Below are 72,089 nucleotides of genomic sequence, written 5' to 3'. Positions count from 1 at the left end.
TAATTTACCAATATTTTCAGTTATGTGTGAAGAACAAAGCGTTACATTCAGTTCTGTTAGTGAGAAATGTGACAATGGATGAAGCTGCTACTGTTGTGGACAAAGTGTTTGATAAATGTTATGCAGACTTAGAACCTGTGGGTCGTATACCAAGGAAATATACTAGGGATGCGTATTTATCTTTTGTAGAAGGAAGAACACATGGATATTTTGATAAGGATTCATGATATTTAGTTCATTATTTTATTATTTTATTAAAAATTATTTCTCAGAGTGATTTTATATGAAATTTTATGAATGTATGTTGTTTTAATATCAATTGATAAAAAAAACAATGTTAAAGTTGTTTAATTTCTTTTCCTTTAAACTGGCTGACCTAAGTATGCGTGGATAGTTGTCTCATTGGCAAACATACCACATCTTCTTTTTTATATTGACCTAATATAAAAAAGAAGATGTGGTATGATTGCCAATGAGACAACTATCCACAAAAGACCAAAATGACACAGACATTAACAACTATAGGTCACCGTACGGCCTTCAACAATGAGCAAAGCCCATACTGCATAGTCAGCTGTAATAGGCCCCGACAAGACAATGTAAAACAATTCAAACGAGAAAACTAACGGCCTCATTTATGTAAAAAAATGAACGAAAAACAAATATGTAACACATAAACAAACGACAACCACTGAATTACAGGCTCCTGACTTGGGACAGGCACATACATAAATAATGTGGCGGGGTTAAACATGTTAGCGGGATCCCAACCCTCCCCCTAACCTGGGACAGTGGTATAACAGTACAACATAAGAACGAACTATAAAAATCAGTTGAAAAAGGCTTAACTCATCAGATGGACAAAAATACAAGTAGACTTTATTTTAAAATAAGTACAAAATGAATATTGCAGTTGTTTGTTGGGTTGAAGTAATATTGTTAATTGACTACAGTAAACATGGTAAATATGTATATCAATGTATTTCAATTTCCAATGCAGAATTTCAACTTTAATCATTATAAATGATGCCAGAACCTCTAAAACAGCAAACTTTGATAATGCGATGACATATCTGAACTTTCCACCATTATATTTGGAAGATAACTTTCATATGTGTATTTCAAAGTGAATGTCATTTCTATCATTTTCTTTCAATTTAACAATTTAATTCACATTTTCCTGATTTCATCCCCATTATGTGTTATATTTAGTGGATTATGGCAGTTTTCTGAGTATAAGTAGATTAATAATAATATTTCATGCATTATTATTAGTCCCCTAACGACGAAGTTGAAGGGTACTTTAGGTTTGCACTCTGTCCATCTGTCCATCAGTCAGTAAATAAGTATTCCAGACTTTTTTCTTCCAAGTTACAGGTCAATTTTGATTTTCATGATTTTAGCTTTTTTCCTTGTTCAGTTATAAAACTTAAAAGCCCTTTCCCTAGAATTAAATTTTTGATGAAATGCTTATCAATTACAAGATTTCTGTTCCAATGGAAAAAACTCATTTTTTAAAAGATTTGTAAAAGACATTGTATGAAAATAAATGACATTTCAGATTTTTAGCTCACCTGGCCTAAAAGGCCATGTGAGCTTTTCTCATCACTTGGCGTCCGTCGTCGTCGTCGTCGTCGACGTCGTCGTCGTCGACGTCGTCGTCGTCGTTAACAATTTTTCAAACATCTTCTCCTCTGAAACTACTGAATGGATTTGAATGAAACTTAACATGATTGTTCCTTAGTATATCCTGCACAAAATGTGCGCTTCGATTTTTGATCCGTCAAAAAACATGGCCGCCGTTACTTAAAATAGAACATAGGGGTCAAATGCAGTTTTTGGCTTATATCTCAAAAACGAAAGCATTTAGAGCAAATCTGACATGGGGTAAAAATGTTCATTAGGTCAAGATCTATCAGCCCTGAAATTTTCAGATGAATCAAACAAACCTTTGTTGGGTTGCTGCCACTTAATTGGTAATTTTAAGGAAATTTTGCAGTTTTTGGTCATTATCTTGAATATTATTATAGATAAAGATAAACTGTAAACAGCAAAAAAGATCAGCAAAGTAAGATCTACAAATAAGTTAATATGACCAAAATTGTCAATTGACCCCTTAAGGGGTTATTGTCCTTTAATGACAATTTTTCACAATTTGTTCATCATATTTGCTAACTTTAAAAAATCTTCTCCTCTGAAACTACTGAATGGATTTGGTTAAAACTTAGCATGGTTGTTCCTTAGATTATCCTGCACAAAGTGTGTGCTTTGATTTTTGATCCGTCAAAAAACATGGCCGCCGTTACTTAAAATAGAACATAGGGGTCAAATGCAGTTTTTGGCTTATATCTCAAAAACGAAAGCATTAAGAGCAAATCTGACATGGAGTAAAAATGTTAATTAGGTCAATATCTATCAGCCCTGAAATTTTCAGATGAATCAAACATCCAATTGTTGGGTTGCTGCCACTTAATTGGTAATTTTAAGGAAATTTTGCAGTTTTTGGTCATTATCTTGAATATTATTATAGATAAAGATAAACTGTAAACAGCAAAAAAGATCAGCAAAGTAAGATCTACAAATAAGTTAATATGACCAAAATTGTCAATTGACCCCTTAAGGGGTTATTGTCCTTTAATGACAATTTTTCACAATTTGTTCATCATATTTGCTAACTTTAAAAAATCTTCTCCTCTGAAACTACTGAATGGATTTGGTTAAAACTTAGCATGGTTGTTCCTTAGATTATCCTGCACAAAGTGTGTGCTTTGATTTTTGATCCGTCAAAAAACATGGCCGCCGTTACTTAAAATAGAACATAGGGGTCAAATGCAGTTTTTGGCTTATATCTCAAAAACGAAAGCATTAAGAGCAAATCTGACATGGAGTAAAAATGTTCATTAGGTCAATATCTATCAGCCCTGAAATTTTCAGATGAATCAAACATCCAATTGTTGGGTTGCTGCCACTTAATTGGTAATTTTAAGGAAATTTTGCAGTTTTTGGTCATTATCTTGAATATTATTATAGATAAAGATAAACTGTAAAAGGCAAATATGATCAGCAAAGTAAGATCTACAAATAAGTCAATTTGACCAAAATTGTCAATTGACCTCTTTAGGAGTTATTGCCCTTTAAAGACTTTTTTCACAATTTGTTCATCATGTTGACTTACTTTAAAAAATCTTCTCTTATGAAACTGCTGTATCAATTTCAGCCAAACTTAGGCTAAATGAGTTTCAGAGTTTCAGAGTATCTAGTATAAATTTTATATTTCATTTCCTTGTATGTCAAGAAACATAGCTCCTATGGCTAAAATAGAACATAGGAGAAAATGATTTTTTTTTTGCTTTTGAAGAAAATAGGACGATTCAAAGAACATTTAAATAAATTGAAAAGCCAAAATAATCATTGATGAGAGATTAAACCAAAAAAATTCAGGTGAGCGATTCAGGCTCTTGAGAGCCTCTTGTTTTCTTTTCTTAAGTAAATTTTTTGAAGAATTTAGTGGTAGGTTTGTTTGTTATTTGAACAGCGGTATACTACTGTTGCCTTTATTTATGTAGTTTACACCATGACAATTGCAAGTTATAGATCAATTTAGAATTTTGTTCGATTACAATGAATTTTTAACCAGTAGGGGACTATGTATTGCCATGCAATACTTACAGAATACTTCTTTTAAATTATTATTATTTAAAAGAGAATGTTAGGGAAACATCTATGAGACTGTTAACCAAAAGATGAAAACAACCAAACGACATCTAGGTACAATGTGTCTAGCTCACAAAAGTTGTGACAAAACTAATAAAATATACTGTATGTCATTGGAAACAGTTCAGATTTAGAGGGGAGCTTACAGTTACTGAGTACCATACTCAATAGAAAACTAGAACTAGGTTGTTCTTCACTCATTATGCAATAAATAAACTTGAAGTTTTTCATTTTTTGGAGAATAAGATGTTAATGGTCAGTTGCCTCCACAAATAATCAGTTGAAATAACTTTATTTCAGGAGATCCTTAAATATTATTTCAGTACATCCACAATTCAACTTCATGATATCCTAAAATATTTAAGGACCTAAATAATTCATGTCAGGATATTCTGAAATATTGTAGGACCTAAGTAATTCAATGTCAGGAAATTCTGAATTATTGTAGGACCTCCACTAATCGAATTTTGTACCTTCAGAATTCTATTTTAGGATGTCCTGAAATCAATTTCTGAATGTTCAGAAATATATCAGGAATTTCATCTCTTTAGTTTTAAGTGTTGATGCTTTTTACACGATATTTATTGTACCTCTATAGATTGTATAGGGCATTGTGCTGAAGGTTATAGAAAGTGTCATTTGTTTGGTACAGTATATTGAACAAACCCTATAGTTGAATTATAGTCCAGTCTGTTTGCAATACAGATGTGCTGTAAATGAATAAAAGAAGATGCATGATAAATGTCAAATTGGTGAAAACCTAACAACAAAAGAAAATTTAAAGTACATCTGAATTAACCTATGTTTTGAGATGCTAATATGAGTCTGATTGGATTTTACAAACCTATGTATGGTTTAAATGCCAATTTAAGATTCACATAGATAGCTGTGATTGGGATATTACTGTCAGTGTTAGACAGATACATGTTTTAAGGCCTATGCTACTACAAATATATTAGATTTATACATTTATTTGTGATAAAGCAGTGTCTTACTGAGATTCTGTAAGTTTAAGAAAGTTGTTCTAAGGCTGTATCTTAGTCTTACTGAGATTCTGTAAGTGATAAAAGTTGTGCCAAGGCAGTGTCTTACTGAGATTCTGTAAGCGAAAGAAAGTTGTGCTAAGGCTGTGTCTTACTGAGATTCTGTAAGTGAAAGAAAGTTGTGCTAAAGCCGTGTCTTACTGAGATTCTGTAAATGAAACAAAGTTGTGCTAAGGCAGTGTCTTACTGAGATTCTGTAAGTGAAAGAAAGTTGTGCTTAAGCTGTGTCTTACTGGGATTCTGTAAGTGAAAGAAAGTTGTGCTAAAGCCGTGTCTTACTGAGATTCTGTAAGTGAAAGAAAGTTGTGCTAAGGCAGTGTCTTACTGAGATTCTGTAAGTGAAAGAAAGTTGTGCTAAGGCAGTGTCTTACTGAGATTCTGTAAGTGATAGAAAGTTGTGCTTAAGGTGTGTCTTACTAATATTCTGTAAGTGAAAGAAAGTTGTGCTAAAACCGTGTTTTACTGAGATTCTGTAAGTGAAATAAAGTTGTGCTAAGGCAGTGTCTTACTGAGATTCTGTAAGTGAAAGAAAGCTGTGCTAAAGCCGTGTCTTACTGAGATTCTGTGTCTTACTAATATTCTGTAAGTGAAAGAAAGTTGTGGTAAAGCCGTGTCTTACTGAGATTCTGTAAGTGAAATAAAGTTGTGCTAAGGCAGTGTCTTACTGAGATTCTGTAAGTGAAATAGAGTTGTGCTAAGGCAGTGTCTTACTGAGATTCTGTAACTGAAAGAAAGTTGTGCTAAGGCACTGTCTTACTGAGATTCTGTAAGTGAAAGAAAGTTGTGCTAAAGCCGTGTCTTACTGAGATTCTGTAAGTGAAAGAAAGTTGTGCTAAGGCTGTGTCTTACTTGGATTCTGTAAGTGAAAGAAAATTGTGCTAAAGCTGTGTCTTACTGAGATTCTGTAAGTGAAATAAAGTTGTGCTAAGGCCGTGTCTTACTGAGATTCTGTAAGTGAAAGAAAGTTGTGCTATGGCTGTGTCTTACTGGGATTCTGTAATTGAAAGAAAGTTGTGCTAATGCTGTGTCTTACTGAGATTCTGTAAGTGAAATAAAGTTGTGCTAAGGCCGTGTGTTACTGAGATGCTGTAAGTGAAATAAAGTTGTGCTAAGGCTGTGTCTTACTGAGGTTTTGTAAGTGAAAGACAGTTGTGCTAAAGCTGTGTCTTACTGAGATTCTGTAAGTGAAAGAAAGTTGTGCTAAAGCCGTGTCTTACTTGGATACTGTAAGTGAAAGAAAGTTGTGTCAAAGCTGTGTCTTACTGGGATACTGTAAGTGAAAGAAAGTTGTGCTTAAGCTGTGTCTTACTGAGATTCTGTAAGTGAAAGAAAGTTGTGCTAATGCTGTGTCTTACTGAGATTCTGTAAGTGAAATAAAGTTGTGCTAAGGCCGTGTCTTACTGAGATTCTGTAAGTGAAATAAAGTTGTGCTAAGGCTGTGTCTTACTGAGGTTTTGTAAGTGAAAGAAAGTTGTGCTAAGGATGTATCTTACTGAGATTCTGTAAGTGAAAGAAAATTGTGCAAAAGCTGTGTCTTACTGGGATTCTGTCAGTGAAAGAAAATTGTGCTTAAGCTGTGTCTTACTTGGATACTGTAAGTGAAAGAAAGTTGTGTCAAAGCTGTGTCTTACTGGGATACTGTAAGTGAAAGAAAGTTGTGTCAAAGCTGTGTCTTACTGGGATACTGTAAGTGAACGAAATTTGTGCTAAGGCTGTGTCTTACTGAGATTCTGTAAGTGAAAAGAAGTTGTGTTAAGGATGGGTCTTACTGAGATTCCGTAGGTGAAAGTTGTGCTAAAGCTGTGTCTTACTGAGATTCTGTAAATGAAAGAAAGTTGTGCTAATGCTGTATCTAACTGAGATTCTGTAAGTGAAAGAAAGTTGTGCTAAAGCCGTGTTTTACTGAGATTCTGTAAGTGAAAGTCAAAGTTGTGCTTAAGCTGTGTCTTACTGGGATTCTGTAAGTGAAAGAAAATTGTGCTAAATCTGTGTCTTTCTAGGATTCTGTTAGTGGAAAAAAGTTGTGCTTAAGCTGTGTCTAACCGAGATTCTGTTCGTTAAAGTCAAGGTTGTGCTAAAGCTATATCTTATTGAAATTCTGTTCGTGGAAGAAAGTTGTGTTAAGGATGGGTCTTACTGAGATTCTGTATGTGAAAGAAAGTTGCGCTAAAGCTGTGTTTTACTGGGATTCTGTAAGTGAAAGAAAGTTGTCCTAAAGCTGTGTCTTACTGGAATTCTGTAAGTGAAATAAAGTTGTGCTTAAGCTGTGTCTTACTGGGAATCTGTAAGTGAAAGAAAGTTGTGCTAAAGATGTGTCTTACTGGGATTCTGTAAGTGAAAGAAAGTTGTGCTTAAGCTGTGTCTTACTTGAAAACTGTAAGTGAAAGTCAAAGTTGTGCTAAGGCTGTGTCTTACTGAGATTATGTAACTGAAATCAACGTCGTGCTAAGGCTGTGTCTTACTGAGATTCTGTAAGTGAAATAAAAATGGGCTTAGGCTGTGTATTGCTGGGTTTCTGTAAGTGAAATAAAGTTGTGCTAAAGCTGTGTCTTACTGAAATTCTGTTCGTGGAAGAAAGTTGTGCTAAAGCTGTATCTTACTGAGATTCTGTTAGTGAAAGAAAGTTGTGCTTAAGCTGAGTCTTACTGATATTCTGTAAGTGAAAGAAAGTTGTGTTAATTCTGTATATTACTGAGATTCTGTAAGTGAAAGAAAGTTGTGCTAAGGCTGAGTCTTACTGAGATTCTGTAAGTGAAAGAAAGTTGTGCTAAAGCTGAGTCATACTGAGATTCTGTAAGTGAAAGAAAGTTGTGCTTAAGCTGTGTCTTACTTGAAAACTGTAAGTGAAAGTCAAAGTTGTGCTAAGGCTGTGTCTTACTGAGATTATGTAACTGAAATCAACGTCGTGCTAAGGCTGTGTCTTACTGAGATTCTGTAAGTGAAATAAAAATGGGCTTAGGCTGTGTATTGCTGGGTTTCTGTAAGTGAAATAAAGTTGTGCTAAAGCTGTGTCTTACTGAAATTCTGTTCGTGGAAGAAAGTTGTGCTAATGCTGTGTCTTACTGAGATTCTGTAAGTGAAAGAAAGTTGTGCTAAAGCTGAGTCATACTGAGATTCTGTAAATGAAAGAAAGTTGTGTTTAAGCTGTGTCTTATTGGGGTTCTGTAAGTGAAAGTCAAAGTTGTGCTAATGCTGTATCCTACTGGGATTCTGTAAGTGAAAGTCAAAGTTGTGATAAGGCTGTGTCTTACTCAGATTCTGTAAGTGAAAGTCAAAGTTGTACTTAAGCTGTGTCTTACTCAGATTCTGTAAGTGAAAGTCAAAGTTGTGCTAAGGATGTATCTTACTGAGATTCTGTAAATGAAAGAAAGTTGTGCTTAAGTTGTGTCCTACTGAGATACTGTAAGCGAATGAAAGTTGTGTTAAAGCTGTGTCTTTCTGAGATTCTTTAAGTGAAAGAAAGTTGTGCTAAGGCAGTGTCTTACTGTGATTCTGTAAGTGAAAGAAAGTTGTGCTAAAGCTGTGTCTTTCTGAGATTCTTTAAGTGAAAGAAAGTTGTGTTAAGGCAGTGTCTTACTGGGATTCTGTAAGTGAAATAAAGTTGTGCTTAAGCTGTGTCTTACTGGGATTCTGTAAGTGAAAGAAAGTTGTCCTAAAGCTGTGTCTTACTGAGATTCTGTAAGTAAAATAAAGTTGTGCTTAAGCTGTGTCTTACTGGGATTCTGTAAGTGAAAGAAAGTTGTGCTAAAGCTGTGTCTTACTGGGATTATGTAAGTGAAAGAAAGTTGTGCTTAAGCTGTGTCTTACTTATTGGAAACTGTAAGTGAAAGTCAAATTTGTGCTAAGGCTGTGTCTTACTGAGATTATGTAACTGAAATCAAAGTCGTGCTAAGGCTGTGTCTTACTGAGATTCTGTAAGTGAAATAAAAATGGGCTAAGGCTGTGTATTGCTGAGTTTCTGTAAGTGAAATAAAGTTGTGATAAAACTGTGTCTTACTGAAATTCTGTTCGTGGAAGAAAGTTGTGCTCAAGCTGTATCTTACTGAGATTCTGTTAGTGAAAGAAATTAGTGTTTAAGCTGTGTCTTACTGGGGTTCTGTAAGTGAAAGAAAGTTGTGCTTAGGCTGTGTCTTACTGAGATTCTGTAAGTGAAAGAAAGTTGTGCTATGGCTGTGTCGTACTGGGATTCTGTAGGTGAAAGAAAGTTGTGCTAAGGCTGTGTCTTACTGGGATTCTGTAAGTGAAAGAAAGTTGTGCTACGGCTGTGTCTTACTGAGATTATGTAAGTGAAAGAAAGTTGTGCTATGGCTGTGTCTTACTGGGATTCTGTAAGTGAAAGAGAGTTGTGCTAAGGATGTATCTTACTGTGATTCTGTAAGTGAAAGTCAAAGTTTCGCTAAGGTTCTATTTTACTGAGATTCTGTAAATGAAAGAAAGTTGTGCTTAAGCTGCGTCTTACTGGGAAACTGTAAGTGAAAGAAAGTTGTGTTAAAGCTGTGTCTTACTGAGATTCTGTAAGTGAAAGAAAGTTGTGCTAAAGCCGTGTCTTTCTGAGATTCTGTAAGTGAAAGAAAGTTGTGCTAAAGCCGTGTCTTACTGAGATTCTGTAAGTGAAAGAAAGTTGTGCTAAGGCTGTGTCTTACTGAGATTCTGTAAGTGAAAGAAAGGTGTGTTAAGGATGGGTCTTACTGAGATTCTGTAAGTGAAAGACAGTTGTGTTAAGGATGGGTCTTACTGAGATTCTGTAAGTGAAAGAAAGTTGTGCTAAGGCTGTGTCTTACTGAGATTCTGTAAGTGAAAGAAAGTTGTGCTAAGGCGGTGTCTTACTGAGATTCTGTAAGTGAAAGAAAGTTGTGCTAAAGCCGTGTCTTACTGAGATTCTGTAAGTGAAAGAAAGTTGTGCTTAAGCTGTGTCTTACTGGGATTCTGTAAGTGAAAGAAAGGTGTGTTAAAGCTGTGTCTTACTGAGATTCTGTAAGTGAAAGAAAGTTGTGCTAAAGCCGTGTCTTACTGAGATTCTGTTAGTGAAAGAAAGTTGTGCTAAGGCTGTGTCTTACTGAGATTCTGTAAGTGAAATAAAGTTGTGTTAAGGCAGTGTCTTACTGAGATTCTGTAAGTGAAAGAAAGTTGTGCTAAGGCAGTGTCTTACTGAGATTCTGTAAGTGAAAGAAAGTTCTGCTAAGGCTGTGTCTTACTGAGATTCTGTAAGTGAAATAAAGTTGTGTTAAGGCAGTGTCTTACTGAGATTCTGTAAGTGAAAGAAAGTTGTGCTAAGGCAGTGTCTTACTGAGATTCTGTAAGTGAAAGAAAGTTGTGCTAAAGCCGTGTCTTACTGGGATTCTGTAAGTGAAAGAAAGTTGTGCTAAGGCTGTGTCTAACTGAGATTCTGTAAGTGAAAGAAAGTTGTGTTAAGGATGAGTCTTACTGAGATTCTGTAAGTGAAAGAAAGTTGTGTTAAAGCTGTGTCTTACTGAGATTCTGTAAGTGAAAGAAAGTTGTGCGAAAGCCGTGTCTTACTGAGATTCTGTAAGTGAAAGAAAGGTGTGTTAAGGATGAGTCTTACTGAGATTCTGTAAGTGAAATAAAGTTGTGTTAAAGCTGTGTCTTACTGAGATTCTGTAAGTGAAAGAAAGTTGTGCTAAGGCAGTGTCTTACTGAGATTCTGTAAGTGAAAGAAAGTTGTGCTAAAGCCGTGTCTTACTGGGATTCTGTAAGTGAAAGAAAGTTGTGCTAAGGCTGTGTCTAACTGAGATTCTGTAAGTGAAAGAAAGTTGTGCTAAAGCCGTGTCTTACTGAGATTCTGTAAGTGAAAGAAAGTTGTGCTAAGGCTGTGTCTTACTGAGATTCTGTAAGTGAAAGAAAGTTGTGCTAAGGCAGTGTCTTACTGAGATTCTGTAAGTGAAAGAAAGCTGTTCTAAAGCTGTGTCTTACTGAGATTCTGTAAGTGAAAAAAAGTTGTGCTAAAGCTGTGTCTTACTGGGATTCTGTAAGTGAAAGAAGTTCTGCTAATGCTGTATCTTACTGAGATTATGTAAGTGAAAGTCAAAGTTGTGCTAATGCTGTATCTTACTGAGATTCTGTAAGTGAAAGAAAGTTGTGTTAAAGCTGTGTCTCACTGAGATTCTATAAGTGAAAGTTTAAGTTTCGCTAAGGCTGTGTCTTACTGAGATTCTGTAAGTGAAAGTCAAAGTTGTGCTAAGGCTGTGTCTTATTGAGATTCTGTTAGTGAAAGAAAGTAGTGTTAAAGCTGTGTCTTACTTAGATTCTGTAAGTGAAAGTCAAAGTTGTGCTAAGGTTGTGTTTTATTGAGATTCTGTAAGTGAAAGAAAGTTGTGTAAAAGCTGTGTCTTACTGGGATCCTGTAAGTGAAAGTCAAAGTTGTGCTAATGCTGTATCTTACAGAGATTCTGTAAGTGAAAGTCAAAGTTGTACTTAAGCTGTGTCTTACTCAGATTCAGTAAGTGAAAGTCAAAGTTGTACCTAAGCTGTGTCTTACTGAGAATCTGTAAGGGAAAGAAAGTTGTGCTAAAGCTGTGTCTTACTGGGATATTGTAAGTGAAAGAAATGTGTGCTAAGGCTGAAATTCTACTATAAGTTCAGGAAGTACTGTTAATGTTGTGCGTTGCTTAGATTCTTCTGTAAGATTTATGCAGTTATGCTGAGGCTATGTATTGCTTAGATTCTTCTGTAAGTTTTATGCAGTTATGCTGAGGCTATGTATTGCTTAGATTCTTCTGTAAGTTTTATGCAGTTATGCTGAGGATATGTATTGCTGAGATGCTATTGTAAAATTCTGACTGTTAGTTGTGCTAATGTGCTAAGGCTGTGTATTGTTGAGATTATGTGAGTGGAAGTCAAAGTTGCGCTAAAGCTGTGTCTTACTGAGATTCTGTAAGTGAAAGAAAGTCGTGCTAATGATGAGATTCTACTATAAGTTTATGAAGTTTTGCTGATGTGCAATTGCTTAGATTCTTCTGTAAGTTTTATGCAGTTATGTTGAGGCTATGTATTTCTGAGATGCTATTGTAAAATTCTGACTGTTAGTTGTGCTAAGGATGTGTCCTGTTTATCTACTTTAAGATTCGACTAGTATATATGCCAAGACTGTTATGCTGCGATTCTACAGTAATTTTTGCTTAATCGATGTCTTAATTGCTGAAATTCTAACTGTAAGATTCAGACAGGAAGTTGTGTTAAAGCTGTGTTTGAAGAGATTCTATGCAGTATGCAATGCCAAGGTTGTGTTAAGTGAGATGACACTGTAAGATTCGGACGCTAAGATTTTGTAGTAAGTTTTGCTTAGTCGGCGTCTTGCTGCTGTGCTACTGTTTTTTCCAAACAATAGGTTGTGCCAAGATTGTGTCTTACTGATATTCTGCTGTAATATTTAGACGGTATGTTGTGCTAAGGCTCTGTCTTACTTAATTCGGACAGTTAGCTGAGATGCTACCTTCAAACAGTAAGTTGTGCTGTTGTGTCTTGTTGAGATGCTATTGTAAGATTCAGATAGCAACTTGTGTTAATGCTGTGTCTTGTCAAGATTATAGAATAAAACTTGCCGTTTCTTGATGAGACGCTTCGGTAATGTTTAAACTGTACGTTGTGCCAAGGTTGAGTCTTGCTGAGATTCTACTGTAAGATTAAGACAGTTAGTCGGCAAAGACTTTGTCTTGTTGTTAATTTACTGTCATTTTAAGATGGGCGTCAAGTTGGTTACCTATTCCCTATTCCCTATTCGTTACCTATTCCCTATTCCCTATTCGTTGCCTATTCGTTACCTATTCCCTATTCCCTATTCCCTATTCGTTACCCATTCGTTACCTATTCCCTATTCCCTATTCGTTACCTATTCGTTACCTATTCCCTATTCCCTATTCGTTGCCTATTCGTTACCTATTCCCTATTCCCTATTCGTTACCTATTCGTTACCTATTCCCTATTCCCTATTCGTTACCTATTCGTTACTTATTTGATTTTTAATATCCTTCCCCCTTTTTAATTATGGCATGGAATAGTTTAATATGGCTGCCGTTACCATGGAAACGGCACAATTGTGAAAAAAATGAGCTTTTGGTTTTTGGTGAACTGTTTGGATATGCTTCAACTCAGAATCATCATATTTTAAAACAATATAGGTACCCACTATATACAGGTGTTGGATGATTTTGGCGATCATTGGAACTACTATGTTGCCATGGAAACTACACAAAAATTTTCAAAATTCTAAAAATGCTCAAAACTTCATGAAACTTCACAGTAATGATGAGCAACATTGGAGTTGGAATTTCCAAAATAGGTCTTGTTACCATGGAAACAATGCAAAAAGGTCAAAAATTTCAAAAATAAGAATTTTCCGCAAACTGGATGAAACTTTACAGGAATGGTAACTGGCATAGGCAGAGTTGGATTTTGAAGTTAGAATTTTCAAAATGGCCGCCGTAACCATGGAAACAGCAAAAATATCAAAAATTCAAAATGTTCAAACTTAATGAAACTTTGCAAAAATGTTACTAGACATCTGTAGATGCTCTCTTTGACTTTGGAATTGTCAAAATGACTGTCGCTCACCTGGTAATAGGGGGAAGGGGTGCCTTCCGTTATTGCTAGCAATTACAAATCTAGTTGTTAATAGTCTTACATATGGTAATAGTTCTGAATTGGTTGAGGTAAAATGATCTTTTTATGACCTATTTATATGTGTTTGTGCTCAGCCGATCCTTTTACTTCATGTTCGATACGCATTTGTTCCTTACTTGTTTTTTATACGTTCTACCTTTTAACTGCTTTATGTCCGTATGTTTGAAGATGGATCTTGGTTCGACGGGATGAAATCACCGTGTTAGCACTTGCGTAAAAACGAAGATGTGGTATGATTGCCAATGAGACAACACTCCACATTAGACCAAAATGACACAGAAATTATCAACTATAGTTCACTGTACGGCCTTTAACAATGAGCATAGCCCAAACCGTGTAGTCACCTATAAAAGGCCCAGACATGACAACCTCATACAATTCAAACAACAAAACTGACGGCCGTAGTTCATATACAAAAAAATAAACGGAAATATGTAACACAAAAACAAACGATAACTACTTAATTTCATCAGGCTCTTGTCTAGGGACAGGCACATACTTACATAATGTGGTAGAGTTAAACATGTAAGCAGGGTGTACATCGTTTCGTTCCATCACTCGCTTATAATTCGCTTATAATACGTGTATCTTACGTTGCACCTTTTAAAACATGATTTTCAATTGTTTTGTTGTCTCTGGTGGAAGATTTGGGCTCTTAGAGGTGATATAACTCTATAAGTGCATTTGTATCCGTTCCAGCGGTCGGATAATACCCTGTTAAATATTCGTTACTATTTCGCTTTTAAAAAGTTTGTTGTACGTTGCACCTTTTAGAAAAGGATTTCCAATAGTGTTCATATCTCTGGTGGTAATAATGTGTTCTTATAGATGAAATACCCCTATAAGCGCATATGTACTCGTTCCAGCGATCGGTTAATACCCTGTTACCTATTCGTTACCTATTCACTTATAGTACGTTTGTTGTACGTTGCACCTTTTAGAAAAGGATTTTCAATTAAATTCATATCTCTGATGGTAACAATGTGTTCTTAGAGATGAAATGACCCCATTAGAGCGCATGTACCCGTTCCAGCGCTCGGTAAATAACCTGTTACCTATTCGTTACTTATTCGCTTTTAATGCGCGGGGTATACGGTGCACCTTGAAATAAATCGTTTTTTAATTGTGTTCAGGTCTCTGGTGGTAAGAATGTGTTCTTAGAGATGAAATTACCCTATTAGCGCGCATGTACCCGTTCCAGCGCTCGGTTAATACCCTGTTACCTATTCGTTACCTATTCGTTACCTATTCGCTTATAATACATTTTTTTATACGTTGCACCTGTTAGAAAAGGATTTTCAATTATGTCCAGGTCTCAGACGGTAACAATGTGTTCTTAGAGATGAAATGACCCCATTAGAGCGCATGTACCCGTTCCAGCGCTCGGTAAATAACCTGTTACCTATTCGTTACCTATTCGCTTTTAATGCGCGGGGTATACGCTGCACCTTGAAATAAATCGTGTTTTAATTGTGTTCATGTCTGGTAGTAACAATGTGTTCTTAGAGATGAAATGACCCCATTAGAGCGCATGTACCCGTTCCAGCGCTCGGTAAATAACCTGTTACCTATTCGTTACTTATTCGCTTTTAATGCGCGGGGTATACGTTGCACCTTGAAATAAATCGTTTTTTAATTGTGTTCAGGTCTCTGGTGGTAAGAATGTGTTCTTAGAGATGAAATTACCCTATTAGCGCGCATGTACCCGTTCCAGCGCTCGTTTAATACCCTGTTACCTATTCGTTACCTATTCGTTACCTATTCGCTTATAATACATTTTTTTATACGTTTCACCTGTTAGAAAAGGATTTTCAATGATGTCCAGGTCTCAGACGGTAACAATGTGTTCTTAGAGATGAAATGACCCCATTAGAGCGCATGTACCCGTTCCAGCGCTCGGTAAATAACCTGTTACCTATTTGTTACCTATTCGTTACCTATTCGCTTTTAATGCGCGGGGTAAACGCTGCAACTTGAAATAAATCGTGTTTTAATTGTGTTCATGTCTGGTGGTAACAATGTGTTCTTAGAGATGAAATGACCCCATTAGAGCGCATGTACCCGTTCCAGCGCTCGGTAAATAACCTGTTACCTATTCGTTACTTATTCGCTTTTAATGCGCGGGGTATACGGTGCACCTTGAAATAAATCGTTTTTTAATTGTGTTCAGGTCTCTGGTGGTAAGAATGTGTTCTTAGAGATGAAATTACCCTATTAGCGCGCATGTACCCGTTCCAGCGCTCGGTTAATACCCTGTTACCTATTCGTTACCTATTCGTTACCTATTCGCTGATAATACATTTTTTTATACGTTTCACCTGTTAGAAAAGGATTTTCAATTATGTCCATGTGTCAGGTGGTAACAATGTGTTCTTAGAGATGAAATGACCCCATTAGAGCGCATGTACCCGTTCCAGCGCTCGGTAAATAACCTGTTACCTATTCGTTACCTATTCGCTTTTAATGCGCGGGGTATACGCTGCACCTTGAAATAAATCGTGTTTTAATTGTGTTCATGTCTGGTGGTAACAATGTGTTCTTAGAGATGAAATGACCCCATTAGAGCGCATGTACCCGTTCCAGCGCTCGGTAAATAACCTGTTACCTATTCGTTACTTATTCGCTTTTAATGCGCGGGGTATACAGTGCACCTTGAAATAAATCGATTTTTAATTGTGTTCAGGTCTCTGGTGGTAAGAATGTGTTCTTAGAGATGAAATGACCCTATTAGCGCGCATGTACCCGTTCCAGCGCTCGGTTAATACCCTGTTACCTATTCGTTACCTATTCGTTACCTATTCGCTTATAATACATTTTTTTTATACGTTTCACCTGTTAGAAAAGGATTTTCAATTATGTCCATGTCTCAGGTGGTAACAATGTGTTCTTAGAGATGAAATTACCCTATTAGCGCTCATGTACCTGTTCCAGCGCTCGGTTAATACCCTGTTACCTATTCGTTACCTATTCACTTATAATACGTTTGTTGTACGTTGCACCTTTTAGAAAAGGATTTTTAATTCAGTTCATATCTCTGGTGGTAATAATGTGTTCTTTTAGATGAAATACCCCTATTAGCGCGTATGCACTCGTTCCAGCGCTCGGATAATACCCTGTTACTGATTCGTTCCCTATTCGCTTTTGATGCGCGGGTTATACGCTGCACCTTGAAATAAATCGTTTTTCAATTGTGCCCATGTCTCTGGTGGTAACAATGTGTTCTTAGAGATGAAATGACTCTATTAGCACGCATGTACCCGTTCCAGCGCTCGCTTTATACCCTGTTACCTATTCGTTACGTATTCACTTATAATACGTTTGTTGTACGTTGCACCTTTCAGAAAAAGGATTTTCAATGGTGTCCGTGTCTCTGGTGGTAACAATGTGTTCTTAGAGATGAAATGATCCTATTAGCGCGTATGTACCCGTTCCAGCGCTCGATAAATACCCTGTTACCTATTCGGTACCTATTGACTTATAATACGTTTGTTGTACGTTGCACCTTTTAGAAAAGGATTTTTAATTCAGTTCCTATCTCTGGTGGTAATAATGTGTTCTTTTAGATGAAATACCACTATTAGCGCGTATGCACTCGTTCCAGCGCTCAGTTAATACCCTGCTACTTATTCGTTCCTTATTTGCTTTTAATGCACGAGGTATACGTTGCACCTTGAAATAAATCGTTTTTTTAATTGTATTCATGTCTCTGGTGGTAACAATGTGTTCTTAGAGATGAAATGACCCTATTAGAGCGCATGAACCCGTTCCAGCGCTCGCTTAATACCCTGTTACCTATTCGTTACCTATTCACTTATAATACGTTTGTTGTATGTTGCACCTTTTAGAAAAGGATTTTTAATTGTCTCCATGTCTTTTGTGGTAACAATGTGTTCTTAGAGATGAAATTACCCTATTAGCGCGCATGTACCCGTTCCAGCGCTCGGTTAATACCCTGTTACCTATTCGTTACCTATTCACTTATAATACGTTTGTTGTACGTTGCACCTTTCAAAAAAGGATTTTCAATGGTGTCCGTGTCTCTGGTGGTAACAATGTGTTCTTAGAGATAAAATGACCCTATAAGCGCATGTACCCGTTCCAGCGCTCGATAAATACCCTGTTACCTATTCGTTACCTATTCACTTATAATACGTTTGTTGTACGTTGCACCTTTTAGAAAAGGATTTTTAATTCAGTTCATATCTCTGGTGGTAATAATGTGTTCTTTTAGATGAAATACCCCTATTAGCGCGTATGTACTCGTTCCAGCGCTCAGTTAATACCCTGCTACTTATTCGTTCCTTATTTGCTTTTAATGCACGAGGTATACGTTGCACCTTGAAATAAATCGGTTTTTTTAATTGTGTTCAGGTCTCTGGTGGTAAAAATGTGTTCTTAGAGATGAAATGACCCTATTAGAGCGCATGAACCCGTTCCAGCGCTCGTTTAATACCCTATTACCTATTCGTTACCTATTCGTTACCTATTCACTTATAATACGTTTGTTGTATGTTGCACCTTTTAGAAAAGGATTTTTAATTGTCTCCATGTCTCTTGTGGTAACAATGTGTTCTTAGAGATGAAATTACCCTATTAGCGCGCATGTACCCGTTCCAGCGCTCGGTGAATACCCTGTTACCTATTCGTTACCTATTCGTTACCTATTCACTTATAATACTTTTGTTGTATGTTGCAGCTTTTAGAAAAGGATTTTTAATTGTCTCCATGTTTCTGGTGGTAACAATGTGTTCTTAGAGATGAAATGACCCTATTAGTGTGCATGTATCCGTTCCAGCGCTCGATAAATACCCTGTTACCTATTCGTTACCTATTCACTTATATTACGTTTGTTGTACGTTGCATCTTTTAGAAAAGGATTTTTAATTCAGTTCATATCTCTGGTGGTAATAATGTGTTCTTTTAGATGAAATACCCCTATTAGCGCATATGTACTCGTTCCAGCGCTCAGTTAATACCCTGCTTCTTATTCGTTCCTTATTTGCTTTGAATGCACGAGGTATACGTTGCACCTTGAAATAAATCGTTTTTTAATTGTGTTCATGTCTCTGGTCGAACGGGTACATGAGCGCTAATAGGGTAATTTCATCTCTAAGAACACATTGTTACCACCTGAGACATGGACATAATTGAAAATCCTTTTCTAACAGTTGAAACGTATAAAAAAATGTATTATATGCGAATAGGTAACGAATAGGTAACGAATAGGTAACAGGGTATTAACCGAGCGCTGGAACGGGTACATGCGCGCTAATAGGGTAATTTCATCTCTAAGAACACATTCTTACCACCAGAGACCTGAACACAATTAAAAAACGATTTATTTCAAGGTGCACCGTATACCCCGCGCATTAAAAGCGAATAGGTAACGAATAGGTAACAGGTTATTTAACGAGCGCTGGAACGGGTACATGCGCTCTAATGGGGTCATTTCATCTCTAAGAACCCATTGTTACCGTCTGAGACCTGGACATAATTGAAAATCCTTTTCTAACAGGTGAAACGTATAAAAAAATGTATTATAAGCGAATAGGTAACGAATAGGTAACGAATAGGTAACAGGGTATTAACCGAGCGCTGGAACGGGTACATGCGCGCTAATAGTGTAATTTCATCTCTAAGAACACATTCTTACCACCAGAGACCTGAACACAATTAAAAATCGATTTATTTCAAGGTGCACCGTATACCCCGCGCATTAAAAGCGAATAAGTAACGAATAGGTAACAGGTTATTTACCGAGCGCTGGAACGGGTACATGCGCTCTAATGGGGTCATTTCAACTCTAAGAACACATTGTTACTACCAGACATGAACACAATTAAAACACGATTTATTTCAAGGTGCAATGTATACCCCGCGCATTAAAAGCGAATAGGTAACGAATAGGTAACAGGTTATTTACCGAGCGCTGGAACGGGTACATGCGCTCTAATGGGGTCATTTCATCTCTAAGAACACATTGTTACCACCTGAGACATGGACATAATTGAAAATCCTTTTCTAACAGGTGAAACGTATAAAAAATGTATTATAAGCGAATAGGTAACGAATAGGTAACGAATAGGTAACGAATAGGTAACAGGGTATTAACCGAGCGCTGGAACGGGTACATGCGCGCTAATAGGGTCATTTCATCTCTAAGAACACATTCTTACCACCAGAGACCTGAACACAATTAAAAAACGATTTATTTCAAGGTGCACCGTATACCCCGCGCATTAAAAGCGAATAAGTAACGGATAGGTAACAGGTTATTTACCGAGCGCTGGAACGGGTACATGCGCTCTAATGGGGTCATTTCATCTCTAAGAACACATTGTTACCACCAGACATGAACACAATTAAAACACGATTTATTTCAAGGTGCAGCGTATACCCCGCGCATTAAAAGCGAATAGGTAACGAATAGGTAACAGGTTATTTACCGAGCGCTGGAACGGGTACATGCGCTCTAATGGGGTCATTTCATCTCTAAGAACACATTGTTACCACCTGAGACATGGACATAATTGAAAATCCTTTTCTAACAGGTGAAACGTATAAAAAAAATGTATTATAAGCGAATAGGTAACGAATAGGTAACGAATAGGTAACAGGGTATTAACCGAGCGCTGGAACGGGTACATGCGCGCTAATAGGGTCATTTCATCTCTAAGAACACATTCTTACCACCAGAGACCTGAACACAATTAAAAAACGATTTATTTCAAGGTGAACCGTATACCCCGCGCATTAAAAGCGAATAGGTAACGAATAGCTAACAGGTTATTTACCGAGCGCTGGAACGGGTACATGCGCTCTAATGGGGTCATTTCATCTCTAAGAACACATTGTTACCACCTGAGACATGAACACAATTAAAACACGATTTATTTCAAGTTGCAGCGTATACCCCGCGCATTAAAAGCGAATAGGTAACGAATAGGTAACAAGATTATTTACCGATCACTGGAACGGGTACATGAGCGCTAATAGGGTAATTTCATCTCTAAGAACACATTGTTACCACCTGAGACATGGACATAATTGAAAATCCTTTTCTAACAGGTGAAACGTATAAAAAAATGTATGATAAGCGAATAGGTAACGAATAGGTAACGAATGGATAACAGGGTATTAACCGAGCGCTGGAACGGGTACATGCGCGCTAATAGGGTCATTTCATCTCTAAGAACACATTCTTACCACCAGAGACCTGAACACAATTAAAAAACGATTTATTTCAAGGTGCACCGTATACCCCGCGCATTAAAAGCGAATAGGTAATGAATAGGTAACAGGTTATTTACCGAGCGCTGGAACGGGTACATGCGCTCTAATGGGGTCATTTCATCTCTAAGAACACATTGTTACCGTCTGAGACCTGGACATAATTGAAAATCCTTTTCTAACAGGTGCAACGTATAAAAAAATGTATTATAAGCGAATAGGTAACGAATAGGTAACAGGTTATTTACCGAGCGCTGGAACGGGTACATGCGCTCTAATGGGGTCATTTCATCTCTAAGAACACATTGTTACCATCAGAGATATGAATTTAATTGAAAATCCTTTTCTAAAAGGTGCAACGTACAACAAATGTACTATAAGTGAATAGGTAACGAATAGGTAACGAATAGGTAACAGGGTATTAACCGATCGCTGGAACGAGTACATATGCGCTTATAGGGGTATTTCATCTATAAGAACACATTATTACCACCAGAGATATGAACACAATTGGAAATCCTTTTCTAAAAGGTGCAACGTACAACAAACTTTTTAAAAGCGAAATAGTAACGAATATTTAACAGGGTATTATCCGACCGCTGGAACGGATACAAATGCACTTATAGAGTTATATCACCTCTAAGAGCCCAAATCTTTCACCAGAGACAACAAAACAATTGAAAATCATGTTTTAAAAGGTGCAACGTAAGATACACGTATTATAAGCGAATTATAAGCGAGTGATGGAACGAATTAAACAAGGTAATAGCATGCTCCGAAACGATGTACACCCTGCTTACATGTTTAACTCTACCACATTATGTAAGTATGTGCCTGTCCCTAGACAAGAGCCTGAAATTAAGTAGTTATCGTTTGTTTTTGTGTTACATATTTCCGTTTATTTTTTTGTATATGAACTACGGCCGTCAGTTTTGTTGTTTGAATTGTATGAGGTTGTCATGTCTGGGCCTTTTATAGGTGACTACACGGTTTGGGCTATGCTCATTGTTGAAGGCCGTACATTGAACTATAGTTGATAATTTCTGTGTCGTTTTGGTCTAATGTGGAGTGTTGTCTCATTGGCAATCATACCACATCTTCGTTTTTACGCAAGCGCTAACACGGTGATTTCATCCCGTCGAACCAAGATCCATCTTCAAACATACGGACATAAAGCAGTTAAAAGGTAGAACGTATAAAAAACAAGTAAGGAACAAATGCGTATCGAACATGAAGTAAAAGGATCGGTTGAGCACAAACACATATAAATAGGTCATAAAAAGATCATTTTACCTCAACCAATTCAGAACTATTACCATATGTAAGACTATTAACAACTAGATTTGTAATTGCTAGCAATAACGGAAGGCACCCCTTCCCCCTATTACCAGGTGAGCGACAGTCATTTTGACAATTCCAAAGTCAAAGAGAGCATCTACAGATGTCTAGTAACATTTTTGCAAAGTTTCATTAAGTTTGAACATTTTGAATTTTTGATATTTTTGCTGTTTCCATGGTTACGGCGGCCATTTTGAAAATTCTAACTTCAAAATCCAACTCTGCCTATGCCAGTTACCATTCCTATAAAGTTTCATCCAGTTTGCGGAAAATTCCTATTTTTGAAATTTTTGACCTTTTTGCATTGTTTCCATGGTAACAAGACCTATTTTGGAAATTCCAACTCCAATGTTGCTCATCATTACTGTGAAGTTTCATGAAGTTTTGAGCATTTTTAGAATTTTGAAAATTTTGGTGTAGTTTCCATGGCAACATAGTAGTTCCAATGATCGCCAAAATCATCCAACACCTGTATATAGTGGGCACCTACATTGTTTTAAAATATGATGATTCTGAGTTGAAGCATATCCAAACAGTTCACCAAAAACCAAAAGCTCATTTTTTTCACAATTGTGCCGTTTCCATGGTAACGGCAGCCATATTAAACTATTCCATGCCATAATTAAAAAGGGGGAAGGATATTAAAAATCAAATAAGTAACGAATAGGTAACGAATAGGGAATAGGGAATAGGTAACGAATAGGTAACGAATAGGGAATAGGGAATAGGTAACGAATAGGTAACGAATAGGGAATAGGGAATAGGTAACGAATAGGTAACGAATAGGGAATAGGGAATAGGTAACGAATAGGCAACGAATAGGGAATAGGGAATAGGTAACGAATAGGGAATAGGGAATAGGTAACCAACTTGACGCCCATCATTTTAAGACAGTTGTGCCAATGTTTAGCTGAGATGCAACAGTTGGACAATAATTTATGCTAAGGCTGTGTAATGCTGAGACTCTACTGTCAGTATAAGACAGTTGTGCTAAGATGCTACTTCCGAACAGTAAGTTGTGTTAAGTCCTGGCTGTGTATTGCTGAGATACTTCTTTCGAACAGTAGGTTGTGTTAAGGCTGTATATTGGTGAGATGCAACTTTCGAACAGTAAGTTGTTCTAGGGCTTATATTGCTTAGATGCTACTTTCGAACAATAACTTTGGCTAAGATTGTGTCTTGATGCTCTTAGTAGATGATACTGTCAGTTTCATACATCTGTGCTAAGGCTGTGTGTAACTGAGAAGCTACTTTTGGACAGTAAGTTGTGCTCAGGTTGTGTCTTGCTGAGATCTACTGTAAGATCATTCGGATAATCAGTTATGCGAAGCTTGTGTCGTGCTGAGATTCTACAGAAAGTGTTCTTAGTCTGTTTCTTAACTGCTTGGGTGCTTCTATACGATTCGGAATGTAAGTCAAGTTGTATAAGAGACATGCATGTTTCTGGTTGTGCTAAGGTTGTGTGTCGCTAATAGTGTTTGTCGAGCCTGCAACTTTTTTTGCAGAAAGCTCGACATAGGGATAGTGATCCGGCGGCGGCGGCGGTGTTAGCTCATTTCTTTAAAGCTTTATATTTTAGAAGGTGGAAGACCTGGATGCTTCATACTTTGTATATAGATGCCTCATGTTACGAAGTTTCCGTCAGTCACATGTCCAATGTCCTTGACCTCATTTCCATGGTTCAGTGACCACTTGAAAAAAAAAGTTCAGATTTTTTGTAATGTTGAATTCTCTCTTATTATAAGTAATAGGATAACTATATTTGGTATCTGCGTACCTTGCAAGGTCCTCGTGCCCGTCAGACAGTTTTCACTTGACCTCGACCTCATTTCATGGCTCAGTGAACAAGGTTAAGTTTTGGTGGTCAAGTCCATATCTCAGATACTATAAGCAATAGGGCTAGTATATTCGGTGTATGGAAGGACTGTAAGGTGTACATGTCCAACTGGCAGGTGTCATCTGACCTTGACCTCATTTTCATGGTTCAGTGGTTATAGTTAAGTTTTTGTGTTTTGGTCTGTTTTTCTCATACTTTATGCAATAGGTCTACTATATTTGTTGTATGGAATGATTGTAAGGTGAACATGTCTAGCGGACGGATGTCATCTGACCTTGACCTCATTTTCATGGTTCAGTGGTCAAAGTTAAGTTTTTCAGTTTTGGTCTTTTTATCTGATACTATACGCCATAGATCGACTATATTTAATGTATGGAAATATTTTATGATTTATATATTAGTCGCGCAGGTTTTATTTGACCTTGACCTCATTTTCACGGTTCATTGCTCAGTGTTAAGTTTTTGTGTTTTGGTCTATTTTTCTTAAACTATAAGTATTAGGTCAACTATATTTGTTTTATGGAAGCATTGTTAGCTGTACATGTCAGCCTGGCATGGTTCATCTGACCTTGACCTCATTTTCATTGTTCATTGGTCTTTGTTTAGTTATCTTGGTTAATGTAACGTTTAAGTGACAGTTGTAATAAAGCTTTATACTTAGAACTATCAACATAATATCAATGATTAGTAAAGAAGGCGAGACATTTCAGTGTGTGCACTCTTGTTACTGTTAGTTATTTTGTGTCCAGCTTTAGCGTCTCCTAAATATGTTGCAGTCTCCTTTGGAGTACTTCAATGGTGGATTTTGGTTTAAATTTTGTGTAAATATATGTTTATTTCTAATTATGGCATGACCACTGAACAACGACCGATATCAGCATTAACAGAGACATTTTCAGTGGATAAAATTTGAAAAACAGTTTTTCTGTCTTCAAAATGACATATACTTATGTGCAGCATATGTACCCCCTGCTAATTCATCTTATACTAAGAAATTAGATTTTGATATAATTGATCAAATAGAAAAGGACATTGTTTCTTACAAAAGTAAAGGGGATATTTTGTTTTGTGGTGATTTAAACGCTCGCACCTCCACTGAAGAAGATTACATTGCACAAGATAGCTCCAGGTATCTTCCATTGTTTGAATCTTATAAACCTGATAATCAAATTCGATTTAGAAAGAATTGTGATGAAACACTTGATAGTAGAGGGAAAGAGATTATTGATTTATGCATAAGCAATCAAATGCGAGTTGTAAATGGTAGATGCATGGGTGATTTACTTGGTCATTTTACTTGTTTTAATACACATGGCAAAAGCACTGTTGATTACCTTATAGCAAATGAAAGATTATTTAATCAGATACTTTATTTCAGAGTGTCAGAGTTTGTCTCAACATTCTCAGACTGTCATTGTAAAATATCATGGGAAATTTTGGCTAAATATCAAATAACAGAAACTCAGTCAAATAATCTTCATGCTGCCCCTGTTAATTTTAGATGGACTGAGGACTCCCCACTTAAATTTCAGCAAGCACTTTTGTCACCGGATAACCAGCAGAAAATTTCATCTTTCCTTATTAATGATAGTGATTGCTCTTCTGAAGACATTAACAAAAAGGCACAGGATTTATGTGATATCTTTCTTTCTGCAGCCAAAATTTCCCTGGTAACCCCAAAAAAGAATAAAAAGGGTTCCAGACCCCAGAAAAAATGGTTTGATAGTGATCTTTTTAAAATGCGCAAAAATGTTATATCCTTAGGTAAAATTTATTCAAGATATCCTAAGGATCCTGTTATTAAAGGCAGATACTATAAATATTTTAGAATCTATAATAAATGTAGAAAAGTTAAATATAAGCAATTTATCAATTCCATGCTACAAAAACTTGATACTCTTAGAGTTGAAAACCCTAAGCAGTATTGGAAATTAATAAATGACATTCAGGATAGCAAAAAAGAAAACTGCTCTTCACAAATTGATTCTGATACATGGGCCAATCACTTTCGTAATCTTCACTCTGCAATTGATAACACATTTTATTCACGACTTAACCAGTTGGAAATGATCCTGAATGACAAAGAAAAATCTTTAGTTTTTAATGATTTAGATAATGATATTAGTAAAAAAGAAATTTCTGATGCTATTGCGAGCTTAAAATCAGGCAAGGCCTGTGGACCTGATTGGATTTCAAATGAAATGTTAAAATATAGTCAGTCATATTTGATAGGTTGCTTATATAAATTATTTAATTTGTGCCTCAAGAATAGTGTGTACCCAAAGATTTGGGCTGATGGTTTTATTTCGCCAATTTTTAAATCAGATGATCCTTGTGATCCATCTAACTAGAGGTATAACAATTACTAGTACCATTGGTAAACTTTTTAACAACATTTTGAATACAAGACTTGACAAATTTTTGTACCAAAACCACTTAATTCATAATTCTCAGATTGGCTTTACAAAAAATGCCAGAACTTCAGATCATATATTTATTTTGAAAACACTGATAGACAAATACTGTCACAGTAAAGAGGGTAGACTATATACTTGTTTTGTAGACTTTCGCAAAGCATTCGACAGTGTAATTCATATAGGTCTTAAACTGAAGCTTATTAATATGAAAGTTGGTACTTTATTTTATAATATTATATCAGATATGTATAATAATAGTAAAGCATGTGTAAGAGTTGGAGCTTCTCTCACTGACCCTTTTAGCATTAAATTAGGTGTAAGACAAGGAGACAACTTGAGTCCTTCATTATTTAAAATTTTTATAAATGACTTCCCATCTTATCTTGACTCCTGTCTGGATGCAGTTTCCCTGCACTCAGAGAAATTAAATTGTTTGATGTATGCGGATGATATTGTGATTATGTCAACATCAGCCACAGGGCTTCAAAGTAGACTTGATCAGCTAGAAAAATATTGTGCTGACTGGTGCCTGAAAGTTAATATTAGAAAGACTAAAGTCATAATTTTTAATAAGGCTGGAAGGAAAATTCAGGCAAATTTTCGACTGCAGAATAACTTGATTGACTGTGTCGCTCATTACAAATATTTAGGTGTTCACTTTACTGCATCTGGAAGTTTTCATCTAGCTAAAAACTGAACTTTATAATAAGGCTCTTAAGGCCTACTATAAACTTAGAAAGGATTTTATCAATTTGTCTCCTGGAATAAAATCTTGTGTTCATATTTTTGATCATACCCTTAAACCCATTCTGTTATATAATTCAGAGGTATGGGGAGGTTATAATGTCTCTTGTAATAAATTACAGTCTTCCTTATTTAATCTTGAAAATGTTTTTTAAAATCTTAAGTGTGAGAATCTCCATCTTAAATTTTCTAAATTTATACTTGGTGTACACAAAAGGAGTGTCAATTTTGCTGTATTATCAGAACTGGGACGTTTCCCCTTACATTATGATATTGTAAAGTCAATTGTAAAATACTGGTATAGATTTGAAAATCTTACAACTGATTTCAGTCTATTGAAAGATGCTTATAAATGCAGCCAAGAGCTTCACAAATCTAACATAACTTCTTGGTTCTCATTTGTTAAAAAAGTATTAGAAGTTTTTGAAATTAAACAAGAAGTAAAACATTTCGGACAATACAAATTTTTGAACATATCTAGTAAATTAATTCACACTAAATATATTAGCAATTGGTATGCTAGCCAAAACAAAGCTTCTGATGGAAAACTGTTTAATTATGTAAAATTTAAGCAGAATTTTGGTTATGAAAATTATCTTTCTTTAATTAAGAACTTTGATTTTAGAAGATCTATATGCAAATTACGTATTTCTGCTCATAAGCTTCAAATTGAAGTTGGTCGTTTTTCAAATATTCCACGAAATGAAAGAATTTGCAAAAAATGCTCCTCTGGCTGTGTTGAAGATGAAATCCATTTTTTAACTAACTGTGAAAATTTTAAATCGGATAGAGATGCTCTCTTTGACTTTGTTTGCCAAAGAATTCCGAATTTTTCTACACTTGATAATCAGCATACATTTATTTATTTATTAAACTGTGAAGACAATCAGGTCCTTAATGCTGTTGGTAAATTTATTAAAGTGAATATGAGTTAGTAATTGTATTGTAACTGTATGTAAAAAATGTTTGTATCTATGTATCTATGCAAATCAATATTCTTTTGCCTTATTCATGTATGCTCTGTATGCCCCTTGTGGGCCCTTAATTGGAAATAAAATATGTTCTGTTCTGTTCTGTTCTATATGTCTCTGGCATTAATAACTTAGTATGAAACATTTATAATGCTGTTGTCGGGTTATGTGTTATAGAACATACATGATGATAGGCCATCATCGGTTTCTTTCGTAGGTGCTCCAGATAACGGAGGAACTTATGACTGAAAATTGTTTTCCGTTACCTATTTTTAAGTGAAAGTGAAAGTAGCACGTGGTTGGCGGTATAAACTAATGGTAAAATTAGAAGCCAGTCCACTTTATTTTAATATTTATAACCAATGTGTATATTCCATTATATTGTAACCTCTGTATTCATTTTAGATTGAAATGTACTACACGATAGCACAATAATGAGTGACAGTTGCACAGGCACTATAGTTTCTGTCATGGGGAGTTTACAATACTATCCACTTTTATGAAAAAAAGGACGTGATTTTTCGTAAAAGTGTTGATAGTATATCCCATTTTTACAGACGGGAGTGCCTGTGGACAGTAATCTCAATCTCAAAACACTCTGAATTTTTAATTTATTCTTGATTGCCTGTATATATTTTCCTTTAACGACCTTTAACTAATAATCAATGTAATAAATTAACTTATAATCAATGTAATTAATTAACTAATAATCAATGTAATTAATTAACTAATAATCAATGTAATTAATTAACTAATAATCAATGTAATTAATTAACTAATAATTAATGTAATTAAATAACTATATAATAGTCAATGTAATTAAATAACTAATAGTCAATGTAATTAATTACATGGACAATGTAATTAATTACATTGATTGTATTGTATTTGACAATGTAATTGTATTGTACTTGATGACATTTAATAAAAAAACACATACATGGGACATTTAAATTTCTTCTATTAAGAATATCTCTTTGGAAGATATTTTTTCTTCAATTAAATTAATTAATTAATCCATGAGTGTTATATTTCTCTTAGAAGAATTTTAAAGGTTCCAGTGATAAACAACACAGAGAATAATTTTTTTATTTAATTGACCCCACAACTGATTCACAACTGGCCTGAGCTACACACATAACAATTCTTATGGGGAAATGTGTTATTTCCTTTGCAATATTTAAAATAGTTTTAGGACTTTCAAACATATGAAAAGTGCATGGGTGATCAAAATTCTGTCTACTTGCAGTTCCAAAAGTTGACAAGTATAAATAATAATAATTGAGAAGTATATAATTAATGCATTCAAGGAACTACTAAACTCTGCATTTTTTTAGTATGACATCCTTATCAGATTTCCCAAATTCAAATACTTAAAAAAAATTCTCAAGAAGTACTGACTTAACTTCCCATTTATTTTTTATCATGTGGTCCTTTTTTATATGTATAAACACGATAAAGGCATCTTCTGAGTAAAAGTTGAAAAAACAAATGAAACATGGCAGTTCCAGTCCAAATGATATTGAGGTTCATATGATGTATTTTTTTTTTCAGAGGTTCAGTATATTACGTATTGTAAGACATTACACAAGTGGAAGTATGGCTAGTGTTATGATGCCTAAGGCTACTGCTAAGTTTATTGCAGAAAAGAGTGAAGATATAAAGATAAATAAGGATGGTGTAAATAATCTAGCCAAAGTTGTAAGTGTTTTATTGTCCTTAGTATGATAGAAAGTAGGACTTTTGAATAATTTTTTATAAACTAATCCTTAAAAAGTTTGTGGTTGATGTGGTCCGTACTAAGTGTTTAATTATTTTTACATCAGGGATTAAAATTTTCTTTAAACAATGAAAGGTCTAGTTGCATTTGAATTTTCCGGTAAAAAGTTCTCCTTAAAAAAGTCAACAGTCCTGTTATAAAGCATTAGTGTAAAAAAAAATTAAATATATAGGTGGCCCTTGACTTTTGTAATTAAAAAATGAAAAGACCTCTCCTGATAGAAAAGTAAGGCAGCAACCATTTGATTTTCTGGGGGGGGCTATGGTTTTTTTTTCTGTGCAAACTTTTTTTTTCGCCTTCGGCGAAGAACAGTCTTTTTTTTTAGCGACAAACCGAAAACAATTTTTTTTTTTCAATTTTAGCATTACATATAGTGGGAGCTGAGGGTGAAACAAACAATTTTTTTTCTCAGGGTCCAAAACAAATTATTTTTTTCACCAAAACCTGGAAACAAACTTTTTTTTCCAAAAAAAACCATAGCCCCCCCCCCCCCCAGAAAATCAAATGGTTCCTGCCTAAGGTCCCTGATCTTGAACCCAAGCTAATTTAAATTCCTGCACGTGGTAGTTATAATAAGATTTTTGATATTTCTGAGTCTTTTATGGTGTAACTTTATGATGATTGAATGGCAGTAGAATATAACATTAAATGAGGATAATAATATATTTTAATATTATCATTAAGATGTTCATATTACTTTCATTTTTACAATGTTGATACACCTAATAAATTATTTTTATACTTTTTGCAACAAATGAAACACCGGAAATGATTATCTATTTCAATACACAATTTTTGTTCATTTTCATTATCATCTTGTCAATTAAATACCCTATCCGATTTCCCCTTAAGAACATGGATAAATAAATAATTCTAATGCTACAACTTTTGTAACTTTCATTTTGATTGGATAACGTCACTTTCTTACATGGCATCAATTGACAATTGATGCTATGGGATGTACGCGCAAGCGCAGATGGCATATGACAAATTTTAAATACATGTTTTAACGTTGTTTTTTGTCAGTTTCATTAGAATGGAGATAACAATATTGTATTTTAAGCTCCGACGGCATCAATTGGGGATTTGCTAACGCGTCGCCAGTAAACTCAATTTGCGACCATCAAATCCCCAATTGATGCCGTCGGAGCTTAAAATACAAAACTGTTATCTCCTAATTGTAATCGTAACCTGTAATCGTTGATCTTATAATCTTTTATCTAATTTTTTTTATAATTTGCAGATGTTCAAATGTGTTAAAGATGATACATACAATATAAAGTCATGGAAGACTGCACATGAATTGAACCCATCAGAGATGACAAAAGAAACTGTTGACTGGTATGCTACAGTTATTTACAGTAATATGAGATATGAGATATATGAGCTTGATATCATGTGCATTTATATGTGCACGCAACTCCTCCTACCTTCATAACTGTATTGTGTAGAATATGATGCAGAATGTTATGTGAATTAAACTGAGTCTTCACATCTTGACTGTTTGTATAAATATTCAAGCTATAAAATAAAAGAGAAATTGAGTGGAAAAATAGTGCATTGTATTCAAAATTGAACAAAGATTTGCAAAATTAAAGTAAATTTTCAAAATCCAGTATGCATTTTGCTAGAAAATATTTGTATAAGTATAAACATAAAAGGTTTTCTTATTATTCTGCATTTCTAGAGAGTGACTTTTTTTTATAAATACAAAAGATACTGCCTTATTGCCCTTTGATACGCTTTATGAATTACCAGATCTACCATTTTCAGAATATCAAAGCAAAGGAACAATAAATTATAATTTCATAACTACTACTATACTATGACATTGTCTTAACGCATGTTCAATGTATTATTTGTATCATGACGGTGCCCTAGGCACCGAAACATGTCGATTATTAAATTTTATGCAGCAGTCCCTCAAGTGTTGTTGTTATAAGACTTTCTACAAATAAATTATAAGGTATTATTATGATTGTGGTTTGCAATAATGTAGAAAAAAATAATGTGCTGTTTAAATTCTATATACTGCTATGATGATTAAACTTTCTTGCAGGATATTTGTTGCAGACACATTGAATTTTTCCTTTTGGTCAGAAGATGAAAACAAGAAATACATGGTGAGGTACAAAGGAAAGGAATATACAGGGTACTGGTCATGGATTGCTGCACTTAACAGAGCATTAGATGTATGAACATAGTCTGAGATTTTACAGTTGTATTGAATTTCTTAAAAGAAAATTGCAATAAAATTTTAAAGAAACTATATGAACTGCATGCTTAAATAAATGCAGGTTTTGAAGTTAGAGAAGGTATAAGTCTTGTGTTTGCCACCCCTGGAATTGACAAAATCAAAAAGCATTATGAATTTATCAGATAACATCCTGCCAGAAGTTCACATTAGACTTGCAGAAATACATATCTTTTTTTTTAACGTGCTTTTTTGCATCAAGGTTTCTAACTTCTTTCATCAAACAAGAAAACGGCAATAAAAAAGCCTGGAATGTTCAACTAGTGACCAGTTATATCTAAATTCAAGTTCATCTTGATAAAATTATCTGTTTTTTAATAATGTGTTTTTTTATTGTTTAAGATATCTGAAATCTTTGTGATATTGAAAAGATTTGAAATAACTCATAATAAAATCATACATTTCTTTCAGAATGGGATCAAACTAACAGATCCAAAGTTTTATGCTAATATAACCAAGGAAAAACTGTCTGAAATCCTGAAATCAGATTCTAACTATGAAATACCTTTATTGGAAGAAAGAGCACAGGTTTTACAGGAAGCTGGCAAAAAGCTTGTGGAGGTATAAAATACAAAACATTATCAAATCATTAAAAAGCTTGAATGCATTGCACATTATGTATTTTTTAAATGTAGATTAAAGTTCTGGAACAAAATTTGTATTTTGGTGGTGATTTCCATTGGTTACTAATGTCAGTTTGTTTACTCATAACAGTAGAACATTTACATGAAATAATTGCATGAAGACTTTTGGCCTTAAAACCTTTTAATCAAGGCCAAAAGTTATGAAACATAAAAAGAAATGATGGTTTTCCCTAAGAATTTTGTATAAAGTAAGATTATGATCAGACATTTATGATTTTTCTTGAAGCCTTTTGGCCTTAAATCCTATTTATCAAGGCAAAAGCTACCAATCATGAAAAGAAATGATGGTTTTCCAAAGATTTTTTTAGAAAGTAAGAACATGCTAACACAATTATGATTTTTGATAGATATGATTTTTTTATGCCCCACCTACGATAGTAGAGGGGCATTATGTTTTCTGGTCTGTGCATCCATTCGTTCATTGGTTCGTCTGTCTGTCTGTCCCGCTTCAGGTTAAAGTTTTTGGTCAAGGTAGTTTTTGATGAAGTTGTAGTCCAATAGACTTCAAACTTAGTACACATGTACCCTATGATATGATCTTTCTAATTTTAATGCCAAATTAGAGTTTTTACCCCATTGTCTTGGTCCACTGAAGATAGAAAATGATAGTGCGAGTGGGGCATTCGTGTACTGGGGACACATTCTTGTTTTAATATATTGTATGAAAATTTATTTTAAATGCACAAGTAATGATACTAATTTTTGTACATGTACTTACAATAATCATAATTATAAAATTTTGTTTCAGAAATATGATGGAAGTTTTGTGAATTGTATTGAGAAATGTGAGAAAAGTGCTGAATCTCTTCTAAAATTAGTAGTGGAAGAATTCCCTTCATACAGAGATGTAGCAGACTATAATGGGGAAAAAGGTTTGTACTTTTACCTATTTATAAATCGAAATATCATGTAGTTTAAAAAAATTTGTATCAATGTTTACAGCAAAAAATGTGTGACTTTGGAGGTGCAAAAATTTGTCTATCTTGACAAGGGCAAAGGGAAGTAATTTAGATTATTATTTGACACGATGAAGAATACAAGTCATTTCCCTACCACATTCTTTTGGAAAATGTATACCATACATCCTTAGGTAAATGTTAAGGATATATACACTTGATTATATGCATGCAACCCAATAAATGTTTAATTTGAAATTCTTATGTACTTTTTTTACAAGCAGTTTCACCATCGCACAATTATGTATCCTGAATGAAGTCTGTAATAACTATTAATACCATAGCACATTTTCAAGAACATTTCAATTAACTTCTGCAAACAAATTAAGATTTATTTAATAAAATATTTTTGTCTCACACTTGAAGAAAATATCATTGTTTATTTGATATAGTTGGCATCTACAAAAGAGTTCAGATTTTGATAGCTGACATATGGGCCTGTTTTGAAGGGAAAAGTTATGGAGAATTCAATGACATTAATTTTATAACCATGTTTGCAGATTACAGGTATGAACATAAGACTTGAAATTTAGTTCTTGTAAGAAGTTAATTAAATATTAAATGTGTCTTGACTAAAGAAATGGTTCAAATCAAATATCAAAATAAAGTTAAAACATGAGTACCTTGAAAACCGAGCAGCTATTTGTGAGTGTCTTCTCTATATCATGCTTTCTTGACTTTAAAATCTGATTTCTTCTCTTATTAATCAACAGGAAAATGCCATCACATTTTATTTTGTCATGCCCTCAGATTGGACTTTGTTGCTGTGCCACCATATATTTAAATCACATTTTTGTTGTGGTTTGCATACTGAATGATATGTGTTTTGTTCAGATAGTTATAGATTAATCGTTGATAATCTCAACAAGATTGATTTTCTTGCTTCAACTTGTACGGGGAAAGTGAGAAAAGGAATCAAGTTGCGAAGACCAATGATAATCTGTTTATTGCTATTTTACCTATGAAGACGTTGTTAATTTCATCCGCAACGGGCACATGCCCCCATAGTTTCTTGCAATAATTTTTTAATATCACTCAACTCCGCTGAGAAAGGAAATTATCAGTCAGCAAGATCAAAGTGAAAAAATACTTTATTGCAAGGGTAGGAGCAATCAGGTCTTGCTGACTCGTACATTTCTTTTATTGTTTATATTTTGTTCATTATTTATTTAGTAGGGTTGATAATTTAGATAAACAAACAAAAACTGATTTTAAACAAAAATTTGGCAAAAAATATTGTTGAACTTTGCTACATACCAGTATTGACTTCAGTGTGTTTTAAAAAGTAATCAGAATATAGATCCACACTTAACAAAGTTTGTTTTTAACTGAATATTTGTATAAACAGATAAATATGAACTAAAAGAGATCTTAAGGCATGTGTCAATCAGCCAACAGCCTATTGCAAAATGAAGCCAAAAAAGATATCAATAGGATATCATTTTCAAAACAAGTTGGTACAACAAAAAAATATTTTATTAAATTTTATAAAGAGCAAAAAAACTTGTTCCTGGCTACGACTTTCCTTTTTTTTTTAGAGTATAAAATTATTTTTTAATTAACACAGTGTTTTCTTTTAAACATTTTCAGGATTCCTCAAGCACTTGTACAGTTTAAAGCCATGACTTATTCAGATAAATTAACTGAATTCTTAAACAAAGGTTAGTTGAAATGTTATAAGAACAATATGTTTTTGAGTATTTTTTGTACCATCTACAACAGCAACAGAATAGTTAAAACATATTTTTAATGAAATGTGTCTTGAATGTTTGTTTTGATGGTGAAAGAAAGTTTTCTTTTGATTATGGAAAAAATTCATTTGGCTTTTTCAGTGTTATAGGACTTAAAATGTCATTTATAAGGTTAATTTTATACACTTAAGGATATCCTCCTGAAATTTTGTTCAACAATTTTAATAGGTATTTATTATGCGCTTATGGCACAGTTTGGTCATCCAAAAATTATCTCTCATAAAGTTATTTTAAAGAAAGCAAGTGTCTCTCATAAATACATGTTCCTACTTCACTACTTATGTGATATTTCAGATCAGATGATGAAGACTGGTGACAAATATGAAGTAGAAATAAGAGGATGTAGTATACAGGCTGTTGAGGTAGGACATATTCAATCATTTTGTCTTAAAATGATGTGGTTAATGAGTATTCATAATATGGAGATAAATACTTTGGTCATAAAAAATATTTTCATGGACATTATTTCATGTTGAAGAGATACAGGCTGTCGAGGTATGACATATTCTTTCATTTTGTCTTAAAATGATGAGGTTTGAGTATTTATAATATGGAGATAAATACTTTGATGATAATATTTTCATTGACATAAATTTCATGTTAAAAAGAGAGACCCTTTGTAATTATAAGAAAGAAGTTGACACAAAATTGATGTTACATTTATCAAGTGTAAAATCCACTATGAATTGTTCTACTTTTTAGGTGGTATTTGTGTTTTTTTCTCAATTATAAACCGATATGAACTCTCATTGACGGGTTAATTGCTATTTGATGATGCAGTTTCCATGTTTCTAGTTTCTCGGTTTGGTCAAAATTAGAATATGACATCCACTTTAATTGCAGTACTGTGTTTTGCTATAATGGCAAGAAAAAGGCATCCATGCCTGATGATGTTAAAAGGAAAGAAGTCGTGTTCTTTACTAATCATTCAAACTGTATAGTGTCATTGGAGAATTTCAGAAACAGATTCCACCACTGTATCTCAAGACAGTTGAATTTTAAATATTTTAGCAAGCATCTTGTTAAAATAATTTTTCATTTCACTGATTACAATAGATAAATATTTCATCTCTAAAATTATTTTATGCTTTTATATAGATATTATTTATAATTTGTTTTATCTAGGAAGTGACTGAAGAGACCAGAAAGTTACTATCAGCAGATGACAGTACAAAAGATGCTATGATTAATGCTATCATTATTGATCATTATCTATGGGACTACAGAAGGGAGCATGCTACAGACATTAAAGTACCATTCCACAAAATCAGATGTATTTACTATTGACATCAAGAGTAATTTGTCAAGATTGGAACTTAGAACATAAGTAGTACAAACTTTTCTTATGCAGCAATTGGTTGTCCATCCTAAATGATCAATTGTTTGTTTGAGGAAATTGTGTTCTTGTGTTACATTTGTATAAATAAGCAGTATATTCAGATTTAAAAACGCTGTAGTGAATGCTAGACAAATATCAAAATCATAATTGTTAGAGCTAGAAAATTCATTGTTGTTGGATTATTTTAAGTTGATTATTGACTTAAATCGAGGAAAAATAGATATTGTAGTTGTTCCAGCTTAAATTAGGCTGCTAGTTATCTTTGTAAATTATTTACATTTGTTCACCTAGAGCAACTTATAGCTTTTCAAACAAGAAGGATTTTTTTCTCATTGTTGAAGGCATATAATGATCTGTAAATTACATCTTACATCATTGAAAGCAAAATTATGGGATTCTAATGGGGTTCGTAGCTCTGTATGTTTCATCCTGTGGTGTATGACTAAGATATCATCCTTAACATGCATGAAATATTTGTCACTGGATATTAAGCAACCAACAATTTACCTTTCTTAGATTTGTTTAATGCATTGAGCGATTTTACAGATAACTTTTGCAAGGTCACAAAGTTGTTTTAATTTTACCTATACGGTATTCAGTACAATTGTAATACAGAGTTTTGATTAGATTAACTTTAGTTACAAAGCATACTCAGAATATGTGTCAGTGTTGTTGTTAATGATCTAAAGGTTGTGAAACATTGATTTTCAATGACGTGTGCAAGGTCAAGGTTACAAACTTAGTCCAACTTTATGTTTGCCATATTCAAATATATATATAGGTTAATGATTGGCTAAACATTTTTGGTATAAAGCATATTCAAAGTACTTGCCATTGATGATTACCAATAATAGGGTGTGAAAAATATTAAGTGCTAATACAGTATTTGTCTGGAAGATCAAGGTCAAAAAGTAGATTTAACTTGACATATTCCATATTCAAATATAAATAGTAATAATTGGCTAAAAAAACTTTTGTTATAAAGCATATGAAGAAAATATTAATGGACCCCAGGAAGATATGTTCTCCTTTTTTATTTCGCTCGACTTTGACCAAATTTTAATGATAGGGTATATGTCAACGAAACAGCAACCTAACGATGTAAAAAATTAAACCAAGGTCAATTAGTTCTTTTAATTAGGAAGTTAAAGTAAAATTGCGAGATGAACTTTCGGTCTATTATGGTCGTTACCTTTAATCTCATATTCGGGGCTCGTTAAATATTACATAACTTTAGTGTTCGTAATTAAGTGATCTCTCCAGTTACAGTATGCAGGAGTCAAAGGTCAGCTATTTGTGTCCATGGAATCATTGTTAGATTTACATGTCTGAGGTTAGGCATGACTTTAACCTCTTTTTCATACTCCATTGGTCAAAATTAGAATTTGAATAAAGTAGACTTAATCTTTGATCGCAATGACTCGACATGCATTTCATATATACATATATATATTTATTTAAAGAGGCGCGAACTATCATTGTTTCCACTCCTTGATTTTTCATATTGCGGCAATGATAAACATATCTTGTTCTTAACATTTAAATTCATCAGGTTGTGAAACATATTATGCATGAATATTTGTCTACAAACTCATGGTCACAAACCATGTTCAATTTTACCTATTCCATATTTGAATATACATAGTTCAGATTGGCCTAAAACGTTTGTTTCAATCTTTGTCATTGTTGTTAACCATCCATAGGTTGTGTTACATTTTGAGTTTCGTTGTTTTGTCTGCAAAGTCAAGGTCACAAAATTTGTTCAACTTTACATACACCATATCTTAATATATTAAGTTTTAAAAGTTAGAATTTTCATGACATAATATTTATTATACAAGTGTGTACTAAGATAGAAATGTCTTTTAAAAGGCCAAGTTAAAAATAACAAATATTTGTTCAATTGATCATGTGGAGAAAAGTACTGTAAATTCAGAAATTATTGCGAGGTTTTTATTATTGCCGAAAATGTGACAGAGTTGTAAACGCAATAATTTAATCTTGCATTTTGAAATATTTTATATCAATTAAACATGATTTTTTCTCAAAATTGTAAAAATTAAAATCACATTTAAGTCTAAAATGACAAAATCGCAATAATAAAATGCATTCAATAATTTCTGAATTTATAGTATTCAAAATGTTTTCCTATACATGTATAAAATACCTCTAGTTTTTATATTGATTGTGTAAATCTTTGTTCATCTCTGTTTACATTTTGGAAGAAAAATTGGTCATGGAAGATGATTTTATTCACCACATAACTTCTAGTCAAAATTACCTCTGCAAAGATTGATTGTATGATCACTACTTTCATTTAGTTTACTTTTTAGCTCACCTGGCCGAAAGGCCAAGTGAGCTTTTCTCATCACTTGGCATCCGGCGTCCGTCGGCGTCCGTCGTCGTCGTCCTGTGTTAACTTTTACAAAAATCTTCTCCTCTGAAACTACTGGGCCAAATTTAACCAAACTTGGCCACAATCATCATTGGGGTATCTAGATTAAAAAATGTGTCTGGTGACCCGGCCAACCAACCAAGATGGCCGCCATGGCTAAAAATAGAACATAGGGGTAAAATGCAGTTTTTGGCTTATAACTCAAAAACCAAAGCATTAAGAGCAAATCTGACAAGGGGTATTGTTTATCAGGTCAGGATCTATCTGCCCTGAAATTTTCAGATGAATCGGACATTCCGTTGTTGGGTTGCTGCCCCTGAAATGGTAATTATAAGGAAATTTTGCTGTTTTTTGTTATTATCTTGAATATTATTATAGATAGAGATAAACTGGAAACAGCAATAATGTTCAGCAAAGTAAGATCTACAAATAAGTCAACATGACCAAAATGGTCAGTTGACCACTTTAGGAGTTATTGCCCTTTATAGTCAATTTTTAACCATTTTTCGTAAATCTTAGTAATCTTTTAGAAAAATCTTCTCCTCTGAAACTACTGGGCCAAATTTAACCAAACTTGGCCATAATCATCATTGGGGTATCTTGTTAATAAAATGTGTCCAGTAACTCGGCCAACAAACCAAGATGGCCGCCATGGCTAAAAATAGAACATGGGGGTAAAATGCAGTTTTTGGCTTATAACTCCAAAACCAAAGCATTAAGAGCAAATCTGATGGGAATTAAAATTGTTGATCAGGTCATGATCTATCTGCCCTGGAATTTTCAGATGAATTGAATAATTGGTTGTTAGGTTACTGCCCCTGAACTGGTAATTTTGAGGAAATTTTGCTGTTTTTTGTTATTATCTTGAATATTATTATAGATAGAGATAAACTGGAAACAGCAATAATGTTCAGCAAAGTAAGATCTACAAATAAGTCAACATGACCAAAATGGTCAGTTGACCACTTTAGGAGTTATTGCCCTTTATAGTCAATTTTTAACCATTTTTCGTAAATCTTAGTAATCTTTTAGAAAAATCTTCTCCTCTGAAACTACTGGGCCAAATTTAACCAAACTTGGCCATAATCATCATTGGGGTATCTTGTTAATAAAATGTGTCCAGTAACTCGGCCAACAAACCAAGATGGCCGCCATGGCTAAAAATAGAACATGGGGGTAAAATGCAGTTTTTGGCTTATAACTCCAAAACCAAAGCATTAAGAGCAAATCTGATGGGAATTAAAATTGTTGATCAGGTCATGATCTATCTGCCCTGGAATTTTCAGATGAATTGAATAATTGGTTGTTAGGTTGCTGCCCCTGAACTGGTAATTTTGAGGAAATTTTGCTGTTTTTTTGTTATTATCTTGAATATTATTATAGATAGAGATAAACTGTAAACAGCAATAATGTACAGCAAAGTAAGAACTAAAAATAAGTCAGTATGACCAAAATAGTCAATTGACCCCCTAAGGAGTTATTGCCCTTCATAGTCAATTTTTAACAATTTTCTTAAAATTTGAAGATTTTCAATAACATTTTCCACAGAAAGTACTGTTGTAGATAGAGATAATTGTAAGCAGCAAGAATGTTTAGTAAAATAAGATCTACAAACACATCACCATCACCAAAACACAATTTTGTCATGAATCCATCTGTGTCCATTGTTTAATATTCACATAGACCAAGGTGAGCGACACAGGCTCTTTAGAGCCTCTAGTTATGTCTGTTAATTTAACTGTTGTTTATTATGAAATATAAAGATACTGGGGTTTATTTAAGTATTTATTATTCCAATATTTATTTAAAATGACAAGTCGCTTGCAAATAGTCATTTAATTTTGTGTATTTAGTCATGACTAGCACTTTATATGTAAGGGCCAACTTCCAAGCAAGGACCGAAGCTCATAAACTCGGCAATCAATCCTTGCCGTCACTGGTATTTTGTATGTTAAACGCAGGACTTCGGGAATGTCCTGAGAGCCGACAACCTTGCTTCGGAAGTTGATGTAAGGGCATTACTATGGCACCATTATGTCTTTTTTACCATTGTTTTTTAAATCTAGTAAATACATGCTTTCAAATCATGTCAAAACTGTATTTTTTATAAACAATAGTTTGTTTTTTACACTTGTCATTATATTTTATTAACATTAAACTTCATGGCAGTAGAATTTTTATATAAAAGACTTCACTTTGATTTATTTTTCTGTCAAGATTGTAAAATAAATATTACATGTTATGTATTTGGTTGTGTTTTTTGTGGAAGTGTCAAGTACTGAAGTAATGTTCTGCATTATTTCTTATCATTCTTTGTTCACATTTCAATGCATTCATTTATTAACTTGACAATTTGTTAATGTTTTACAGTCCTGTCAAATTCTGTTACAGAGGCTGAGAGGGGGGAAAATTTGGTTGATTATATAGGGAATCACTGAAGCTTGACTGGCGCAGTCAGAGGGCCCCCACTTATGAAAATTTCTGGATCCGCCACTGCATTATATTGACAATGATGCTTGAACATAACAAACAGACATAATAGGTAAAAAAAGTCAAAAATACAGCAGTCAACATTGTGTCAAAAATTAAAGACAAGAATTCATAAATTGACCTTAGTACAATAACACAATGACCGGATGTATAAGTACAGAGCCACGTCGTATATGTAACTAATAAACATAAAAAGGCATATAGACTCTCATATTAATGCAAACATTTTTCTAAATAATTTATCCTCACTATGCTTCCAATTATGTTTTGTCATTGTTTCCAACAACAATTCAGTTCATGCTTTTAATCATAATGCTTCTAGTATGTTTGTCTATTTCCTTGTACGTCAAGAAACATTGACTCTATGGTTAAAATAGAACATATTGGTCAAATGTATTTATGTGCTTTTGAAGAAAATATGACAGATACAATGAACATTTAAATGACATTTTTAAGCCAGTTGTTAATATATATTGAAAAGCAAAAATAATCATTGACGAAAGATTTAAGCAAAAAAAATTACAGATGAGCGATTCAGGCTCTTGAGAACCTCTTGTTTCCTTTTTGGAAATTTTTTTATTTGTCAAAGAGCAAAAATCAATATTTCGTCAATGTTATAAAAACTTAAAACAAGCAAAATTGACTTAAGGCAAAGTGTCTGGTACCATCTCAACTGAGAAAAAAAATCACTTTCTCTGACTGTAGCTTTGTTATCCATACTTTTGATGTATACAAACAACACCGTGTATCATCGTACAGCGGATATAGGTACTAACCAAGCTGGCTTGAGCAATTTTGATCTTACACGGTAACGAAAATCTTTGTTTTTGTTTACATAATATCAATGTGTACTTCAATCTAAACATAATTGCTGTTTTAAGAAATGATTTGGTCGTAGGTTGATGATTACAGATTCTCATTATTTTCCCAAAACAAGAGGGATTACTAAAACATTGTAAAAGCATGTGCAATTACTTGTCAAAGAAGTTGGCCCTTGTCTCATCCGATATAGTTCTATATTCATTGCAACTCTTTTCTGATAGAAGGTCAATGTGTGTGTTAAATAAGTATAGCTGTTTCAATAATTGGCATTGAAATCTTTCATACATATGTTATTTTTTCGATATTTTATCCCTAAAGAAGCGTTGTGTACGGTGTTTAGCTGACCACATAAATCCTTATGTATGGTGCATAGTTAAGTTGTTGTTGTACACCTTACACAAAAACTTTATTTTCATACTCGAATATTACCCAAACAGTTTCAAGGAATGAGTAATCACAGGTAGGTTTATGATTGGTAACCATTACTGTTACCCTGTATTAGCTTTCTTTCAGATAAAACATGTAAAGGTCTCAACAACTGTAGCGAAATTGAAAGTTGGTGTTGACATTCACAACTTTTTGCACATGTACAAGTTAATTTTTCTTATTAGAATATCAAAGTTGTTTTATGAATAGGAAAAAATCGATGCGAAAATTATTTGGAGCAGGAATTTCAAATGTTGAGAAATATACATTGAATATTAATAAAGCAAAACTAAGAATTTCGTTACCGTGGAAGGTCAAAATCGATCATGCCTACTTGTTAAAGGGATAATTCGCGATTTTTCACTTATCATCTTATTATGTTCATAATACCATAAAAAACATATTCACCAAGTTTTATTTTGATATGAAATCTAATAAAGAAGAAAATTGGGAATTATTAATTTTATTTCTTGAAGCTTCCTGACTTATGTGACGTAGTTTAAGTCTTTGATGAATGCCGGGAGTGAAAATATCTCATTTAAGTCTTGTTCGTTAACAATCTAATTACGCGATTTAAAGCGCATCGACGACTTTTGGTGTAGCTATTAACCAACGAAAAATAAGTGATAGCCATGCAACTTTTAAAATTAGATCGTGTGGATATTTTAAAACGAATTTTAATAATAAAATTAATTCATACATAGAACATTTTTATGATTTGTTTTGTACAAATACTTTAAACAAACATATGAAATTGACATGATCAATAGTGTATTAAAAATACATGTTTGTATTCTGACGTTTTTGCTTCATTACAGCAAACATTTTCACTTGCTTGTACGGAGGAAATAAAATGTGTATTGTTTTGTGACACCTAAAGAATGTTGAATGCGTAGGTTAACTCAAGGTAATTAAAAGATTAGCATTATGTAATTCTAATCCTTTGATCCTCATTCAGTGAAATCTAGGCGTCACGGTTCACTGGCATTCAGGTATGAACAACATAATTGTAAACGGGACTCCGACAAAATTTCAGACACATGAATGTAAAAAAAAAAATTAAAATTAATTAACGGGAATAATAAGATCGCACAATAACTGGATAGCTGTTGTATATTTTTATATTTTGCATAAGATCACTTTTTAATGAATTATGACTTTTGATTACTTTAGTAACGATAAAACACTGAATTATTTTAATTGGAGAATTTATAAATAAAAATAGCCTTCTAAACACGAGTTTATGAACTAAAAATTGTACTATTTCAAATAAGGATCGGCAGCCTTAAATATTTCAAACAGATCATTAACAATTGCAATTATATATTTTAGTCCATCCAAAGTGATCTTTAATTACCTATTTAGAAATTAATGTGCTCATCAAAATATTTTAAATCTGACAACACATGAAGACTTCAGATATTTAAAAAGAAAAATGTTTTAAAAAATTGACAGGAAATTAAAGGATCTAATTGGAATGGAATCGACAAATTACGAACAGATATGCTTTTCAAGTGTGAAAAACATCAACAAAATTTATACATAATCGGGAATATGTCCTTCTTAAAATACTCTTCGTCTCACACCGTAACTATATATAATACTTTAGCTATTTGACCAACGATGTATAAAAAAAGACAACGAATTTAATGTCATCCTTCCCTATTTTCAAATGTAATTATAAGTCTGTTTCAACTGGCAAGAATACCACTAAAGCGGACAAGCAGTTTCTTTAAATTGCTGTCATTGAATATCTAGAGAAAAAATAAATCCCGAAATTGATTTGAAACTTTGATACTCTATAGTTTTCCCGGAAAATATTCACATCCCTCGGTATAAGTGTACTTCCAGTGGCGTATGCATTTTGGAACAATTGTGACGAAGACGAATTTCTTCCTTTTTTCGAGAACAATCTAATTGAATTATAAATGTCCATAACTTCGATGAGCCAAATAAAGTAATATATCGACCTGTGTTTAAATCTCTTCTTCTTCTCCTTCTTCGTTTGGTATACAATAATCTATCGACATTTGATGATTACTTACTGTTGGCATACGTGGACTTTTCATTTTACAAAACTTTTACCCCAATTTACGCAAAATATATTATTCTTTCTTATGTTCTATCAGAGACATATATATGTCTCTGGTTCTATGTATAAATGTATATATTTTAATTTGCGCTATAGTTCCGTAACTTATAATCCAGGCGTATATACGAATGGTCGACTAGTGCGTACCTTTTTTTAAATCAATATATTTCTGGTATGTTCCAATCTGTCCTTCACCATTGACAACGAGTATATATTACATTTTACCAAATTTACTCTTGGATTTTTTTTTTTATTTCATCAGATCTGTTGTTTTTTTTTTGGTATTATTTATATTTTTATAAATAATTTTCTTTTTTAACCAGAAATGTTATTCATAAACAAGCGCATATGTTGTAGTAATGACTATATATTATATCACTTTCGGACACGCAAGATAGAGATGTATATTATACACCTAATAGTTCAAAATGGAAAGTTATAAGTTATCGGCCGTGTACACTTATCAATACACTAAGAAGTGAAACGATGCATGAATTTGCAAACTCGACAGGAAATCGCTTGAATACCTGGACGTGTCACCTCACACCCCCTACAATACCTTTGGGAGTAATACCTTTAGCCATGCGGGTGATCAGTGGAGCGAAGATCCTAATTTATTTGAATAAAGTTTATTACATAAAAGAATTATGAACTAATTAGATTGCCGAAAACAATTCAAGTTTCACGGAAGACTTATTTATGATTTGAAATTTTGACCTTTTCACTAATTCCTATATTATCAGTCTTAAAATAACAGATCATGGTTATTAAAAAAAAAAGAAAATTTTCCGTATCAAGTAACTAGTCGGATAAAACAACCGTACGATTGACGAGATATCGACACGCAATTACGACTACATCGGGTTACTGTAGTTCTGGTCCTTAGACATATCGCGACTGCAAATCGGACAAGGTGACAAAATGGCCGACCGGAGAGAATTGATACACTAAATTTAAAATCGATGGTGATCTCTTATCTAGCAGAATAAAACTTTAATACCTATGAATTTTAGCATTTTTATACAAAATAAACATAATATCAATTTTTGATTTTTTTGCGAAGTTTCCCTTTAAGTACCTATATCCAGTGTACCGATGATACACGGTGAACAAGAGTGCACATGCTGAAATATCTCGCCTTCTTTACGTATCATTGATATTATGTTGATAGTCCTAAATATAAAGCTTTATTACAACTGTCACATAAACTTAACATTAACCAAGAAAATAAAACTTAACATTAACAAAGAAAACTAAACATTGACCAATGAACAATGAAAATGAAGTTAAGGTTTAGATGAACCATGCCAAGCAGACATGTACAGCCAACAATTCTTCCATACAACAAATATAGTTGACCTATATTGCTTATAGTTTAAAAAATCCAGACCAAAACACAAAAACTTAACACTGAGCAATAAACTTTGTTAGACAGGCCCTAATGCTTGCTGGTCGGTGTGAGCCAAGGCACAGTGTTGAAGGGTGTACCGTGATCTATAATAGTTAACTTTTATAAATTGTTACTTGGATGGAGATATGTCTCATTGGTAATTGACATACCACATCTTCCTATATCTATGCCATGCAATCATTTTTAGCTCACCTGGCCGAAAGGCTTTCTCATCACTTGGCGTCCGTCGTCGTCCTGATAAAGAACGAACCGAACATACATTGTAATTCTATGAAGTACGTGTATTTTTAACAGCATATATACCAATCGAAGTCCGAGGCTTAAATACGAAATAACCGGCGAAATTGTCCTAAACGGACATATCTAGATTTCGTTGCAACTTGCTATGAATCTATACAGAATTAATCATATATTTATTTCCTGGAACAATTCACAGTGAACAACTTTATAGTGTTTAGCTTACAAGTTACAAACTTATAAGGTAAATTTGTGTACTTACTCAACTAGGCACACTACACAGAAGAAACCCGAGTTACCAGCCTACCTTGATTAAATAGCAAAAGCGGATCAAAGGGGCGAGGGGCTCGGGCAGCCAGTGCCCCCTCCTTATGAAATTTTTTGGATCCGCCACAGAATAACCATTATATTTCTCGTCTAGAATATGCATGAAATCGTGACTTGCAACTAAACTTCCAAACAAAACAATTAATAATAATCGATATCTGAATGAAAAGGGGAAAACATGATTTTGTCTAGTAGTTTCAATGGAGAAAATTTTTGTAAAAGTTAACAGACGACGTGATGACAAAAGCTTACTTTGTCAAAAAAGTTTATTGAACGGGTATCCGTTCGGGTATGCTCTCCAGCTTTCGTGTGCCGTACATATTTTGTAACAGGACAACGCTCTTACCCAACAACTACTCTTTCGACTGTTTAAAAATCCTGTTTTTCACCCTGCTTGGTTTAATTTACTGTACATTTATTCCATTGAAATGTATCCCCGTTTCAAATACATACAGATATAACGGTATGTTTGGTGTCAACCATGAGAGTTTTCAATGTGGCTACCTAAAGACTATGTCACGACAAAAAAAAACGAAACACAACAAAATGAAAACACCAGTAAACAAAACACAAAACACAGAATATAAACGAAAACACATTACAAAACGAACCCAAAGAATACCGAAGGGATATTAGGTGCTCCGAAAGGGTAAGCAGGTCCTGCTTCACATGAAGAACCCATCTTGTTGCTCGTGTATGTTCAAACCCGGTGATAAGTTTAATCGGCAGGTCTAAGGCATTACAAGAAAAAGAACAAGATTGTGGTAACGACAATTGGATCATGCGTCAAAAGACTCATGATCTGTGAACAAGGAATTATGGAACAATCAACATACTCGTGAAGCATCTGAAAATTGTTCGAAGGGCTAATTTTGACTTCACAACTTGAAACATCAATCTTCTATAATAGAAATCGTGATGGGAAATGGAAGTTCTGACATATCATATCAACTAGGTGTTATATATATATATACTGAGTAACCCCATATGCAGGCGCTGCATCGGAATGTTAAAACATAATAATGGAAATTCACAATTGCATGGAAGTGAAACATCTCTTATGTCATATCGTTTTGTTCTCTAGCGACCCTCATTGTCAATTTCTACATGTAAGTCAAGATAAGCGGCAGTCTTTAGAAGCTCCTGTATGGTGTTAGCCTCGTCATGTATGATAGAAAGGAACACGTTGTCGACCAGAAGAGTAGCACAGTTAGCGACTGTCATACAAGTGAAAGATTAAGCGAGCTATAAAACCAGGTTTAATCAACCATTTATCTACAGAAGGACATGCGTGTACCAAGTCAAGTAAATAACAGTTGTTTTCCAGTCTTTTGATGTGATTGAACTTTTGTTATTGGCATTTGTAAAGGGACTTTCTGTTCTGAATTTTCCTTGGAGGTCGGTGTGTTTGTGATTTAACGTTTATTCTCCAAACATAACAAATATGTTGTCAATCAAGAAATCAGGCATTTTGATATCATCAGTTTCAAAGAACCCTATTCCAGAATCAGAGCGATTTAAAAAAAAAAAAAAAAGAATGAGAAAAAAAGGTAAAAAGAATGGAAGATTTATTCCTCCAAGGTTTGATTCGGCGATTCGTATATCTACGTTGGCCATTTATTTGAATGAAACAACGTAGGACAAATTGTTTCAATTACGGTCTCATAGTTTGGACACGTGTACACGGCAGGAAAACTAAATACTTTGATACTATTGCAATAGGAAAGTTTAAAAATGATGTTTAACGGAAAGAGAGGACTAACTCAAGACTATTTTTTTTTTGTAAATCTGTTTGATTTTACTGTATATTCTAGTGCTATTTTACATATAATGGATTGGTCATTTGTAACTTGACAGGTGGAAGGGAGCATTGGAAGTATTTGGGAAATAATAGGGGGGGTAGGGGGACTATATTTTTCGGTACTTCAAATTGGGCCGGGCGGGGTCAAATTTTCAAAAAGATTTAAGATGTTCTGTATTTCAAACATGAAAAACTGAATCATATCGATCTCTTCTGATTTAACTATAAACATATTGAAATTTATACAATCATAAAACCGAACACTCAACGTTGGTATAATTTTGAAATTTCAAAAAGGACGTACAAAGGTTAGATATTTACAACAGAGATAAGCCACTAACAAAAATAATAATGTGCGATATGAACAGGTATATTTCTAAATTTTCAGCAGTTTGGTAATGATTTATCAAAAGTTAAATTTTGAAACAGGTTAAGTAATTGAACGTATATATATATATATAATGTGATTTTTTTTGTGTGTTTTTTTTTTTTTATTTTTAAACTATATTTTCAGTACCAAGGACTTTTTAATTTTTTTTAATTTTTTAAAATTATTGATGTGAAAGTATGTCCTCCTTGTTAAACTATGTAACTTGAAATGCATGTAGTATTTCACACATGCATGTATTTAGTCTATTTATTCTATCTAAACAACTCGTCTAAACATCAACCTAACAATGTTAGATCTGTAAATTTGCTTTCGCAAATTTTTTGTTCTTCCCTCGCCGGGATTCGAACTCATGCTACTGAGATATCGTGACACCAAATCGCCTGCACTGTAGCCGTCCCGCTAGACCACACGACCACCTGGGCTTCACAATAATAAAGCTTTCGGCGGTCGTGTGTTACCTTTCCTCGTCAGTTTTAATCTAGCGTCGTACTACAGTACATGATATATAAGGCATGGGGATGTTATTGTTACAGATCAGCTCAATTATCTATAGTAAAGGATCCTACAAATTAATGCAAGATACAGTCACAGAAAATAATTATATATATGATAAAGCTTTCGGTGGCCGTGTGTTACCTTTCCTCGTCAGTTTTAATCTAGCGTCGTACTACAGTACATGATATATAAGGCATGGAGATGTTATTGTTACAGATCAGCTCAATTATCTATAGTAAAGGATCCTACAAATTGATGCAAGATACAGTCACATAAAATATGTACGATTCTCTGTGACTTATTTAGTTTATGAGATTCCGATTCAATATTTGAAAATACATACGTTATCTTGAGGGAAAGTGGAACTCGAATAAATAGATAATATCTATTTGGCTTTTACAATATCAAACGCGTATATCAATTAAGACTATAATAGTTAATAGAATATAGTCCCAGGTATCAACTCGAAACTCTGTTCAGGGGGTGAATACATTGGTTGAAGGTTAATACGGTATTTTCATCATGAAGTATATGTTCGAATCCGATTTACTTAATAAAGTTGTTTCGTTTCGTTATTTAATGCCTTCCAACCCGGCGGACTGGTATCGATGTAAAACCGGATGGTGAATACATCTACGATTACGTTTGTGAATGATTTACACATAAAATTAGATACTTGTGTTTACTAATAATTATAGAATGCATATCAATAGCTCTTTGGCAGAGTTTTTATCGGTGAGAAATTCAGATTCGTGAGTTGTTGGTCATATGCTCAGTCTTATTATCCCATTGCAAGCTTAAGACACACTATTCAGCCTCCCAATCAGGGTTTTTGATTCTGTGATTACTTGACCGTTTTTATGCCTGACTGATTATTTGATTACCAGACCCAGCTAGTATGTCATGATTATTTGAATTTGATATTCTAGGACTGGTTTTTTTATCCTTTGATTATCTTGTTTAAAAATAATTAATCGTTATTTGATTATATGGGCAACTTGAATATTTGTGAATATGTGATTTCTTGACCCCCCCCCCCCCACAAATGGGGCCTCACTATTTTTGTTAGGGAATTTCCACCGGAAATAGTTGTTTGAAACGTCTAACTAAATACCATATATTAAGATAAAAATGCAACGCACCAAAAAGTAAACCTATCTCAAGGTTGCTTCAAAACATTGTTGTTTTTTTTATAACTGAGATATAATATATAGTGTCAGTAGCTTTCATCTTGAAATAAAATATGTTAGCTGTAGATTTCAGCACATAAAGGTGAATATGTGCTGAAATCTACAGCTAACATATTTTATTTCAAGATGAAAGCTACTGACACTATATATTATATCTCAGTTATAAAAAAAACAACAATGTTTTGAAGCAACCTTGAGATAGGTTTACTTTTTGGTGCGTTGCATTTTTATCTTAATATATGGTATTTAGTTAGACGTTTCAAACAACTATTTCCGGTGGAAATTCCCTAAGAAATTTTGTAAACATCACAAGCCAAGCAAGAAGATATTGAAAGTAGATGATCAGTCTGTCGTGATTTAAATAGAAAGTGAAAATTTGAATATATGCCTTTATATACTAAGACAAAGTAAATAATTTAATTGTTAGCTGATGGAATTGATTCCTACACAGTATATCTTTTAATAAAGATATGACATCATATGTAAAAGTTTTACACAACTTCACATGTTCACAAGAAATGAAACTATTTTTTTCCTGTTAACCTTTAACACATGTATATGCACTTGTACAACAATTTATTTATAAACAAATTATTTAGATATAAAGAAGACAATAAGTTCAATGTAATCCAGTAGTGTGTGTGTATCGTCTCGTATTGTGTTTTCGACCGTCTTACATTTTCGACCTAATTCTACTTTCATTTCCTGTATGCTGCACATACCCGTGTGACGTCATATTCTGCTGCTATACTTAGTAATAATAGCAAATAATACCACGTGTGGTGAAGATTTTCCAAATAAAGTTATTATAATTAAGTATTTGCGTTTTTTTATTCGATATCACAATTTTGAACCTTTTCACTAGTACTAGTTTTACCTTCCAAAAGAAACTATCAAAAATTAACAAATTTTCTAAAAATATGGCAAAGGTCGTTTTGCATGGGAAGTTTACATCAAGGTCATTAAGTCACATGACTGTCATGTGGTTAGTTGTAACACTTAAAGTTATTTTTTAACACAAAAAATTAATTGATATCAATTAATTTTTATTAACAGAAAAAAAACCAGTCTGTCAGTGGAAATTACAGAAAATACCCACCCATCTCACTTAACAATTCCTTAACTAAAATATTGATCAAAAACATGAAGTATACAAGATCCTAGACAAGATCATACACAGCTTCCAAAGAACATCAAGTAAAATGTGTACAACTAATAAAAAAAAGATATTAAAATAATATTTTATGTCTTATAGTTGTATATGTAACCACTTAATTCATTATGTCATAAGTTTAATTGACTCTAACACTTTGATATAAACCTTGGCATCAAAATATAACCATGAATTCCGGATTTGTACGACATGTCATTTCCGACTTTGGAACCCTTTCTTAGATAGGTCGAAAACACAAGACGCTTGTTTTTGTCAACAAAGGTGCCATCGATCTAATGAACTCAAAATTAAAAAAATTAAAGATCGAAATATATTTCAGATACAGTTATTTTATGCACAAGTATACCAGTGACTCTCAAAATAGAAGCCATGTCTATGTTCAAACATATAAAAGAGTAATTCCGAAAAATATTTAAATATTATAGGTTGAAAATACAATACACGAGGATATACATGTATAGCTACAATTGTACCTTACTTTACTCTTACTTTAGAAATTCAATCGCTCTATCTGTGTGGTGATAAAATATAATCTTTTACAGTTTAGTCCCTCTCCTGAAATACTAATATTTTGTGTAACTCTTTTCAGAAAAAAAAATCCTTTATTTTTTTCAATCTTCCTTCCTTGTTAAAATTTTGATCATTGTTTAAATATATTAAATATATATTACAGTTTAGTCCCTCTCCTGAAATACTAATATTTTGTGTAACTCTTTTCAGAAAAAAAAATCCTTTATTTTTTTCAATCTTCCTTCCTTGTTAAAATTTTGATCATTGTTTAAATATTGTTTACATAATATACTATAGCTTGTACATTGTGAGAATGTTTCCAAATATTAATTTTCCTTATTGATTCATCAACAGTTGGATTCATTTAAATAATGATTGCAGAAAATGAAATGACCATCTACATGTATCATCATGATCATTCATGTCTATAGTTTTACTTTAAAATATCAGATAAATATACATCATTTACATGTAAGGGAGTTCAATGTGAAGTACACAATGTAGTGCTCATAAGAATGTCCAAATGACAATCCTGTGGTTACAAAAGAAAGTTTATAATTCTATTTAAGCTGAGTATGCCAAAGGCAAAGGACAAAGCAACTTTAAAAGAAGAATTAAATGTAGGGTTTGCATTCTTTAGATCATGCAATCCAGTTTTAACTAAATACATGTAGGGGTGCATAATGTCCCCATTTGGAGAGGAAGATCTCTATAATTTATTTTAAGGTGACTTCATACATAGTTGTAAGTAGGAACAACAAATAAACATGTACATTTTTACATGTAACCATCATTTTATGTATTAATCTACATTTCAGTTTTCAACTGCAACTGTCAATTTTTATCTTTCATCTGTTATTAATGTAGTACATGAATGTGTTTTTGCAGAAACTCTTGTACATGAAGATAGAGATAAGCTGTTCATGTCAAAATAGATCAGCAATTAGGTCACTATAGCCATAATTGTCATAATATCATTTGACTGTTATATGAGATAAAGTTCTTGAAATACTTTTTTGTTTGTTTTGTGTGTTTTTGTGCAATGCTCCTTGGAGCCTCTAAGTAAATGTTTGTTGTTGTTTCAGCTAGCAAAATGATATAAACAAAGATGTCATTTCAACCACCAAATATTTATGCCAACTTAAGTAACGGGAGATCTCCTGTCAACAGTAGCAGTAATAGTCGTATCTCCAACGGATCATCATATGAAATGATTCCTCCAGGTTCAGGCAGTAGAACTCCAGCTGATTTAAGCTTCATGAACTTTCCAGTTGTAGCCCCACTATCATTTAGTGAAATCTCTGCAGAACAAGCCCTAGAAAGGGTACAAGAACTAATGAAAGAAAATCAAAGTCTCAGAGGTATGCATGTTCACAAGCTTTCATGTTTATCAGATAATATTCAACAATAAACATGATATTTATGTCAACTTAAACAGAAATATTCTATTTTAAGTTGTCAGTAAAGAAAATAAACATATTTTAGATTTTCAATTTCTTTTCTATAGTTTTGTTTAAAATACCTTGTAAGGTGTATGAAAAAAAACTATGTATCATGATTATGGTTGATAAGAAAACATTTTGGAAATGTAAAATACTTAATTTGTTCTTCAGCTTCAAAATTACTTGAAAGACTTTAGTAATGAGTAAATAAACATGTATTTTGGCATTTATTTAAAGGTCCGTAGTGACTAGGTACATTGTGTATATATCAAACAATTTGAGAAAAGGAGGAAACAATTTTCTGTTATATGTATGTGTTTGTATTTACCCAGAAAGTTTGTATCATCCTCATAAATAAAATACCTGATCCCTAATCATTGCAGGAAGACAGTCTTCTCACAAAATCAAAGGTTAATTAATATACTGTGGATTCATTATTATTAGTTGGATACCAATTTTTGTTGATTTAGTGGGTACAGTTAAACCATGAAATTAAATGTTCAACGAATTAGACAAAATTTCTATAGGCTTGTATGTTGACCCCAGCAAAACCTCAAAATTATTATCCATGAATATACAAGTTTTCCCCTGCCGCATTTTTGAGCCTGTCCCAAGTCAGGAGCCTCTGGCCTTTGTAAGTCTTGTATTATTTTTAATTTTAGTTTCTTGTGTACAAGTTTAGTATGGCGTTCATTATCACCGAACTAGTATATATATTAGTTTAGGGGCCAGCTGAAGGACGCCTCCAGGTGCAGGAATTTCTCGCTGCATTGAAGACCTGTTGGTGACCTTCTGCTGTTGTCTGTTCTATGGTCAGGTTGTTGTCTCTTTGATACATTTGTAATTTCCCATATAAACTCATTCAAATTAGTCAAGTTACTTCATATTTTATGTTTGCAGAATACCTCAAAGAAAACAATGCTGTTATTAATAATAAATACCAGGAAATCGCAGATTGGAAAGAAAGAATAAAGAAATATCATAAACACAACCAAGAAAAGTGTGAAGAGGCCAAAAATGTTATTCTCAATCTTAGATCAGAAAACGAAAATTTTAAGAAGCAATTACAGGAAACCAAAAATCAGGCATTTCATAGTCTGGTAAGAGTTTATAGATATCTCATAGATAAGCTCTCTGATTTTTCAAATGATTTATCGTGTATATCAATGCATTCAAACAAAAATCAGATATTCAAATAAGTTGTATTGTCAGTTTGCAATACAGTAATTATATTTTTGCTAAATTTATTACTTTAAAAGGCAGATTTATTTATGGTTACATGATTGCATTAGACTAATTTTTAATAATTGATTATTTTATAGAATTGACTTCATGATAACTTTTTTTAAGGAAAAAAAATGATGTCCATGCACAATAAAACACAATGAACATTTCTCTGAGACCATTTGTCAAAAAGTTTTCATACTCTGACAAATTGTGAGATGAACTATCCTCAGTATATTAGAACAAACTCACACCTTATGACTTTATGCCACAGTAACAAAGTGGAGGAAATTTTGCTACATGGTAGCATTCTTGTTAAAATACTTGAAATGTGGTACACAGAGAGTTGCAGAGAGCCTAGCATGATAATCACAATCTTTCGAAAGAAATCTATCAATAACATGAATAAAATTGAGCATGGAAATGGGGAATGTGGCAAAGAGACAACAACCCGACCATATAACAGACAACAACAGAAGGTCACCAATGCAGCGAGAAATTCCTGCACCTCAGAGGCGTCCTTCATCTGGCCCCTAAATAAATATATATACTAGCTCAGTGATAATGAAGTCTTTTGGTAGGGAACAAAATACCATATATAGTTAAACTCTTAATTTAACAACTTATAAAAAATGGCATACACAATTTATTTCAGAAGAAATTATAGGGAAGATAGTAAAAGCTGATGATTAATTTATTTCAGAGTGAAAAAATAAGCCAACTAGAAAAAGAGAAAAAAGAACTTGAAGAGATAACAAGGAATCAGGCAAAGTTTCAAGACAATACTGATGCCTTTGTGAAAGTAAGTTTTTTGTAGTAAATACTGAACATTTGAGCCCTTTAGAGAAATTCAATCACAAAATGTTTAATTATGATTTGATATGAGATATTTTTGACTTCCAATATATTACTAGTGAGATGTTGTAATGAAGAGCCAATTCTCTTTAATACATCAATCCAATACATTCATTAAAATTTTGGAACTGAAATCCAGTCTATGGAAAGGGGTTATACTCTGTTTTTCTCAAAGCAAAGTGTCAGTCTCTAGTATAAAAATAAGGTGATGTGGTATGATGCAAACTATTCACCGGAGTTCAAATGAATAAGATATTAGCAATTGTAGGTCACAGAATAGCCTTTAACAATGAGAAAAACCAATACTATAGGTTCAGTCATAAAAAACCTTTGACATGAAAACTGGAATCAATTATATTCAAACAGAAAAACTATGGCATAATTAATAACAATACCATTTACCAAAAAAAAATATGACAGTCATGAACCAAGGATAACCACGGACTCCTGAATCGGGATAGGCATATAAAGAATTGTGTGAGCGCTCAATCCTCACCTGTCCCAGAACAGTTGTGTAGCAGCATATCGTAACAACAAACTAAAAACCTTAAGTTTCAACAAAAAAAGTATTTGTTGAAATAAAATTAACCTTTGCAATTGTTTTGATTCATTGATAAAAAAGAGTCTTAGTTGTATAAATATAGATTCTTACATTGATACCAGTGGATTATCGGATTTATCTAATCGAAATTGTTAAATTATCAATTTTAAAGTCAGAGTCTTGGTTAGGACTTTAAAATTTATAATTTAACTATCGAGATTGGATAAATCCCATGATTCATGAGTAACTATGTAAGAATCTGTTTCTCTAATGATTAAAAGAAATTTTCTCTTTTTGTTAAACGAAAATCCCCTTCGAGTGCCTTTTACATTACATGAACTTGTCAATTTCTTTAACACCTGTTAGCATATTTTGATTCATCCAGTTAGCTAAAAAGGTTATGACCCTTAAAATCAACCAATGATCTTTTGAGATCACCAGCAACCACACACACGTTGGTTAAATATTTTAAACAATGGGTTTGGAAAGGGATAAATTTCCATAGAATTAGAGAAGGCAAAGTAACTCAGCTGATTGAATTTTATAAAGAAATTTACAGTAAATTTTCCAACTGTGTATTATAACGCAACATATGTTAATCTTTTTGAAGTTTGAAGCTGGAATCCATAAAAAAAAAAAAAAAAAATTATTTTGTGTCATCTCAATAAACTGTTAATTTTGTAAATTATTTTAATTTAAAGGTTGAAGATGAAAATCTAACACAAGAAAATCAACAACTTACTTCAAGAGCCAACACATTGGAAGTACAAGTTCGGGAATTCCGTGATAGCAATGAACAATTATTCAAAGATCTAGAAAAACTCAAGCAAATGAAAGATAATATCCAGTCTGAAAATTCAGACTTGACAAATCAAAACATTGAGCTTAGCCAAAAACTACAAAATGTACTGTCTGATTGTAAGGCTGCCAAAGCAGAAAACCGCCATCTGAAACATCAGATGTCACAAAATGACAGCAGTATGCCACAAGGTTACAGCTTATTACAAGGTGAACATAGTGAATGACTAGGGCACATCTTTGACAGACAATATTCATTTGATGTCATGTATTACTATTTCATTTTACTAGAATTTGTCTAGCACTAGTTGGATCTAATATTCTGTTTGATAGTTTTAATCTTAGTTCATCTGTCAAGTTTCAAATTTAGTTTAGAGCAGATTTTTATGGCCACGCAACGAAGTTGTCGGTGCCATATAGTTTTACCCTTGTTCGAAATTCCGTAATTCGGAAATTCCGTAATTCCGAAATTTCATAATTCTGTAATTCCGAAATTCCGTAATTCCGTCATTCCGTCATTCCGCAACAAACCATTATACAAAGTTTTTTTCTAAACGCCTTCAGATATTTGGCTGATTTTTGGTATGTGAGTTAACCATGATGAGTTACAGATCATGTTTAAGTTTCGTTCCCCTCTGTTAATTTTTGCCGAAATGATGGGCTTTTGAACTTTGATAAATTTTTGATAATCACAGTTATACGGACCTTTTTTCTAAATGCTTTCATATATTGCGCTGATTTTTGGTATGTGAGCTAACCATGATGAGTTACAGATCAAATTTAAGTCTTGTTCTGCTCCACTAATTTTTGCCAAAATTAAGGGTTTACAACATTGAAAATTGTTAAAAAGTTACAGTTATATGGACATTCTTCTATACGCCTCCAGATTTTGAGCTGAATTTTGATATGTGAGACTACCATCATGTTTGTGTCTACATTTATTGTTATTGAAATTGCAGATTTTAAAACTTTTTGAGACAGGGCAATTTGTGTCGCTTTGACACATCTAGTCTTAATAAAAATAAAGGATACATTGCCATAAACTAAAAAGTATTTTAAGTGTTTATTATAAATGTGAATTGCAGAGTTTGGTTAAAAATGTGGAAACTCATGTAAACCTTGTTTTCTATTTTTCTTTTCAAATACAAAAATGTAGGTATTTTGATAAATGTAAGTATCTGCCCATCACTTTTTGAATATAAAAGAACTCTTATGTATAATATCAATCAAATCTTAATTAATTTTTCGTTCACAAATCTAATTAAGAATACACAAATTTCTTAAAAGTATATCTTTACTATTCTCTTACAGGCAATGACAGAGAAAGAGATAATTTACAAAGAGGAAGTGAAGGAGATCACAAACAGATGTCTCAGCTGCAGGAAATGGTAAGCATTTTATCATAAGTAAATAAAGTAGATTAATGTTATAATGTTTTATATAATGTCTTTGTATGGCAATGAGAGATCTTCTATACTTCACTGTGTATATCCTTCACTTGATGTTGATTTAACTCTCACCAAACTAGATAATCCAGGATTTTGAAAAGGGGGCCCCAAAAAGAAAACATTTGGAGTGAAACTTGTATGAAGTCTATGCATTAACCACATATGTAGCTCCATATTTAAAGGATCCCCCTTGTCCCCCTTAATCCACCTCTGATAACATACTATCCAATTGAATTTTTAGGTGAAAAATCTACAAATAGAGATCCATGAAAAGAACAGAACATTAGATGACTATAGAACACGACAAGAACAACAGGTCTCCCAGTTAACACAGAAACATCAGATGGAACTGATGGAGAAATTACAGAATGCCAAAGAAGAACAGGTAATAATGTACCAAAGTCCAAAGTCAAGAGTTGCTACACAATAAATAATCTTACAATTGGTGTATTTTCGTGAACAAAATTGAAGTCACAAAACAAAAATCTTCACATCGCAATGTCCTATGACTCATTTTCATAAGAATGACCCTAGGTCAGACAGGACAGTTTATTCCTAAAACCAAAATTAGAAACTTTTTCTAATCAAATGTATGTTCATGATTGTTACTGATACAGTATTGCTATTCATTAATGAATAATTGTCCAGATAGATTGGTCAAAGATTTAAAAATTAATGTTGCAAACAGAGAGTCCAATATTTTACTCAGTTTACAGTTTAGTGTTGCTTAATGCAAATTGTATAAAAAGAAGCTTACATTATTTGATTTTTTCACTAAAATATTCTTTATTTCAGTCCTCAGACATTAGAAGCTTGCAGGCCCAAGTTTTATCTTTGATCAATGAAGTTACAGAATCCCAAAACAAATGTGAAGGTGCTACAGCTACGATAGATCAACGTAATGCAAGGTAAGATAAGGTCAATGCTCAAGGTCACAGCTGTAATCAAAAGATTATAAGTTGTGCATTATTTTGGTATCTGGATGATAACTTTTCAGCCTTCACAAAACTTAGTTTGATAATGCTTTTTGGAGATGACCAGTGTTATATTGATTTTTAAGTCAATATTTCAAAAGTAGGGTCACTGTATTAATGAATAGACTGACACATTTCGAAAAGTTTTGTTTTGTGACCATATCTTTTGAGTCATAAATCAGATCTCTATCAATCATTGGTTAATAACATGCCTTTTGGTGTACACGAGCCTTAATGATTTGTGGTCAATTGGTCAAAGGTTATTACAACAGTAATAAATAGACTGAAATTTGGGCAGTTTTGTTTTTTATCATTTGATATGAATTGTCAACAGACTTAACAGTCATCCCCATAAAAGAAAAAAATCAGTACCAGACAGATAAAAATGTTTGTTCTACTAAAAATCCATTAATATCACATCTGGGCTTATGAACCCAATGGTGCATCTGGGGTTGAAGTCATAAAACTTTTCTCAGTTCTTGGAGCACAAAAATCTTGCTCGAAACATGAAATCCAACATTTTGATTGGTCTATCGAGTTTCAACTCGAAAGTTTTATGACCGCAAGGCCTGATATCTTTTTAGCTACCATTTAATTATTAATAGAAATTAACTTTTTGTAGAATCTCTGAACTAGAAATGATAGCAAAGAGAAAACAAGAAGAAACCAATAAAGCTGTACAAGATTTAACCAATCTGAAGGCTGCATTATCAAATTATGAGGCTGCATTGAGTAATGAAAGAAGAGATCATCAGAATTCAAAGTAAGTATCAATATATTTAAATATTTAATTAACTGACAGCCTCATCAACTGTTATTTATTTATTTGTTAGTAAAAAAAGATTTGAAGGAGAAATTCAATAAGACAGCACCTGTATAACTCAGGTACACAACAAATAGATACCTAGTGATCATTGCATCATCTTAAATGATTTTACAGGTGTTTATTAGTCAATAAGTAGGAGTATACATAAGCAGCCTGTTAATTTTCTTTCTTAAATGAAACAGAAGCCTGGCATTTCGTGATTTACTTTGAAAAGATTTGTGTTATGATATAAGGGGGCCATTACAAAAAAGATGAGTCATAACTGACCCAAGATTATATCTTAAAGATAAATCTGTACAAATAATTACAAATGTAAATGTACTAAATTATAACTGAATGAATGAATTATCTTTATTCTCATAAACCAAATACATAGTTACAGAAAAGATATTACAATAATAACAATTATCGCTATTTTGTGCATTTTTCCTTTGATCTGTTTTTGTGATAATTTTCATATCATGCTACTCGCTTGAGATGGAAAATTATTGCTAGAAACTAAGCAGGCTCGTAGCGTTACTAACTAATTTGACATGAAATTGACATCGTCGTCATAGGTAAAATAGCGATAAACAGATTATCATTGATTATCTCAACTCGATTGCCTTTCTCGCTTTCGCCGTCCCGGCTCAAGCGAGAATATCAATCTCGTTGAGATGATCAACAAAAATCTATAACTATAAGATGGTTTACAACAATTATATATATGAACAGGCCACTAGGATTCAAGTAATACCTGGGGTACTGTACTGAATTTTTTCCCATCAACTGAAGTTTTTCCATCACCAGAAGGGAATATCACATAAAGTTTTATATGTATATAATTGATATATCAGTATGCATTGAACACAACATTTCTGGGCTTGGTTGGATTAAAAAATAAATTAAATCATATTTTCAAGATCATGGACATTTCAAATAATAAACAGAAATAATATTTTGATTAACAAACAAAGTTCACATGAATATTATACCCAATAATTAGACATGTCTCGTTATTTTGTCGAATCGTGGAATATTCATAAAAATGTATTCTAAACACAGGAAACAGATGGCAGAATTGAGGACTTCATTTAATCAAATGGTCGCTGACTACAAAGATCTTTTAACAGACTATGAAAACTACAAGAAAAAGATGCAGGTAGTTAATTGTTAAATTGTAATCTGTTTTTGTGTTACAATTTTTATACGACCGCAAAAATTTTAATTTTTTGGTCGTATATTGCTATCACGTCGTCGTCCGAATACTTTTAGTTTTCGCACTCTAACTTTAGTAAAAGTGAATAGAAATCAATGAAATTTTAACACAAGGTTTATGACCACAAAAGGAAGGTTGGGATTGATTTTGGGAGTTTTGGTCCCAACATTTTAGGAATTAGGGACCAAAAAGGGCCCAAATAAGCATTTTCTTGGTTTTCGCACTATAACTTTAGTTTAAGTGAATAGAAATCTATGAAATTTTGACACAAGGTTTATGACCACAAAAGGAAGGTTGGGATTGATTTTGGGAGTTTTGGTTCCAACAGTTTAGGAATTAAGGGCCAAAAAAGGGCCCAAATAAGCATTATTCTTGGTTTTCGCACAATAACTTTAGTGTAAGTAAATAGAAATCAATGAAATTTTAACACAAGGTTTATGACCACAAAAGGAAGGTTGGGATTGATTTTTGGAGTTGAGGTCACAACAGTTTATGAATTAGGGGCCAAAAAGGGGCCCAAATAAGCATTATTTTTGGTTTTTGCACCATAACTTTGGTATAAGTAAATAGAAATCTATGAAATTTAAACACAAGGTTTATGACCATAAAAGGAAGGTTGGGTTTGGATTTTGGGAGTTTTGGTCCTAACAGTTTAGGAATAAAGGGCCCAAAGGGTCCAAAATTGAACTTTGTGTGATTTCATCAAGAATTGAATAATTGGGGTTCTTTGATGTGCCGAATCTAACTATGTATGTAGATTCTTAATTTTTGGTCCCGTTTTCAAATTGGTCTACATTAAGGTCCAAAGGGTCCAAAATTAAACTTAGTTTGATTTTAACAAAAATTGAATCCTTGGGGTTCTTTGATATGCTGAATTTAAAAATGTACTTAGATTTTTAATTATTGGCCTAGTTTTGAAGTTGGTGTAAATGGGGGTCCAAAATTAAACTTTGTTTGATTTTATCAAAAATTGAATAAATGGGTTCTTTGATATTCCAAATCTAACTGTGTATGTAGATTCTTAATTTTTGGTCCAGTTTTCAAATTGGTCTACATTAAGGTCCAAAGGGTCCAAAATTAAACTAAGTTTGATTTTAACAAAAATTAAATTCTTGGGCTTATTTGATATGCTTTATCTAAATATGTACTTTGATTTTTGATTATGGGCCCAGTTTTCAAGTTGGTCCAAATCAGGATTCCATATCAAGTATTGTGCAATAGCAAGAAATTTTCAATTGCACAGTATTGCACAATAGCAAGAAATATCTAATTGCACAATATTGTGCAATACAATTAATTTTCAATTGGAGTTATCTTTCTTTGTATAGAATAGTAGTTGATAATATATGTTGGAAATTTGCCAGACATGACTATGATGTCATTTTCTATTTTTATTTGCCAATAACTTAATGTAAATAACTTCATTGGAAATTTGCCAATATAAAATGTTGCTGATGAAGCTTTTTTTCCTTATCTTATCTAAAATGTTTTTAGATAATGTATGTTGGACATTTTCCAGACATGACTATGATGTCATTTTCTATTTTTATTTGCCAATAACTTTATGTAAATAACTTCATTGGAAATTTGCCAATATAAAATGTTGCTGATGAAGTTTTTTTTATTGTTTTATACAATAAACAATGTATATTCACTTTTACTACCAACCAATCTTTACCATTCAGTGATAACAAGCACTTTATTTTACATTTTAATATTTTATGATGTATTTAAAAGAGTAGTTATTGTTGCAAACTCCATTAGAAATTTGAATTGATATCAGTTTTGGAAAAAGGGAAACAGGGATGTGAAAAAAAGGGGGGGGGGTTTAAATTTTTCTCATTTCAGATTTCATAAATAAAAAGAAAATTTCTTCAAACATTTGTTTGAGAGGATTAATATTCAACAGCATAGTGAATTGCTCAAAGGCAAAAAAAAACTTTTAAGTTCATTAGACCACATTCATTCTGTGTCAGAAACCTATGCTGTGTCAACTATTTAATTTTAGATTTAAAAAGTTTGAAGAAGAAATCTTTAATTGATTTGTAAAATCTTGACATTTGTTTTGTGTAAAAAAAAACCCATGTAATGTCAAAAATTTGATCACAATCCAAATTCAGAGCTGTATCACGCTTGAATGTTTTGTTTATACTTGCCCCAACTGTTCAGGGTTCGACCTCTGCGGTCGTATAAAGCTGCGCCCTGCGGAGCACCTGGTTAGATAATGTATGTTGGACATTTGCCAGACATGACTATGTTGTCATTTTCTATTTTTATTTGCCAATAACTTTATGTAAATAACTTCATTGGAAATTTGCCAATATAAAATGTTGCTGATGAAGTTTTTTTTATTGTTTTATACAATAAACAATGTATATTCACTTTTACTACCAACCAATCTTTACCATTCAGTGATAACAAGCACTTTATTTTACATTTTAATATTTTATGATGTATTTAAAAGAGTAGTTATTGTTGCAAACTCCATTAGAAATTTGAATTGATATCAGTTATGGAAAAAGGGAAACGGGGATGTGAAAAAAAAGGGGGGGGGTTTAAATTTTTCTCATTTCAGATTTCATAAATAAAAAGAAAATTTCTTCAAACATTTTTTTGAGAAGATTAATATTCAACAGCATAGTGAATTGCTCAAAGGCAAAAAAAAACTTTAAAGTTCATTAGACCACATTCATTCTGTGTCAGAAACCTATGCTGTGTCAACTATTTAATTTTAGATTTAAAAAGTTTGAAGAAGAAATCTTTAATTGATTTGTAAAATCTTGACATTTGTTTTGTGTAAAAAAAACCCATGTAATGTCAAAAATTTGATCACAATCCAAATTCAGAGCTTGCCCCAACTGTTCAGGGTTCGACCTCTGCGGTCGTATAAAGCTGCACCCTGCGGAGCACCTGGTTGTAACATAAAATCCTCTAACCTATCAAACAGTTGTTCTTAGTTGTTTTTTTTAAATAAATATTTTATAATCATACACATGGGAAAATAGAGCAAATTACACAGCTATTTTCATATTGTTTATAGAATGTTGACATTGATTACACGCTTATCAAAAGTCTTGAAGAAATTTCATATCCTCTACTTTCTATTTATAACGATAATGTTACCTGTGAGTTAAAGCTTTTAATATGTAGTTAAGAAAAGTTTATGTCAAGGCTTACTTTTAGTTTTCATTATGTCATATGAAGGTAATTAACTCTCTGATCTAAACTAATGAATTTATAATAATATTGATAATAATTCTTTATTTAAAGAGTGTTACACAGTTAGCTGTAAAACTAATCTTCCCTGAGGTCCTCTTGAAATACATTGAAATATTACAAACTAAAAATTTGTAAGGGTTTCGCGGAACCCAGTGTCTTGCTTACTTTATGAATGTAATTACTGTTTTAAGAAATTTAACTTGAGACAGTATGTAATGATAACTGGAAGAAAACTATGTCCATATATAAGTACAATCATCAACAAGTACTGTCCAAGTTTGGTAGAAATACAGAATTGTTTAAGAAAGTTATTAAAATTTAAAAAACTTTCACCACAGAATGAATATTTGTGGACACCGCTGCCAATGACAGAATGTAGGATCGCTTTGTCTCGCATTTTGACTTAAGTCGAAGGCTTGACAAAAATTACAAGAAAATCAAACAAACACACATATAAAAAAAAACATACTAGCTAATTTTTAGCACAACAACTCCAAGTAATACACTAATAATCTATCAGGGAGGAATATCAGTATAAACATGATAAACAAAATATTCCCTTGAACCTATATTTAGAAATTTCTTGATCTTAGACAGTAAATAAAGTCTAGATGATATTGATGAACATAAATAATTGACATGGCCTGTCCATGAAAGATAAGAGTCATTGCCAAGATTTTATCGTTTAGCAGATAAAACTCTTTAATTTGTTAAATTTAAAATAAATTTAGGGAGTAAATCATGAAGAAAAGGTCATTGAATTTAAAATTCTTTGAATTAACTTTTTAACAACAATGCCATCATTGTATATTTGTAGCAATCTAGTATTGGTGAATCAGAGAAACAAAAACTGTTAAACAAAATAGGATCCTTGACAGCACAAGTTCTAGCTGCAGAGGAGGCCGTCAAGTATAGAGACGAGGAGGTGAAAGAATATAAAGAATCGGTTAAATATAGAGAAGATGAAGTGAGGAATTTGAAGTCAGAAAATCATAGATTAACAGATGAAGTTAATAGTACCATTCCAGTGCTTAAGGCTCAGGTATAACTTTAACATTTACTTCTTTTCAGATAATTTTTCCTTAAGTCAAGAATCATTGGAGTTTTACATTTCATCATTTCATCAAAATTCTTGAGTAATCCTGTGACAGAATTACTTCCCCTGAGTAGTAGATACTAAGCCAATCGTAAGCAGTTTGAGCTAGGGAAGTATTCCTGTAGTAATCCTGTGACAGAATTACTTCCCCTGAGTAGTAGATACTAAGCCAATCGTAAGCAGTTTGAGCTAGGGAAGTATTCCTGTAGCTCAGTCAATGACATATATATTTTGTATACCGGTAGATGAAAAAGAAAATTTAACTGTAAGTTTGCTTAGTTTAAACATATGATATTTTATTGTTCAAAGAGGGAATGGATCAGACACAAGTTTTTATCTGACTGTATGATCTTGCATATAAGCAAGATGGTTATTGATTAATATTACTTTTTTATGCTGATTAGGGTGAAATATGGGAACAAGATTTCCATGCAGAGCGTGAAGCTAGAGAAAAGATGCATACTGAGAAAGAAGCTCTGACGGCAGAGATGAACCAACTCCAAATACAAAACCAACATTTACTGGATGAATTAGAATCACTTTCTAGAGGACAGTTTGCTGATTTTCAAAAAAGGCATGCCAAACAGCAACCTTATGCAAACCAGATTCGTAGCCAACTTCGTGTTGTTGGACCTAATCAACAGAACATTGTATATCCTTATCAGCAAGCACCTATGGCTGATCGAGGTGGAGGCAATCAGATGGTATATCCACATCCACAACAAGATGCCAAAAGACCAGAGGTAATGGACAGTAGAGAGCACTGTGAAATTGAACACAAGAAGCAGATATTTTGATATTGAAATTAGTAGAAGTCAATATTAAAAAAGGAGATGTAGTATGATTGCTAATTAGAGGACTATCCAACAGTAACCAAAAACAAGGACATAAACAATACTATCTGTTTAAAAGGGGGCAGCTTTGTTAAGGGTTGTTGTTTGGTCCCTTAAGTAGTAAAACACTAATAACATTCTTACAGGTCTCATTAAATTATGCTTTTTATGCCTCCCCTATGATTGTTTATAGGGGCATAATGTTTTTCTGCCTGTTTTCTATTCTAGCATTGGTCTGTCCCGTTTCAGGTTAAAGTTTTTGATCAAGGTAGTTTTTGATGAAGTTGAAGTCCAATCAACTTGAAACTTAGTACAAATGTTCCCTATGATATGATTTTTCTTATTCTAATGCCAAATTAGAGTTTTTACCCAATTTATGACATCTGAGAACTATAGACACATTCTTGGTTTATTGATTAACTAGTAAATAAGTATGATGATAAAGTCTGGTTACATTAGTGCAGAAATGTCATTTGTAATGTCAATAGCTTGTCAGAATTCACAAATTTTACATATCTGACCTATAAAAAAATATTCGGATAATATGCAAAATAAAGAATTAGCAAAAGCCTTAAAATTACTAAATTTTACTATGTAGGGATTTTTAATTTTTTATCTGTATTAATAGTTTAGTAAAGTAGCATACTAACTTATGTCTTAAACTTATTATAGCATAATCATGTTTGAAGAAAAATGAGGCATCCTCCTATGGAGTGAAATCCTGTATAGAACCAAAAAAAAGACTCATCCAATATGCAATTGAATAAAGCATGTTATTTGCCTGAATTTAAAAAAAAAATCTTCATGAAGTTAATGTATTGTCTCTTTTATTTTCAGAATTCCAATCAAGCTGCCAGTCAGCCAACAGAAGAAGATATACTGAACTGTCCCAAATGTAATCAAGTCTGTCCTGATTTAGACTCACTACAAATCCATGTCTTAGACTGTATTGATAACTGATTCACTATGGTTGTACTTAACATTGTTTATATTGTATGCTTTTTGGCTTACATTTCAAAAATCTTTAAAAAGTCAATTTGGTTTAACTTGAAATCAAATTTAGAATGATAAAATGGTTGATTTCAATCTCATTTTTACCCAATACTTCTTTCTGTATCTGTATCCGTGTGTTTATGTTAAAGTTACCAATGATGGCTTTTATTGAATATAACAGTTCTCAGTAATAGTGTTATCATACTAATATATTTCATTATCGATAAAAGCAGTTTTTTGAAGATCATAGCAAACTGTACAGCACTATACCGTTGATTTTTTGAAGCGTAGTGAGAAACTTAAGGAGATTTATTTTCTCAACAATGAAGAATGATTGACTTTATATTACTAATTAACTATGTTAGATGTATTTTTTGCATCATAACATTACAAGTACATAGGTAGCAAAACAAGTTGACTGAATGGTTGTTCTTTTTTGTTTTTTTTTACTCTTATTATGTTTATTATCATTTGTAATATTTCCATTTTCATAAAACTCTAAAAAAAAAATAATTAAAAAATCCTAGATTTTGTCTCTACAATTCTTATTTTTCATTCATATAGAATTAAGAGTGTATACATATTCAGGTACAATAACAATCTTGATAAACAATATCTTAACAAAAAAATATTAACAAAAACAGCAATTGTAGTAGTTATATCATGTATATTATAAATTCTTTTGTGTAACCTATTTCTTGGTTCAAATCAGCCTTTGTGTTATAATTAGGGCACAATTTAAAGCAAAAATCTCTATCTAGTTTATTGTCCACAACTTAACAGAAAATGGTTCTTGTGTAATTTTATAATAAAAACATGTAATTGATTGTTAAAAATCTCAATTTGTTCACTTATTTATTTAATTTATGTTTTTTTTTTTTCTGTTATTCATTCAAAGAATGTTTTGTTAATCATACATACTATTACTTATATATTAGTGTTTTCCATTGAGATATTATTAGGGTACTAATCTGATATGAATTTATCTAATGTTTAATTTTAAATTTAGGCCTTAATCATGTTAATAGCTCAATGCTGTAAATTTTATAAATAAGATGCTATGGGAAAATTGGCATGGTTCTAAAATTTGTTTTAATTTGAGAAAACTATATATATACATGTACAGTCGACTCTCGTTATGTCGAAGTCAGCCGGACCAGAGAAATATTTCGAGATACACGTAGTTCGACTCAAACGAACACCGGAAGTTCGACAATCTAAGGGACACAACTCTTGCTTAGCTTGGTAAAGCTAAAATAAATCCGGGTAAATATGTCAAGGGGATCGATATTCTAGTATCAGATCGATATATTTGTATGTCACAGTCTTTTATTATTATGATGACATTTTTTTTTATTTATTCAATTCTTTTAATTAAAAAAAAAATCCTATGGCTTTTCCAAGAGAGTAATTTCCAATCGAGGGTTTCGTTATTCAGGTCGGTTATAGCTGACAAAATTGTTTATTTTCGGATACAAGAGATTTAAGAAAATTTTGATTTCTATTCATTTTGTTTTATCTCACTCTTTCTTTTCAAAAGAAAATATAACAAGATTAAAGACGCCTTTTGCGTAGTTTTTAGGTGATCATCAACGGAAGCCATAATCCTCACTTTATACACACCCAAGCTCATTAGTGTAGATCACAAATTAATTGTTTCGTAAACATTTTAAATACTTTTTCATGAACATTAACAATGTATCACTAATTATTTGTCAAAATTCTTTAAAAGATAATCTTAGGTAAACACTCATGGAAATTGCATGTCATAAATCAATACAGTGGTCAGTGACCGGACATTTAATTACACGTGTATTGTCAGATTAACTATTCAATCCATTTAAATCCCGGAGGTCATGTTTTGACAAATATGTATTAGTTCGAGATAAAAAATGAATTTTGAATGCTTTTGTTAACCTTGGGACCGTTAATTTAGTTCGACTCAACCGAAATTTCGACTCATCAGGAGTCGAATTACATACTTTTGTATGGAATAAAGTTCAGGACCATGTGAAAACTTCGACTCATCCGAAATTTCGAGTCAACCGAGTTCGAGACAACGAGAGTTAACTGTATTAAATACAGATGGTCAACCAATTTCCAGACATAACAGTAGATTTCTGTCTTATTTTTCAACAATAAATGTAGTTGGGCATTCTTCAACATGATTTAAGAGGGTATGAATTTCCTTTACTGTCAGGCGTTTTAAAATATTGCATATCTTCTTTTTCACCCATATCATATGATAGCCTGATTGTCCTGTATTATTTGATTCTTTACTTAATTTATTATCTGGTATTTATTTTATCCTCCAATTATTTGCAATCTCCCAAAAAAATACACATTCAATAAAGACATCAAGTTTTTCTTTCTTCAAGATCAAGATCCGTCTGGTACTTTTCGCTTCTCTTTCCTCATTCTAAAAGTGATGACTGTATTGCAATCCCTCATCTCCATCATCTTACAAATATTTTTGTCACTTTTTCACAAACTACTGAACATATGGTATAGGTTTTTCTCATTGTTGAAGGTCGTACGGTTGCCTTTAAATAAAGAGTGCTTACATCCATATCATTTGATCTTTGGTGGATATTTGTATCATTGGCAATCATACCACATTTCCTTATTTATATTACAAACTTCATATTTGGTCATCTGATTAACCGTGATGAGCTTTAATTAATGTATGTGACCTTTATGAATCTTTTTCCTGTTTTAGATATTGTGATCTTTTTTAATTGAGATATACTAAGCAGGACAACACATGCATTATCTCTAACTTATATAAACATGTTACTGCAATGTAATTGTTCTTTTGTGATGCTTTCATGTGATAATTAAAAGGTTTTCTCCTTCTATGTATAATAAACACTTGCATGAAATAAAGATGGCCATTTTTCATGACTTTTTTACTTAAAGGAGTAGGTCCAGTAAGACCCTTTTTTGGCCCCAAAATATAGCAGTTTTACAAAATTGTTAAAATGTAAACTTTTAGTTATTTATTGGATAGTAGAATGGTTCTGCTACATAAATATGGGCTGTTTTTGACAATACAAGACACATTTATTGGGTAGTAGCACCATTAAATCATGCTAAATTACTGAAATCTTCCAAATTCCAGCATTTTAGTTAAATTTTAGACGGTTTCCGTGCGAAACGAAAGTGGCCGCATTCGTGTTCATCCAAAATATTGAAATGGAAGTTGTATTTGATAATGATACATAACATATATAAAGATTGAGGATGAACACGGATGCGGCCACTTTCGTTTTTGACAAAAATCATCTGAAAAGTGACATTTTTTCGCATATTTGGTAGATTTTTCAAATTTGAGCTTGAATCGGATCGTTTTTAATGACTAAATAAGTTAAAATCTTTCACATAAATTAATTGAATCATATGAAATAGACACTTAAGTGTTTAAAAAGTGGTCAAAATCTTTCGTCAGATGAAAACTGAAATTTGAGGCCAAAATTGGTCCTTACCGGACCTACTCCTTTGTTATATTAAAAGCATTTTAGTTCTTTTTTGCTTGCTGTTACTCTGCTACGTGTCAGATTTACATTGAATCATTCTGATGAACTCGAGAGAAATGTGTACATATGTATAATACAAATTGTGTGGTATGATGATCTTTTTTTAAACCCAGATAAAAAAAATGAATACATAAAGGTATTACCACCTTAGAAGATAATTGGAAACCTGGGTCAAATCCCATATTTGGCATATACTTTATGAAGTTCACATCATCAAAAAATGTGAATTAATTTTCAAGTTGATGTGACCATAACTGCATTGTACTGGAAAGACATAAACACAGACAGGGAGCACAAAAACTTAGATTTTCTTTTAGTAAAAGCTAAAGGTATCTGGACTATACAGGTATGAATGAGGGTATTTTTTCAGGCATCAATAATTTTGTCATGACATTACTTAGTTTGAATTTCAATTAACTTGATCATGCATTCCTTCATATGCTGTTTTGAAATCATTGAAAAAAAATATGTGAGAAGTAACAATATTCTCACAATTCCACAAATTTACACTTTTAACTCCTAAATTAAAAATTAGATTTTTCTTAAATGTCCAGGATGGATACCTCTTTTTATGCTGATCCTTTTTGAAATTTACACTTTTAACCTAGCTAATGAAACAGTTACAAGGAAATGCCCAAAAAGTTATAAAAAAAAACCCCAAAAAACTACTTAGTTGTTTTATAAATCTGC

General features: G+C 32.9%; 4 protein-coding genes across 5 annotated transcripts in view; all 4 read left to right on the top strand.

Annotated features, from left to right (window-relative positions):
• Positions 1-273, top strand: part of LOC139492742 (mitochondrial inner membrane protease ATP23 homolog) — a 4,537-nt gene extending 4,264 nt beyond the window's left edge. Inside the window, exon 6 of the mRNA XM_071280897.1 lies at positions 21-273. Coding sequence (XP_071136998.1) covers positions 21-227 — 207 coding nt within the window. The 3' untranslated portion in view covers positions 228-273. The remainder of the gene's footprint in view (positions 1-20) is intronic.
• Positions 274-23,284: 23,011 nt separating this feature from the next.
• LOC139487679 (uncharacterized) lies at positions 23,285-26,150 on the top strand. Its single transcript, XM_071272687.1, has 2 exons — positions 23,285-23,372; positions 24,757-26,150. Exons 1-2 carry the CDS (start codon positions 23,285-23,287, stop codon positions 26,148-26,150), a joined length of 1,482 nt encoding a protein of 493 aa, XP_071128788.1.
• Positions 26,151-28,162: 2,012 nt separating this feature from the next.
• Positions 28,163-36,756, top strand: LOC139492732 (queuosine 5'-phosphate N-glycosylase/hydrolase-like). The gene is made up of 10 exons (XM_071280888.1): positions 28,163-28,249; positions 29,486-29,632; positions 30,955-31,052; positions 31,771-31,903; positions 32,377-32,526; positions 33,358-33,481; positions 33,958-34,072; positions 35,156-35,226; positions 35,611-35,678; positions 36,442-36,756. The coding sequence occupies exons 1-10, from the start codon at positions 28,247-28,249 to the stop codon at positions 36,601-36,603; spliced, it is 1,071 nt and encodes a 356-aa protein (XP_071136989.1). The 5' UTR covers positions 28,163-28,246; the 3' UTR covers positions 36,604-36,756.
• A 14,228-nt stretch (positions 36,757-50,984) lies between these two features.
• LOC139492716 (NF-kappa-B essential modulator-like) lies at positions 50,985-70,760 on the top strand. Of its 2 annotated transcripts, none has more exons than XM_071280871.1 (13): positions 50,985-51,139; positions 53,502-53,777; positions 54,759-54,958; positions 55,786-55,884; positions 57,180-57,486; positions 58,588-58,664; positions 58,966-59,109; positions 59,520-59,632; positions 60,321-60,461; positions 61,569-61,665; positions 65,759-65,983; positions 66,442-66,780; positions 67,708-70,760. In XM_071280871.1, the coding sequence occupies exons 2-13, from the start codon at positions 53,525-53,527 to the stop codon at positions 67,828-67,830; spliced, it is 2,118 nt and encodes a 705-aa protein (XP_071136972.1). In that variant the 5' UTR covers positions 50,985-51,139; positions 53,502-53,524; the 3' UTR covers positions 67,831-70,760. The 2 variants fall into 2 exon arrangements, with proteins under 2 accessions (XP_071136972.1, XP_071136979.1); XM_071280878.1 differs by having other exon boundaries at positions 51,009-51,100.
• The last annotated feature ends 1,329 nt before the right edge of the window (positions 70,761-72,089 follow it).

This window comes from Mytilus edulis, chromosome 1, assembly GCF_963676685.1.
Source record: "Mytilus edulis chromosome 1, xbMytEdul2.2, whole genome shotgun sequence".
NCBI classification, from domain to species: domain Eukaryota; kingdom Metazoa; phylum Mollusca; class Bivalvia; order Mytilida; family Mytilidae; genus Mytilus; species Mytilus edulis.
Note: the sequence above shows the minus strand (reverse complement) of the source record. Positions and strands in the feature narration are given on the sequence as shown.

Excerpts from the sequence above, each read along its gene's own strand:
- LOC139487679 (XM_071272687.1), top strand. The coding sequence starts at position 23,285 with ATGCGAAGCTTGTGTCGTGCTGAGATTCTACAGAAAGTGTTCTTAGTC. Across the intron at positions 23,373-24,756 it reads GCTTCTATACGATTCGGAAT|CATATGTACCCCCTGCTAAT; the intron begins GTAAGTCAAGTT and ends ACTTATGTGCAG.
- LOC139492716 (XM_071280871.1), top strand. The coding sequence starts at position 53,525 with ATGTCATTTCAACCACCAAATATTTATGCCAACTTAAGTAACGGGAGA. Across the intron at positions 55,885-57,179 it reads ATACTGATGCCTTTGTGAAA|GTTGAAGATGAAAATCTAAC; the intron begins GTAAGTTTTTTG and ends TTTAATTTAAAG. Across the intron at positions 66,781-67,707 it reads AAGATGCCAAAAGACCAGAG|AATTCCAATCAAGCTGCCAG; the intron begins GTAATGGACAGT and ends TTTTATTTTCAG.
- LOC139492732 (XM_071280888.1), top strand. Across the intron at positions 29,633-30,954 it reads TAAATAATCTAGCCAAAGTT|ATGTTCAAATGTGTTAAAGA; the intron begins GTAAGTGTTTTA and ends TATAATTTGCAG. Across the intron at positions 35,227-35,610 it reads AACTGAATTCTTAAACAAAG|ATCAGATGATGAAGACTGGT; the intron begins GTTAGTTGAAAT and ends GTGATATTTCAG.